Genomic DNA, 72,089 nt, shown 5'->3' with positions numbered 1-72,089 from the left:
TTTCTTGAGCTGTTTTGCAGAGTTTAAGCCCCCTTGAGTGCTCAACCACCAGATCAAGCAGAACCTAAGGGATGATGATGTTGACCTTTTCTGACCCTCGTGACTTCAGTCAACTAAAGCATGGACTCTGTTGACCTTTGTCTCAATTCTAGGCTGAATTTTCCTCTGCTCAGGACCCTTCATGAAGATGCATGTACCCTTAGCTTAAAACGTTCCTGATTTTGCTGTTTGGGGAGATAGATGCTTCTTTGGGAAAGATCCCTGGTGTTCTCCTTACTTGCTGCAAGTAATAAATCCTCCTTTCTCCAGCTTTTTGAGTAGGTTGTGTCTTTCGGCTCAACAACAACCAGGAGGGGAATCCAGTTTTCACGTAACAATTTCTCTCTCATCTAAAGTTCTTTAATAGGTGGTTCCTGGCAAAGAGTGCAGCTTGCACATGAAGTTCACCCAAGGACGCAGGTTCCTCAGGTGTGGCTGCAGTTCCAAGGTGACTGTTTCACATTTGACCAGCAGGAAATGGAGGAGAAGGGTGAGTATACTCTGTTTCTAAACCCATGAATAACAGTGACACGCATTAATTCTGCTCACATCCCTTAGACAGAACCTAGTTACGTGGTCACGCCTAGCTACAAAGGAAGCTAAAAAAGAGAATCTTGGGCTTCCCTGGTGGTGCAGTGGTTGAGAGTCTGCCTGCCGATGCAGGGGACACGGGTTCGTGCCCCGGTCCGGGAAGATCCCACATGCCGTGGAGCGGCTGGGCCCGTGAGCCATGGCCGCTGAGCCTGTGTGTCCGGAGCCTGTGCTCCGCAATGGGAGAGGCCACAACAGTGAGAGGCCCACGTACCGCAAAAAAAAAAAAAGAGAATCTTAAGCTCAGGAGCCTAATAGAAGTTTCCTACCTGAAACTTTTATTACTACAGATAAAGTGGAAAACAGATATCGAGGGCACAACTAACAACCTCTGCCAAAACCACTTTGGTGACCCAAAAATCTGAGCGTACCAATTTTTCATACATAGAACACATTCACCCCTATGACAGGGAGACAGTCCCTGAGTATTATCTGTTTGCCGCATTCGCTTCAAGTCCAAGATTGCTGGGTGATGTCCAATATCTCTGCGTGACATATGTCCTTTAATTAGGATGGGATGTATGTCTTATGATCCAATGACCTGTAAACTAAAAGAAACGCTTTCTCCACAAACGTCTGCCCCCACCAGTATACAAAGAAAGGATGGGAACCAAATAAGTTCAGTACAAACTGAAGCATTTTGAAAGTGAAAGAACTGGAAATGCATAAAAATCACTGATCTCTAGCAATTTTTAAATCCCACTAGCAGAAATTATAAAAACTCCCTACCCTGAGTAATATTCCATTGTATATGTATACCAAATCTTTATCAGTTCATCTGTCGATGGGTATTTAGGGTGTTTCCATATCTTGGCTGTTGAAAATAATGCTTCCATGAACATTGGGTGCATATATAATTTTGAATTAGTGTTCTTTGGATAAATACCCCAGAAGTGGAATTGCTGGATCATATGGTAGTTCTATTTTTAATTTTTTAAGAAACCCCCATACAGTTTGCCATACTGGCTGCACCAATTTACATTTCCACTAACAGTGCACAGTGTTCCCCTTTCTCCACATCCTCACCAGCACTTATTATTTCTTGCCTTTTTGACAATAGCCATCTGACTGCTGTGAGGTGATATCTCTTTGTGGTTCTGATTTGAATTTCCTTGATGATTAGTGATGCTGAGCATCTTTTCATGTGCCTGTTGGCCATCTGTATGTTTTCTTAGAAAAATATCTCTCCAGGTCTTCTGCCTATTTTTTATTTTTATTTTTATTTTATTTTATTTTATTTTATTTTATTGTTTTGCAGTACGCGGGCCCCTCACTGTTGTGGCCTCTCCCGTTGCGGAGCACAGGCTCCGGACGCGCAGGCTCAGCGGCCATGGCTCACGGGCCCAGCCGCTCCGTGGCATGTGGGATCTTCCCGGACAGGGGCACGAACCCGTGTCCCCTGCATCGGCAGGCGGACTCTCAACCACTGTGCCACCAGGGAAGCCCTTCTGCCTGTTTTTTAAATGGGTTATTTGGGTTTTGTTCTCTCTTTTTTTTTTGATATTGAATTGTATGAGTTATTTATATACTTTGGATATTAACCCCTTATCAGACGTATCAGTTGCAAATGTCTTCTCTTATTCAGTAGGTTGCCTTTTCATTTTGTTGATGGTTTCCTTTGATATACAAAAGATTTTAAGTTTGGTTAGGCTCCATTTGTTTGTTTTTGCTTTTGTTTCCCTTGCTGAGGAGATAGATCCAAAAAATATTGCTAAGAGTATTGCCTACGTTTTCTTCTTGGAATTTTATGGTTTCAGGTCTTAGGTGTCTTTAATCCATTTTGAGTTTATAAAGTAGGTTTGGTTACTCTATCTTTCAACCCCTGATTCTGCTCTCTGGAAGGGATTTCTGTTTTCTGTGATTGTATTTAAAGTGGGTAGTGGGATTATGCCCTCCTTAGGAGGCTAAACATCTTTCACCCTGCTTCTTGTTGGTGCAGATTTGGGAACTGGAGGTTGCTTTAGAGATCAAAAAATCACAGGCTTTTGTGAGCCAGCCTGTAAGTTCTTTTTAGCAGTTAATTTCCCTTAGTAGGTTTCTTGTGTTTCCAGGTCAAAGCCTATCATCTAGGCATAGGGGGGTGATTGAAACCTCTGGTCTTTAATTTCCTGCCCTTGGTGCTCTATCCACACCTGTCACTCACCCCTAAATTGAAGCTGTCTGGAAGAAAAGCCTTGAGTAGGAAGGTAGCAACCAGAATCTTCTTGCCAGTGATAAATTTCACCATGAGCAAGTTCCAGTTATCTGTCTGGGATGTCTTTTTTTTAAAAAATATTTTATTTATTTATTTTTGGCTGGGTTGGGTCTTTGTTGCTGCGCACAGACTTTCTCTAGTTGCGGTGAGTGAGGGCTGCTCTTCGTTGAAGAGATGCGCGGGCTTCTCATCGCGGTGGCTTCTCTTGCTGTGGAGCACGGGCTCTAGGCGCACAGGCTTCAATAGTTCCAGCATGTGGGCTCAGTACTTGTGGCTCGCAGGCTCTAATGCGCAGGCTCAGTAGTTGTGGCTCACGGGCTTAGTTGCTCTGCAGCATGTGGGATCTTCCCGGACCAGGTCTCGAACCCATGTCCCCTGCATTGGCAGGCGGATTCTTAACCACTGCACCACCAGGGAGGTCCTGTCTGGGAAGTCTTAATGGGGATCCTTGAGAAAGGCTGGGCTACAGCTTTTTTTTTTTTTTTTCCTGTGCCACCTCTCTAGAACCAGAACCACCTCTTAGAGCTAGCATGCATTCATGACTCTCTTACAACTTTGGTAAGAGGCAAGAAGCAACTGACTCACACTGATTATAAGTTTTTCCAATTATTTCCACTTGGACTGTAGGCTCTGTTAGCATATAGTTTGTGTGCAAGCTGTTACAAGTTAGTTCTATCAAAGCTTTTTTCAGTATAAAACAAGTATCCCTAGGGCATTCCTTGGCCCGGGTTCAGTCCCTGAAAGATCCTGCAAGCTGCGTGGCATTGCCAAAAACAAGAGCAAAGCCACAAGTATCCCTAAATTTTCACTCTGCAGTATCTGTCCCTTTGTCACCAATTCCCCAGTCTTCACACAGCATTCACCCTGTTTGTGTGTCTGTGTCAAAATTTCCTGCTTTTAGAAGGGCACCTGTCAGATTAGGGGTCTACATACACTCGTGTAACTTTATCTGGTTTAACTGATTACATCTGCAATAACCTTATTTCCAAGTAAGGTCACATTCTGAGGTTCTCAGGAGTTAGAATTTCAACCTATCAGTTTATGAGGGGGCACAATTCAACTCATTATAGAGTGACATTCCTAGATGTAAGGGATAGAAAGTTGCTAATAGCAAACTCCCAAACTCAGGAAGGAAGTGAAAACCAGTTAGATGCAGTTGAAAATAGAGTGGCTGAGATGGAGAATGGAGTCATCTGATAAGGATAATAATGTCTATCACCTTATTATAAGGATTAAAGAAGATAATACATGTAAAACATTTAATACAAAACCCAGAATGTATAAAAAGTACATATTTTCCTTTCAATAAACAGTAGTTGCCACTATAAAAATAGCACTATCTCTAACAATATTCTTACATTTATTCATTAATTCAGTTATAATTTATGAACTCCCATCTGTACTAGCCCCTGTGTTAAGAGCAGAAACGTAAAGTAGATTAAAATTAAATATTTGTTTACTGAATGAATGAGTGAGATTACAGTCAATGGAACAGAAAGGCATGTAGACAATTATGGGCCAGTGAATTGAGTGCAAAAAGGCATACAGAGTCCTATGGGGAGAATTGGAGGGCCAGGGATGGCTTCAGCAAGAGATGATAGTCGAATATTTACCTGTGCCTGCACACCATTGGAGTAGTAAAAAGTAGGCACCACAACACTGATCATTTTTACATCATTGACTCAATTACTTCATAGAAATTGACAGTGAGTGTGCATCTCTCCCCAAACTATGGTAGCATGTTTTTATATTGGGAGTTCCATAATGCTGAGGGATTAAGTTTCCAATTGTGGAAGGTTTGAGTCTGAATATAGCTCAAAAGAATTTAAAGAATTCTTTGATAGAGGGCTTCCCTGGTGGCGCAGTGGTTGAGAGTCCGCCTGCCGATGCAGGGGACATGGGTTCGTGCCCCTGTCCGGGAAGATCCCACATGCAGCGGAGCGGCTGGGCCCGTGAACCATGGCTGCTGAGCCTGCGCGTCCGGAGCCTGTGCTCCGCAGCGGGAGAGGCCACAACAATGAGAGGCCCGCGTACCGCAAAAAAAAAAAAAAAAAAAAAGAATTCTTTGATAGAACCCATGCATAATTATAAACAATATCTGATGAGAATCCTTATGAAACATATCAATTTTAAAAGCTTAACATCTTTGATTACAAAGAAATAGGACAGGGCTTCCCTGGTGGCGCAGTGTTGAGAGTCCACTTGCCGATGCAGGGGACACGGATTCGTGCCCCTGTCTGGGAAGATCCCACATGCCGCGGAGCGGCTGGGCCCGTGAGCCATGGCCGCTGAGCCTGCGCATCTGAAGCCTGTGCTCCGCAAGGGGAGAAGCCACAACAGTGAGAGGCCCGTGTACCGCAAAAAAAAAAAAAAGAAAGAAAAAAAAGAAATAAGACAGATCATGTTCACAGAAGTTCAGAAATAGGGCTTCCCTGGTGGCACAGTGGTTAAGAATCCACCTACCAATGCAGGGGACACGGGTTCGAGCCCTGGTCGGGGAAGATCCCACATGTCGCAGAGCAACTAATCCTGTGTGCCACAACTACTGAGCATGCACTCTAGAGCCTGTAAGTCACAACTACTGAAGCCCAAGTGCCACAACTACTGAAGCCCACATGCCTAGAGCCCGTGCTCCACAACAAGAGAAGCCACCACAATGAGAAGCCCTCGCACTGCAATGAAGAGTAGCCCCCACTCGCCGCAACTAGAGAAATGCCGCGCGCAGCAACGAAGACCCAGAGCAGCCAAAAATTAAAAATTAATTAATTAAATAAAATAAATTAGTTAAAAAAAAAGTTCAGAAATAGTGAATAACACATAAAACCAACTCTTGAAACAAAGACAGTACTTTACTTCTCACTCTCCTTTTCTTTACCTCTTAAAGTTACATTGTATGTTTTGTATCTCTTACTTTGGCTGATGAAATTTGAGTAGATATATTACATGTCATTTCCACACAGAAACTCTGAAAGTCAGAGTGTGATAAACTGCACTGGCTTTTCCTATCTTAGTGATCAGAAAATATTGCCTAGACAGTGGTGTCCCATCAGCCTGTTTCTGAGTGCCAGTGATTACCAAAGACATGTACCAACTTACATCGCACAGGTGAGTGAGAAATATACCTTGTTTTGTACTAAACCACTGAGATTGAGGGTTGTTTGTTAATGCAGCATAACCTAGTACATTCTGCTGATGTAGTAATTGAACTTTAAACAGCATTTAATGCATCAGTATCTTTGAGGGCACAATTAGAAGCTGTTTTCTTTCCCTCTTACCATGAAATCTTGTTCAGTTCATAGATGGACTTTCCTCACTATAGAAAGGACTTCTTAATACCTTATAAAGGATTTCAGAGGGTTTGTCATCTCCTTAAACTACACAAAATATTTTGAGGGTTTTGGCCATGCAAGTTTCTTTTTCTTTTTTTTTTTTTTTGTAGAGAACTGTTCATAGTTTTTATCTAGTTCCCCAAGAAGCCCATAACCCATATAAGATTAAGAACAACCACTATAGAAGCCTGTATTTGTAGATTCCTTCATCAGTGAACATTTGCACAACAACTTAACATTAACCAGTAAACAGTAGCTATAGTCAGGATGTGAGTTGGAGAGAACACTGTTTTGGAAAGTTTAATGAACAGTAACTATATACAGACTTCTAAATTAAATAATACTCTGGTTTCTTGACTTTAAATTTGTCAAGTTTTTTCATCATTAATAGCTCTTCAATGTATCATAACATTTTTTAAGGGGCCATTGGACAAAGAATTGTTTTATCAACGGATTCTGTCTACCAATTTCTGATCTGGGTCTATGGAAAATACGCATGAACACATACACACATAAACACATAACACATACACATGCACATACATACACATACACTTGGTAGAAATTCAATCAAAAGGGTAAGCTGAAAGATCTTCAGATATCACTACAGGGTTCATGGTATATTCTATGGAACCTGAGGTGCATCACGGGCAAGACAGAGGTGGGTCTGAAACCACTGAGACTTGAACCCACGAGCCGGGACTTGAACCAACCAAACCCCAGATTGGGACTTGTACCTATGGTCTTTTAAGTGAGATCACATACCTGATCTCAGGACTTAGTGAAGCTCATGTTCTTGACGTCTCGTCACAGAAAGAATTCAGTGAGAGACAAAGTGATAGGTAAGAAGTGGATTTATTTAGAGAGAAACACACTCCACAGAGTGTGGGCCATCTCAGAAGGTGAGAAAGGCACCAGGGTAAGGGTATGGGGTTGTTGGTTTTTACAGGGGTGGGTAATTTCATAGGCTAATGAGTGGGAGGAGTATTCCAGCTATTTTGGGGAAGGGTGGGAATTTCCAGGAATTGGGCCACTGCCCACTGTTTGTCCTTGGAACTGTCATGGTGTCTGTGGGTGTGTCATTTAGCTTGCTGATGTGTTACAATGAGTGTATACTGAGGCTTAAAGCCTAGTGGAAGTTGACTCGTCCACCATCTTGGACCTATTTTGTTCTAATCAGTTTATGTCGTGTCCTTGGGCTATGTCATTCTTCTAAAGGTTGTGCCTTGTGCCCTTCCTTCCTGCTTCAGGTCAGGGGGTTCTTTGTCCCCAATCCTATTCCTCCCAATCCTATTACTCAACTAGAGTAACTCCTTTTATGTGTTTTACATGGTGTCTCTCTTTCTATCTTCCCCTCCTTCTCTCTCTCTCACTCTCTTTCTCCAGAACTCCTGCTTTTAAAATTTTCAAAAACCACTAGTATAAATTATACATGAGAAATAGTGAGCTGTCTCCAAGAACTTGGAAATGAAGTTGATTTCTGAGAGTTAATCTATGAAATCTAAATTAAGGAATGAAGTAAGAAATAGGCAGAATTATTTGGAAGAGGATGGTTCTCAGGTCTGAATAATATATGACTCAACAAAATCAATAAGATTTATGTTTCTAAAGAAATAACGTGCCCCTCAAAAAAGACTGAAGAAAGGATAGGGTGATTAGTAATAGACCATGGAAAAATAAAAGGCAGAAACTTCTCCATCTCCAGCTCTGAACAGGAAGACTTAAACAAATGCATCCATCAGATTACTTTTTTGGGGCCCCAAATTCTCTCCTCCTCTCCTGACATTTCTGCCTCAACCTAAAGAGAAGGAAGTTTTCTTCCCAAGGAAGAAGGAGTTGATAATCATACTGGTTAAAGCCATCTTTCATTGCCTCCCAAATTTAGCAAACTGACCTGGGAATGCACCTTTGAGACAGAGATCACTGGCTCCGTGAACACAGGAGACAATGGGGATTAAGCTCTGACAGATTAATTTGACTTGCTAGTGAGCCCTGGATCACAAAGCTATTAAATTGAACCATATGAACTGTTGATATTAAAGCCAAATCTGACCTCTGTATCCTGACACTGAATTAATTCTTGGAGACAGAGTTTTGGGTGAAGTAGAAAAAAACAGCTTTATTGCTTTGCCAGGCAGTGGGGACCATGGCGGGCTAATGCCCTCAAAACTGTGTGTCCCAACTTGGAGGGGGTAGTGAGAAGTTTTATAAGAATGGTTCAAAGAGGGCATGATCAGCTCATGGACATTCTTCTGATTGGTTGGTGGTAAGTGGGAGTCAGCATCATCAACCTTCTGTTTCCAACGGTCTGGGCTCTAAGTGCTTGGGAGCATCCTACCGTTAACTTCCCCCACCTGGTGGGGGTCTCAGTATCTGTAAAATGGCTCAAAGATACCGTTATGTATATCTATTTTGGGGGAACCAGGACCCTACCCCAAGGCTGCACTGTTGTTTCTTTTGATTGTTCCTCCCTTGTCTCTGCATCCCCTCCCTTCCCTAATTAGCAAATGTTCGAACCTGCTCATTGGAACTCAGGAAAGGTCATGGAGGCTGAATGAAGCCTATTTCTCGTAATCAAGAAATGAGGGACACAGAAAGGCTTTTGTGCCCAGGAGCCCCGCAGGGTCCTGCTCAGTACCAATATTCAACCATTTTTAGCCTACAAAAATGAAGGTTGTATATGGTTCTACATAATTCTATTTATATGAACTGAGGTTTGATTTCAGATTGGTCTAGTTCCAAAGCTTGACTCTTTTCACTCTGAAGCACTGCCTTTTCTGCAAAATGTCTGAAATTTATTTATTGGCCATTTTCGAGAGGTGTGTGTATGGGAGGGGGGAGCATGATGATTGGAAGTGGTGAAGTGGTGATTATAAAGACTGATCTGGAAACAATGTGTAGGATGGATTGGAGAAGAGGCTTATGTAGAGAGACCAGGTACGAAAGGGACCAGTAGACCAGGAAGAAGCATGAAATCAAAATGGATAGAAACTATGGGAAGAGTTCAAAAGAAAAAGAAAAATCAGGAAACTTAACTTCTCCACCCTTGCCAGCAGGGCACTAAAGAGATCACTCCTTGCTTTTTGGGACAATCCAACCCTGCCCGAGTCTTTTTAAAGTACAATCAGTAGACAGACCTGATATCCCATCTGATGACTCACCCCTTATGCAGTGGCAATGAGAGTGATTCACTTCTCTTCTGTCTACACTTTCTCTCTGGGTTGTCTTTTCCAGTCCCATAGCCTAGACTACCAACTTATTGTCAATGACTTGCAAATCTTTATCTCTTGGCAAAAGCTTTCTCTTGCCACAGACTCCTTTACATAATTGACAGTGGAATAACTTCTCATCATTGTCCCAGAAGCATCTCAAACTCAGTATATACAAAGTTGAACTCATAGATTTCCCCACTAATTTGGTCTTCCCTGTATTTCTATAATTCATTAATTAATATCATACTGGGGATACATCTTATATTGATTCCTTCTCCTCCATCCTCAACATCTAATCTGTTTTTCTATCCTTTTATCTCCTAGACATTTCCTTCGCTCTATTCCCATTGTCAAAGTTCAGTTGCACATTATTTTTTATAATGGCCTCTTTTTTTGTGGGGGGCGGGTTGGGGGGAGGCACGGCTCTCCACGTGGCTTGCATGATCTTAGTTCCCCAACCAGGGACTAGGGATCAAAACCATGTCCCCTGCAGTGGAAGCATGGAGTCCTAACCACTGGACCACCAGGGAATTCTTTATAACAGCCTCCATATTAGTCTTCTTTCTCTATTTAAAAAATACACTCTTCAAGTAAACTGCCAGTAATTCCCCCTTCAGAAACCATGAGAGAATTAGTTTCAAACTCTTTACTATGGCTTATTTTTACCACCTGTTTACTGCTTAATTTTCTAGCTTCATCTCCCATCATTCTCTCCCTTGCATTTTTTTTCATTTCTCTTATGATTCCTAGGCCAAAAGGATTGTCAACTCCCCCTACATACCATACCTTGTCATACTTTCATGCATGTGTACAGATTTTCCCTGCACCTAGAATGCCCTTTCCTCCACCTCTGCCACACCTCATACTCTGCCTTGTCCACCCGGTTGTCTTAGTCACACTTAAAAACAGCTTTGCATCTTCTCTTTGAATCCTTCCCACACCTCCTTCCCCTTCCCCCAGGCAGAGTGAGTTGTTCCCTCTTTTCTACTCCCATAATACCTTCTTTCTACATTTACATTGCACTAATTACCTTCTTACATAACAATTCTCTGCCCCATAGACTGTATTCTTGAGGATCATATCTTGAATGGATGAATGAATGAGGGAGTCTAAGCCAATTTTAGTTCCCTTTTATGATATAAAAGTAGTTTGAACTATTGAAATGTAACTGATGTTTCCAGAAGTCTGTGAAACACCAACTATTATGATTCAACCCTAACAAGGACCAACTCAAAAATGGACAGAAAGCTTCTCTTCTTATTTTCTTTTCTTATTCTCTGTAATTAAACAAGGAAAATCTTGGGTTATGCCTTGTAGTCTATAGGACTTCTGGAAATATATCTAATGTTCGAAATAAAAAGATTAGAATAAAATCGCCAATTATAGATACAGTTAAGAGTTGCCTATGTGCTACTGAGGTGGTTGTTTGGCCGGAAGATTTTAAGAGACCAAGTGCCTTGGAGGATATTTTTCCACTTGGTTGTTTATTATCTTCATAGTCGTTTAGCTGCTGTCAGGTATCATATGTTGATTTCACCAAAATATTCAACTTCTGTTCTTTCTTTTGAATTTCATGCTGTCATGGAGGAAGTCTTTCATCTTTGTGTATATAGAAATATTAATTGATGATTAATTACTGTATTTCACTGATTAGTTGAGAGCTAAACCAATAAACAAGATCTTTAAAAATCTATTCATTTCTATTATCCAGAGCTGTTTGTCCAGGGAAAGATCATAGTTTCCGAAATGTTAGGCCCTTTCTAGCTAGTTCCTAGAAACATAATTTTCTAGAGTACTTAAAAGTCAAGAATTCAAAATTTCATTATTATTTTTCACACATTTTTGAGCAATTATCACTTCTTGATATGTTGTAGTCCGACATTTAATTTCTTTTTATTTATAGGCTCAAAGTGTTATCGAACCACTATTTGGGAAACAGAGTTGAGAAGGAGCTCTTATTCCTTCTTCCAAAGAAATACTAACCTTCCCAAGGAATATTAATCCGATTGGATCCAAGTCTCAGACATGTTGGACCACATCTACCTGTGGATGGGGTTATGGTGTATTGAAAGGTCCTGCACCTAATTGTGAATCTCTCTTCTTCCTTTTGCTCCTTGAAGCAAGAGCCACAGAAACTTTCAAAGAATCTTCTCCAAAGGTAATCCTAGCCATCCTACTCTCCTTCTTTGCCCTTCTTAGCAACCACAAAACATTCTCATCTCTTTAATCTTTTGTACTAAGTGATCAACCTGAATCCATACCCTGAGGTATGGATTTATACTTCAACTGGTGAGAAAGGCACTTAAAGTAATCCTTTTCCCCAGGTCACATTTTCTAATCTGGCTAACCAGATATCTCTGCATTGGAATTTAAGTACAGGACCACTTAATAATAAATGGTAACTTTTTTGCCATTTCCCTTGGATCCTTGTGCATATTTCTTCTTTGTGGAAATCATGGGATAAGGGAAGAGTGGGCAAAGACTAGACTGAAGAATTTTGGGGTTTGTTGGCAATAATACCATTTAAGGATTCTCCAAACTCTCATGATCTCTCATAACAAGGTTTTGGGGACTTTGTTTTTTTTGTTTTTTTTGCGGTACTCGGGCCTCTCACTGTTGTGGCCTCTCCCGTTGCGGAGCACAGGCTCCGGACGCGCAGCCTCAGCGGCCATGGCTCACAGGCCCAGCCGCTCCGCGGCATGTGGGATCTTCCCAGACCGGGGCACGAACCCGTGTCCCCTGCATTGGCAGGCGGACTCTCAACCACTGTGCCACCAGGGAAGCCCAGGCATCTGCTTTTATTTGGAGACTCAGTATTCTTTTATTTAGATTTATGGCCTAATTAAAATTACGTTGTTGAATTTCAACTTTGCCTCTAGCACTTCTATGGGTTTTCTTTTAATACACATCATTGAATAACTGAACTCCAAGCTTTTATTAATGAGTACAAACCTCATGCTCTTTGCAACTTTGAACTTAACAGAAATCTGGTAGAAAAACATATATGATAGAATGACTATCTACATAGTCATTCACTTTTGATGTTAATCAGTGTCATGATTTGCCATTAAAAAAGATTTTGTTTACATGTTTGTTTGGCTTTCACTGTTTCTAGGCACAGTCTCATCCTATGTGGCAGGTTATAGCATCATCCAGTTCTCCAAAGGAATTTCTTAGAGTAAGAGGTGTAAGGTTCCCTCCCTGCCTTCTAGTAGAAGACACATAATTTCCCTTGGGGAGCCTTAAGACCAGCCAGTTCTTCAGCCAGGGCAATGATGTATGAGTGGCTTCAAGCCTATGAATGGCTTGAAGGGCAGGGCACTGCAACTTGATGCCTGCAGGAAAAGGGAGACAAATTTTCATGTAAGTGTAGACTTTTGCATAATATACCTGCTTCCAAGTTATGCAAGCTGTAACAAGCAGTGTTTTGGAAACAAACACACAGGTATAATCAGCTACTAAGATACATAAGCAGAATATGTGGAAAATGTTTTTCTCCTACACGGCCTTGTGAGTGGCATGGAAAGGAGCTTTTAAAAATGAGGGAGACACCAAATCCTGTTGCCGTGCAAGGCTGTAAAAAAGTGAACAGTATACACAATCCTGGGGCTCTTGTTTAAAGGATCTGGATTGGAATGAGAACAGCAGATATCACATCAAACTGTTGCCATGAAAATCAAAGGAGTTAACCCAGGACCAGAAGATTCATGTCAACAGGTTGAAAGTTATGGGAACACCATTATAAGTGTTCATATTTATTAGGTAGATGATATTTCCTTCTAGACAGTTTTCTTAATATTTTGGTTTGAAGTAATGTGAAAAAATAACTTTTTTGCTGAATTAGAAAACTATCTTTATCCATGTGGAATATCTAGTGCTCTTATGAATCATCCTAACTGACTGTACAAATCACTGCATTTATGAAGAATAGGTTTTCAGGGTGTTATGGCCTGAATTGTATCCCAATAAATGTATATGTTGAAATTCTAACCCCCAGTACCTCAGAATGTGATTGTATTTAGAGCTAAAGCCTTTAAAGAGGTGATTAAAGTAAAATGAGGTCATTAGGGTGGACCCTAATCTAGTATGCCTGAAGTCCTTATAAGAAGAGGAGATTAGAACACAGATGTACAGAGGAAAGATCAGGTGAGGACACTGGCTGAAGGCGGCCATCTTCAAACCAAGGAAAGAGGCCTCAGGAGAAACCAAACCTTCCGACACCTTGATCTTAGAATTCTAGCCTCCAGAATTGTGAGATAATAAATTTCTGGTATTTAAGTCACCCAGTGTGTGGTATTATGTTATGGCAACCCTAGCAAACTAATGCAGAGTATGTGAAATTTAAAATGACCTCATATTTTCTTATATTTTAAAAGAATAATTCCCAATATTATTTTTTTATTCCCTGTACAGAATAAAATATATGACTTTCTTCCGAAGTTGGCTGAAGTTGCAGATCTCCTCAATTTAGATAAGAGTCTCCCTGGCTGGCCTGTAAATTCCTTCAGAAAAGAAGCTGAACCCTGTTCTTGTTTTTTGTGCATTCTCTGGGTAATAGCATCTATTAGGCACTCACTCTTTTTTTTTTGGCCACACAGTGCAGGATCTTATTTCCCCAACCAGAGATCGAACCAGTGCCTCCTGCAATGGAAGCACAGTCTTTTTTTTTTTTTTTTTTAAATATCTTTATTGGAGTAAAACTGCTTTACAATGGTGTGTAGTTTCTGCTTTATAACAGAGTGAATCAGCTATACATATACATATATCCCCATATCTCTTCCCTCTTGCATCTCCCTCCCTCCCATCCTCCCTATCCCACCCCTCTAGGTGGTCACAAAGCACCGAGCCATGTGGCTGCTTCCCACTAGCTATCGATTTTACATTTGGTAGAGTATATATGTCCATGCCACTCTCTCACTTTGTTCCAGCTTACCCTTCCCCCTCCCCATGTCCTCAAGTCCATTCTCTAGTAGGTCTGCGTCTTTATTCCCATCCTGCCCCTAGGTTCTTCATGACCTTTTTTTTTTTAGATTCCATATATATGTGTTAGCATACAGTATTTGTTTTTCTCTTTCTGACTTACTTCACTCTATATGACAGACTCTAGGTCCATCCACCTTACTGCAAATAACTCAATTTCATTTCTTTTTATGGCTGAGTAATATTCCATTGTATATATGTCACACATCTTCTTTATCCATTCATCTGTCGATGGACACTTCGTTTACTTCCATGTCCTGGCTATTGTAAATAGAGCTGCAATGAACATTGTGGTACATGATTCTTTTTGAATTATGGTTTCCTCAGTGTATATGCCCAGTAGTGGGATTGCTGGGTCATACGGTAGCTCTATTTTTAGTTTTGTAAGGAACCTTCATACTGCTCTCCATAGTGGCTGTATCAATTTACATTCCCACCAACAGGGAAAGAGGGCTCCCTTTTCCCCACTCCCTCTCCAGCATTTAGTGTTGTAGATTTTTTGAGGACGACCATTCTGACTGGTGTGAGATATCTCACTGTAGTTTTGATTTGCATTTCTCTAATGATTAATGATGTTGAGCATTCTTTCATGTATTTGTTGGCAATCTGTATATCTTTGGAGAAATGTCTATTTATGTTTTCTGTCCCTTTTTGGATTGGGTTGTTTGTTTTTTTGATATTGAGCTGCATGAGCTGCTTGTAAATTTTGGAGATTAATCCTTTGTCAACTGCTTCATTTGCAAATATTTTCTTCCATTCTGAGGGTTGTCTTTTGGTCTTGTTTATGGTTTCCTTTGCTGTGCAAAAGCTTTTAAGTTTCATTAGGTCCCATTTGTTTATTTTTGTTTTTATTTCCATTTCTTTAGGAGGTGGGTCAAAAAGGATCTTGCTGTGATTTATGTCATAGTGTGTTCTGCCTATGTTTTTCTCTAAGAGTTTGATAGTTTCTGGCCTTACATTTAGGTCTTTAATCCATTTTTAGTTTATTTTTGTGTATGGTGTTGGGAGTGTTCTAGTTTCATTGTTTTACATGTAGCTGTCCAGTTTTCCCAGCACCATTTATTGAAGAAGCTGTCTTTTCTCCATTGTATATTCTTGCCTCCTTTATCAAAGGTAAGGTGACCATATGTGCATGGGTTTATCTCTGGGCTTTCTATCCTGTTCCATTGATCTATATTTCTGTTTTTGTGGCAGTACCATACTGTCTTGATTACTGTAGCTCTGTAGTGTAGTCTGAAGTCAGGGAGCCTGATTCTTCCAGCTCCGTTTTTCTTTCTCAAGACTGCTTTGGCTATTAGTGGTCTTTTGTGTTTCCATACAAATTGTGAAATTTTTTGTTCTATTTCTGTGAAAAATGCCAGTGGTAATTTGATAGGGATTGCATTGAATCTGTAGATTGTTTTGGGTAGTATAGTCATTTTCACAATGTTGATTCTTCCAACCCAAGAACATGGTCTATTGCTCCATCTATTTGTATCATCTTTAATTTCTTTCATCAGTGTCTTTTAGTTCTCTGCATACAGGTCTTTTGTCTCCTTAGGTAGGTTTATTCCTAGGTATTTTATTCTTTTTGTTGCAATGGTAAATGGGAGTGTTTCCTTAATTTCACTTTCAGATTTTTCATCATTAGTGTATAGGAATGCAAGGTGTTTCTTTGCATTAATTTTGTATCCTGCTACTTTACCAAATTCATTGATTAGCTCTAGTAGTTTTCTGGTAGCATCTTTAGGATTCTCTATGTATAGTATCATGTCATCTGCAAACAGTGACCGTTTTACTTCTTCTTTTCCAATTTGGATTCCTTTTATTTCTTTTTCTTCTCTGATTGCTGTGGCTAAAACTTCCAAAACAATGTTGAATAATAGTGGTGAGAGTGGACAACCTTGTGTTGTTCCTGATCTTAGTGGAAATGCTTTCAGTTTTTCACCATTGAGGACTATGTTGGCTGTGGGTTTGTCATATATGGCCTTTATTATGTTGAGGTAAGTTCCCTCTATGCCTACTTTGTTGGGGGGGGGTGGTTATCATAAATGGGTGTTGAATTTTGTTGAAAGCTTTTTCTGCATCTATTGAGATGATCATATGTTTTTTCTTCTTCAATTTGTTAATATGGTTAATCACATTGATTGATTTGCATATATTGAAGAATCCTTGCATTCCTGGGATAAACCCCACTTGATCATGGTGTATGATCCTTTTAATGTGCTGTTGGGTTCTGTTTGCTAGTGTTCTGTTGAGAATTTTTGCATCTATATTCATCAGTGATATTGGCCTGTATTTTTCTTTCTTTGTGACATCTTTGTCTGGTTTTGGTATCAGGGTGATGGTGGCCTCGTAAAATGAGTTTAGGAGTGTTCCTCCCTCTGCTATATTTTGGAAGAGTTTGAGAAGGATAGGTGTTAGCTCTTCTCTAAATGTTTGAGAGAATTCACCTGTGAAGCCATCTGGCCCTGGGCTTTTGTTTGTTGGACGATTTTTAATCACAGTTTAAATTTCAGTGTTTGTGATTGGTCTGTTTATATTTTCTATTTATTCCTGGTTCAGTCTCGGAAGGTTGTACTTTTCTAAGAATTTGTCCATTTCTTCCCGGTTGTCCATTTTATTGACCTATAGTTATGGAAGCACAGAGTCTTAACCAGTGGACCACCAGCGAAGTCCTGGTACTCACCTTTTTTTTTTTTGGCTAGACCACGCGGCATGTAGGATCTTAGTTCCCTGACAAGGGATTGAATGCCCACCCCGCTGGACTGCCAGGGAAGTCCTGTCACTCTTTAACTTAATTCTTTGATTTTTCAAATAGGAGAAGTGAATTCTGCAAACTATAAATAAACCAAGAATATTGCCCTCAATTTGATTCAGGAATCCAGAAAGAATTTTTTAAAAGGGTTTTTTGGGGGTTTTGGGGCACTTATTAATGAATTATTGATTGCAAAATTTAGCATGGGACCAATAGCTACAACTAGTGTTAGCCTAATCAAATCACTCAGTAATTCATTGGATATTGGACATTGGACACTTTTTTCCAGCTCTTGGAAACTCTCTCTGCTTTTGACTTCTAAGACATTGTTTTGATCTCTCTTGCCTCCTTGACAAGAGCTTCACTGTCTCCTTTCCTGACTTTTCTTCCTCCAGTCTCCTCTTCAAAGCTGTTGAAGTAACTGTTACATTGAACAAGCCTGCTTCTTGCCATGATCAAGACATAACATTTATTTTTATTATTTTTTTAACATCTTTATTGGAATATAATTGCTTCACAATGGTGTGCTAGCTTCTGCTTCATAACAAAGTGAATCAGCCACACATATTCATATATCTCCATATCTCTTCCCTCTTGTGTCTCCCTCCCTCCCACCCTCCCTATCCCATCCCCTAGGTGGTCACAAAGCACCGAGCTGATCTCCCTGTGCTATGCAGCTGCTTCCCACTAGCTATCTATTTTACATTTGGTAGTATATATATGTCCATGCCACTCTCTCACTTTGTCCCAGCTTACCCTTCCCCCTCTCCGTGTCCTCAAGTCCATTCTCTAGTAGGTCTGCGTCTTTATTCCCATCCTGCCCCTAGGTTCTTCATGACCATTTTTTTTTATAGATTCCTTATATGTGTGTTAGCATACGGTATTTGTTTTTCTCTTTCTGACTTACTTCACTCTGTATGACAGACTCTAGGTGCATCCACCTCACTACAAATAACTCAATTTCATTTCTTTCTATGGCCAAGTAATATTCCATTGTATATATGGACCACAACTTCTTTATCCATTCTTCTGTCAATGGACACTGAGATTGCTTTCATGTCCTGGCTATTGTAAATAGAGCTGCAATGAACATTGTGGTACATGACTCTTTTTGAATTATGGTTTTCTCAGTGTATATGCCCAGTAGTGGGATTGCTGGGTCATATGGTAGTTCTATTTTTAGCTTTTTAAGGAACCTCCATACTGTTCTCCATAGTGGCTGTACCAATTCACATTCCTACCAGCAGTGCAAGAGGTTTCCCTTTTCTCCACAATCTCTCCAGCACCTCACACCAGTCAGAATGGCCACCAACAAAAAATCTGCAAACATTTATTATTTAAAAGAACCTTTAAAATTTATTTATAGGGCAAACTTCCCCTACCTCTAGATGAAAATTGATGGAGATCCTATTCCTTTGCTGTTACGTCTCAGAACTTCAGGGACTTAGAAGCTGGGCAGTGATACTGCTGGAAATCACCTATTCCTGCTTGATTCGTTCTGCCATTCTTTGGCAGAGTGCTGCCTGCACAGCACCAGAAGTTGAGGAGAAAAAGAGGTTCCTATTGATCTGGATTTCTAAGCCGAATCTCGCTTAGGTCATATTCCAGGTTTTTACCAACTCTACACTTTTATATTCTTTCTTGTGATGCTGGGTCTGGGACTACATCTCTCCGACTTCTTTGTCAGCTGGTTTCTTATGAGGGTCTATCCATGGGAGGCATGAGAGGAAAATTAGAGGGCAAGAGGTGGGAAAAAGGAATTTCTTCCCCTTTTTCTGTTCCTATCTCATCACTTCAGCAGCAGGGGAAAGTGACGCAAGATTCCAGCTCCTTTCTGAACACCCAGCACCCCCTTTTGTTGTGTTCCTTAGAGGAACCAGCAACTACCAGGACATATCCCCTTTCAGTTGGAGTAACAGTTCTGATGCACGTCACCTACTAGGCTGTAGCTTCCAGGCCATTCGGTGATCTGCCCACACAAATATCCTCTGCAAAAGTCCACACCCCAGTGGTGGAGCATCTTCCCCTAAAACTTGGAGCAACAGATCTACAGGACTCCTCCCATGAATTCCTACATCCTTACCCCTCATCCCTTTTTTGCTTCTGCAGATCTTGCAGTTATTAACCTCCTGTTTGCTCTTTCAACCTTCTCATACTTAAGAAAAGAGTTTCCTGGATTAATTCCTCTCTCTTTGAAATACCCAGTGTAGTTTCTGTTTACTTTCTTGGTCCCTGAGATACACAGGTCACAGGGCCAATCACTAATTGCTGAGTCCAGAGAATGACCACAGTTGGTCAATTCTGGAACATAAGCCCACTTCTGCAGCTGAGAGCTGGGTCTTTTACTAGGAAAGGGATACGTAAGGAAGATGACACTAGTGAACAGCTATGAGACAAAAACTATAGTCATCATAGTAAAAAACAATTCTTTCCCCCCTCCATGGGAAAGGAGGAAGGAGGATGGTAACTGGTAAGGAGGAAGTGAGATTAAGGGAGGAAGTTGGTTCTGAAATGGACATGCATGTTTAAGTGCTGATAGGAAGGACTAATATATGGGAAGAGGTAAAGAGACCAGAGAAAGAAAAGACAATGGTTGGTGTTGGGCTAACAAGGAGATGGGAATCCAGGTTGAGGCTAGGCCTTGAATAGGAGGAAGGGCACATTTGCTGAAATAGGAGTGAAGGAGTGTATAGTAGACCCAGGTGCAGGGACGTTTTCTAGGTATGATAGGATGAACTTGTTGGAGTTCACCTATGCTGGCCTCTGTTTTCTCTATTAAGGTGGAAGTAGGTCATCTTCAGGGAGAAAGGGGAAGAATGGGTCCAGGGCAGACGTTTGAAGAGAGAGAAGGTGTGAAAAAGCCTTCTTGGAAAGGAAGGAGAGGGTTGGTCAGGAAACTCAATGGAATCCCTAGGAATACTGAAGTCACATTTTAATTTAGTAATCATGAATTTGTAAGGATGCCAGCTGTGTCTCCTGTGAGTATGGAACAAGTGTCGAGAAAGCATGAGGAAAGTATGGAGTAAGTGTGGAGAAAATGTGGAGAAAGTGAATATTTAGTTGCTTCCAGGGATTTTACCATAAAAAAAGGAATGAAAAGAGGGACAAGAAAGCTTAATGTTTTGGCAAGAGAATTATTGAGGTGATGGACCATTTATTCCAGAAAAGCAGAGAACAAAAGACAAAAGGGAGCTGAAGAAGAGATACAGTAGAGTTGCTAAAGCACTGGAGAGCCCAAGGGGATCCAGGAGTGGTCCCATGGGAAGGGGGAGCAGATTAATCAAGCAAGTAATCTGGAAGAATAGAAGGATATGGTCACAGAGCAAGATGCTTGACTTAATAGCCTGATGACTTTATCTAGGTGATGATTATGGAAATGGACCACTAAGGAAGAGTGGAGGAAAATTTATTGAAGAAGAGATGTCAAGGAACCATGATATATTTGTTTGTAATTGCTACAATAACTCCATGCTTTATAATTTCAACGTTTGTTTTCTCCACTGAGTTAAATTGGGAGCGCATTGAGAGCAGAGACTGCATATAAAATATATTTTTGTTCACCTAGAGCCTCACAAAACCTCTTTCCTGTGGAATATTTTGGTAGATACAGCACTATTTTAATGAAATAATAAAAATAGCAATTCAAAGAATTTTCTTTTTGACCGGTTTCATTGCCTTCAGGAAGATAAGATGCAATTATCCTGTTTTGCAGGTAGAGCAACAGAAGTTCTGAATAGGGTAAATTATCACCCCATATGAGCTAAGACTAACTTCAAATGAACAGAAACTTAGTTGACTTAAAAGAAGACACATTCTTCTGAATTTGTTGTAGCACAGAACATGGCTTTTTGCGTGGGTTTTCTTTCCATATACGGTTTTGTAAAATTGATAATGAAATGGCTATCACCAGACATAAGAGCAGGCTCAAAGGGGCATGGTAGTAAGTGGCAGTGACAGTCCAGCCACTGGGAACTTGAGGGAAATGGGAAGTGTAAATGACTTCCATGTTGTCATATTTCCTGTTTCAAAACCACAGGAAAGGTGATGCTCCACTCCTTTGCACACCATTTTCCCCATCACCCCTCCTCCTTACTCCTGTATAACATTTCAACTGGGCCAGACGTCTTTGCATCATGCCCACCATCTCTGGTCCCCTCCCCCTGTGGTCTCCTTAGACTTGACACAGTTTAGGATTAAGCTATCAACTGCTTAATGCTTAGATACTTTTAAAAGTTACCCATGTAAAGTCATATTTATTCAGATAGACATCGCATGTGATGCTCATTACAAATAATAGCAGCTTTCATGACCCACCTGCTCCTACCTCTGAGTGCATTCCTCTTGTTCAGAAATTCTTAATCAGTGAATTCATCATCACTCCTGAGGCAGATTTAAGTTGTTTATAAAAGTGAAAGACCCAAGGTTTGCAAATGTTTACTTCTTTAAAAATAAATTTGAGAGGAAACAACTGAAATGTCTTTCAGTGGGTGAGTGGTTAAGGAAACATTGGTACAGTGGAATCTATAGCAATGGAATAGTGTTCAGTAATAAAAAGGAAGGAACTATTTTTTTTTAATTTATTTATTTTATTTATTTATTTTTGGCTGTGTTGGGTCTTTGCTGCTGCGCACGGCTGTGTTGGGTCTTTGCTGCAACTTTCTCTAGTTGCAGTGAGCGGGGGCTACTTTTCGTTGCACTGCACGGGCTTCTCATTGCGGTGGCTTCTCATTGTGGAGCATGGGCTCTAGGCGCGTGGGCTTCAGTAGCTGAGGCACGCGGGCTCTAGAGCACAGGCTAAGTAGTTGTGGTGCACGGGCTTAGTTGCTCCGCAGCATGTGGGATCTTCCTGGACCAGGAATCGAACTTGTGTCCCCTGAATTGGCAGGCAGATTCTCAACCACTGTGCCACCGGGGAAGCCCCCAAGGAAGGAACTATTAACACATGACACATGCAACAACTTGGATGGATCTCAAGGGACTCATGCTTAGTGAAAAAAGCCAGTCTCAAAGGTTACATAGTACATGGTTTCATTGACATAGAATTCTCAAAATGACAAAACTATGAAGGTGGAGAATAGATGAGTGGACTGGGACAGGAGTGGGAAGGTATGACTATAAAAGAAGAGCATGCGAAGTTACTGTATGCTGGTGGAACATTTCTGTATCTCTTTTTTCCACCATACATGGTTACAATTTTTTTTCTTGTGATGAGAACTTTTAAGCTCTACTCTCTTAGCAACTTTTAATATACAATATAGTATTATTAACTATAGTCACCATGCTGCACATTATATCCTCAGGACATAGTTATTTTATAACTGGAAGTTTGTACCTTTTGACCACCTTAACCCATTTTACACACCCTCCACCCCCTGCCTCTGGAATCCATCAGTCTGTTCTTTTTATGTATGAGGTCAGTGGTTTTTATTAGATTTTACATATAAGTGAGCTCATATATGGTATTTGTCTTTCTCTAACTTATTTCATTTTGTATAATGCTTTCAAGGTCCATCCACATTGTTGCAAGTGACAGGATTTCCTTTTATTGTGACTGAATAACAAATATATATGTATATATATATTTTTTTCTTTATCCATTCAGTAGTCTTGGCTACTGTAAATAATGTTTCAAAAAAATGTGCAGATATCTTTTTGAGTTACTGTTTTAATTTTTTTCAGATAAATACCCAGAAGTGGAATTTCTGGATCATATAGTAGTTCTATTTTTAGTTTTTTGTTTTCCATAGTGGCTATGGAAGTTTATACATTGTTGGTGGGAAATTTACATTCCCACCAACAATGTATAAGCTTTTACTTTTCTCTACATCCTTGCCAACACTTGTTATTTCTTGTCTTCTTGATAATAGCCATTCTAACTGGTGTGGGATGATATCTCATTGTGATTTTGATTTGCATTTCCCTGATGATTAGTGATGCTGAGAACCTTTTCATGCACCCGTACGTACACTGGCCATCTGTACGTCTTCCTTGAGAAAATCTCTATTCAGATCCTTTGTCAGTTTTTAATCAGATTGTGTTTATTTTTGAATTTTATTTTATTTATTTTTTATACAGCAGGTTCTTATTAGTTACCTATTTTATACATATTAGTGTATACATGTCAATCCCAATCTCCCAATTCATACCACCACCACCACCACCACCACCACCCCACTTCCCCCCCTTGGTGTCCATACGTTTGTTCTCTAAATCTGTCTATATTTCTGCCCTGCAAACCAGTTCATCTGTACCCTTTTTCTAGGTTCCACATATATGCATTAACATACAATGTTTGTTTTTCTCTTTGTGACTTACTTCACTCTGTATGACAGTCTCTAGATCCATCCATGTCATATTCCATTGCATATATGTACCACATCTTCTTTATCCATTCGTTTGCCTACAAACATTTAGATTGCTTTTACAATTTATATTCCCACCAACAGTGCAAGAGGGTTCCCTTTTCTCCACACCATCTCCAGCATTTGTTGTTTGTAGATTTTCTGTTGATGCCTATTCTAACCGGTGTGAGGTGATACCTCATTATATTTTGATTTGCATTACTCTAATAATTAGTGATGGTGAGCAGTTTTTCATGTGCTTCTTGGCCATCTGTGTCTTCTTTGGAGAAAAGTCTATTTAGGTCTTCGGCCCACTTTTGGATTGGGTTGTTTGTTTTTTTAATATTGAGCTGCATAAGCTGTTTATATATTTTGGAGATTAATCCTTTGTCCGTTGATTTGTTTGCAAATATTTTTTCCCACTCTGAGGGTTGTCTTTTCATCTTGTTTGTAGTTTCCTTTGCTGTGCAAAAGCTTTTAAGTTTCATTAGGTACCATTTGCTTATTTTTGTTTTTATTTCCATTACTCTAGGAGGTGGATCAAGAAAGATCTTGCTGTGATTTATGTCAAAGAGTGTTCTTCCTATGTTTTCCTCTAAGAGTTTTATAGTGTCCGGTCTTACATTTAGGTCTCTAATCCATTTTGAGTTTATTTTTGTATATGGTGTTAGGGAGCATTCTAATTTCATTCTTTTACGTGTAGCTGTCCAGTTTTCCCAGCACCACTTATTTAAGAGACTGTCTTTTCTCCATTGTATATCCTTGCCTCCTTTGTCGTAGATTAGTTGACCTGGGTGCATGGGTTTATCTCTGGGCTTTCTATCCTGTTCCATTGATCTATATTACTGTTTTTGTGCCAGTACCATATTGTCTTGATTACTGTAGCTTTGTCTGAAGTCAGGGAGTCTGAGTCCTCCAGCTCCGTTTTTTTCCCTCAAGACTGCTTTGGCTATTTGGGGTCTTTTGTGTCTCCATACAAATTTTAAGATTTTTTGTTTTAGTTCTGTAAAAAAAATGCCATTAGTAATTTGATAGGGATTGCATTGAATCTGTAGATTGCTTTGGGTAGTAGAGTCATCTTCACAATATTGATTCTTCAAATCCAAGAACATGGTATATCTCTCTATCTGTTTGTGTCATCTTTAATTTCTTTCATCAGTGTCTTATAGTTTTCTGAGTACAGGTCTTTTACCTCCTTAGGTAGGTTTATTCCTAGGTATTTTATTCTTTTGGTTGCAATGGTGAATGGGAGTGTTTCCTTAATTTCTGTTTCTGATCTTTTGTTGTTAGTGTATAGGAATGCAAGAGATTTCTGTGCATTAATTTTGTATCCTGCAACTTTACCAAATTCATTGATTAGCTCTAGTAGTTTTCTGGTGGCATCTTTAGGATTCTCTATGTATAGTATCATGTCATCTGCAAACAGTGACAGTTTTACTTCTTCTTTTCCAATTTGTATTCCTTTTATTTCTTTTTCTTCTCTGATTGCCATGGCTAGGACTTCCAAAACTATGTTGAATAATAGTGGTGAGAGTGGACATCCTTGTCTTGTTCCTGATCTTAGAGGAAATACTTTCAGTTTTTCACCATGGAGAATGATGTTTGCTGTGGGTTTGTCATATGTGGCCTTTATTATGTTGATGTAGGTTCCCTTCTATGCCCACTTTCTGGAGAGTTGTTATCATAAATGAGTGATGAAATTTGTCAAAAGCTTTTTCTGCATCTACTGAGAGGATCATGTGGTTTTTCTTCTTCAATTTGTTAATATGGTGTATCACATTGATTGATTTAATCAGATTGTTCTTATACTATCAAGTTGTATGAGTAGTTCTGTATGTAGATTTTGATGATGGTTACATGAATTTATATATGGTATTAAAATTACATAGAAGTATATACACACAGACAAGCAAATGGGTGTATGTAAAAATTAGTGAAAACTGAATAAGGTGTATAGTCTAATTAGCAGTTGTATTAGTCAGGATTCTCTAAAGAAACCTAACCAAAATTACAATTTGATATAAGGTATTTGTTCATGCAATTATAAAGGCTGAGAAGTCCCATGAGATGCCATCTGGAAGCTGAAGACCCAGGAAAGCCAGTGGTGTAGTTTAAAGACCTGAGAAATAGGCTTTTACTCTGTGTGAGATAGAAAATCTTTGATGGTTACTTTTTACTGACCCCCTAAAATTTCACACCTGTTACCTGGAAGACCAGTGCCAAGTGTTTTCTGGTATCATTTCCTTTCATTCCATTATTTACCACATTTAACAAATTAAGAGACTAAGGCTTAGGGAGGTTACAAAAATTACCCAAGGTCATATAATCAGTAAATTGCAAATTTCTGCTGCAAATCTAGTTCTGCTAACCTCAAAGCTCACTCTCTGAACTACTCTGCTCCCCTTCTGGAACATAATCTGATTTAGGAAGTGGAAGGAAATAAGGCTGTAGAGGTAGGCAGTCCTCAGATTGTCAAAGATTTTGTATGACATATATAGTAGATGTTTCTGTATTGTATCTGTCTGGTTTCCCCTCCCCTTCCTGCTCAGGCTACCCATTATTGTATTTGCTCCCAGGGCTGGGATGGGCACTTGATCTGTACCTGGCCTGTCAGAGTGACTCATTCATTCCTTCAGCTGCAGTGATTGAGCCAAGGATGAACATGTGATCCCAGCCAGGCCAACCAGAGGCTTTCATTTGGGAATTCTTACTGAAATTAGAGAAGAGAATTTCTCTCTGAGTCTTGGTGATGTAAGTATGTAATGAGGAAATACCATCAATCATCTTTCCTTCCACATGGGGAAATGAGTCCACAATGGGAAAAAAATAATTTGGGCATAGCACTCTTCATTGTCAGTCCACTCAGGAATGCTTTGCACTGTAACCCAGAGCAGGGGTGGAAAGAGGGAATAAATGTTCTTTTTGCAGATTTACATCAGGAGTGTTACTATTAGCTCCCTCAACATAAAGTCAAATATTTGTAAGTGGGCAGAATCTCTCTATCAGCAATAAGTTTCCTAAAGAAAATCAGTCTTGTTGATGCTAGGCTGGACCTCCATCTGGACTAAAGACCTCCATCCACTGTTCTTTCCCTCTTCCTGAACTCGCCCCATAAAATCAGCAAACGTTAAGATCCTTCTCTTTACAAAGTCATCAGAAACTGGAGAGAAGAGATGCCTGAGGCTGTAATTTGTAAGAATTGAAATAGTAGACTGATCCCCAACGTGTAGACAGTGCTTGTCACACCTCTGTTCAAAGCTCCGAGAGAATTTTCACTACACTTAGGATAAATCCAGTCATCACCATGGCCTGCAAGTCCCTAGATGACCGAGCACATGGCTTCTTTTCTGGCCTTGTCTTCTACTGGTTTCCTTCTTGCTCGTCTGCTCCAGCCACCTGGGCTCCATGCTGTTCCTCAAATACTCCAAGCACTCCTACTTCACAAGGCTTGCAGGCTCTTTTCCCTCTTTCTGAAACACCTTTCTCTTGATACCCACATGGCTCATTTAATTCTTTCAAGTCTCTTTTCAGATGTCAACAAATCACTGAAGCTTTTATTGCCCTCCCTAAATAAAGCAACCTACCTGATCTTATGTGCTGTTTTCTTTATAGTACTTCTCACTACCTATTTATTTGTTAATTGTCTGTCTCTCTCCACTGTAATGTAAGCTCCGAGAAGGAAGAACTCTATTGCTTTGGCCATAGCAGATTCCCTGTACCATCTGCTGAGTGCTCAAAAACTATTCTTTGGGGAATTCCCTAGTGGTTCAGTGGTTAGGGCTCCACGCTTCCACTGCAGGGGGCACGGGTTCAGTCACTGGTCGGGGAGCTAAGATCCTGCATGATGCAAGGCCAAAAAGTAAAATTTAAAAAAACCCAAAAAATAGCTGTTCTTTGAACGAATGAATGTAGTTGTGACCTTCAATGTGGCATTGTGTTAATAATTGATTTGTAATTATTGCTGAATTCTTCAAAGTTCCTTGAGTTTATTAAATTTTATGTTAACATCACTAAACATTTTCCTTTCCTAAAATTGTTCATGCACGCACACACACAAGTGTAAGAACTGCTGAGTTGGTAGAGAGGTAAATGTAGTTAAGATCACTTTGGTGATTAAGTGAAGGAAAGAATTAAGGGAGGTAAAACTGTAAACAGACTATTGTAATTCAGGCTTTGAATGATGAAAGATTGAATTAGGCAAGTGGAAATGGATAAAGGTGCATATTTTTAAAATTTATGTAGTAATATCAGCAGAACTTGGGAAATGTCTGTCAGGAGTGAGTTAAAGGAAGAGTCAAGGATGACTCCATATTTCTGGGTTGGGGTGAATGGTTGACGATAATGCTACCAACTGAGAGAGAATACAAGAGGGGGTGGTGTGGAGGCAGGGATAATCACAAAGGTAGTTTTGGCAAGACTGACTTGAGGTAAAGAAGACATGCAAGGAAATATGGCCAGCAGACATATGAGGCTGAAGGTCAAAGGCATGGTCTGCTGATTTAGATTTTAGTGTCATGTCCAACAGTTCCAACCTGTCAACATGCCCCAAAATGAAATCATCACCATTCCTTCAAAATTGCCTCTGTTCATCCTTCTACGTTACCTCTAGGGTGATATATTCAGGTTTCACCATCTGATGAATGGAAAGATATGCGAAGTAACATTTTTAAATTAAGTATAAGTTTTACTGAAATTATAAATGTACAAAGTTTGAATATCAAATAAGAAGTCTTATAGTGAGAAAAGCTGTCTTCCTTTCTGAACCATTACTATTCCACAGAAACAACCCCTTTAAAAAGCTCTTGGATTTTTCTTTTAGGATTAATCTTCTTATTTCTAGATATTATCCTTATACTATTTCTTGGTTTATCAGTTTTATATATTTTCTATTAATCTCCTATAATGCAAATGAGTTTTTTACTTTCTTACTCTCTGTTCACCTCCTCTTCCATCATCCTAATGTAACTTTATCACAAGTTTTGGTCATATCCACAGTGCTTACATTATTGGGACTGTACAGAAAGCCTCCAAACCAAGCAGTGTACTGAAATCTTGATTACCTTTCCTTATTTGGCCCAAATTTAGCTTTTCTTTCCTTCAAATTTACTTAGCTTTTTCATTTGCTTAGGTTTTCCTTTTTTTTCTTAACATCTATGCTTCATTTTTGCAAATATTCCATCATGTCTGTTAAATTGTTATCAATATTATTTTCCGGGCTTCCCTGGTGGCTCAGTGGTTGAGAATCTGCCTGCTAATGCAGGGGACACAGGTTCGAGCCCTGGTCTGGGAAGATCCCACATGCTGCAGAGCAACTAGGCCCGTGAGCCACAACTACTGAGCCTGTGCGTCTGGAGCCTGTGCTCGGCAACTAGAGAGGCCGCGATAGTGAGAGGCCTGCGCACCGCGATGAAGAGTGGCCCCCGTTCGCTGCAACTAGAGAAAGCCCTCGCATAGAAATGAAGACCCAACACAGTCATAAATAAATAAATAAATAAAAATTTTTAAAAAATAGTCTCTAAAAAAAAAATAAATAAATATTATTTTCCAAAATCTTAAACATGTCAGATAATCTCTCAATTCCATATTTTTTCTAGATACCCAGACTTCAACCCCTTTGTCCTCTTATTTCAATTTAACCAGTTGCTTCTAGGCCTGCTGAGTGTCTCATCCTGGTTCTTCAAGCTTATCCATCCATGTAGAACTGAATTTTAATCATTTTGTTATATTGGATACCTTGTTTAACAAGACCCATTATTTTCCCCTTTCTTGTTTTACATTCTTATTTTACTGTAGCATCTTCTAATAGCTTCCTGTGAACAAATACTCAAGAGGTCCATTTTTTTTTCATGTTCGTTCTTTTTTTAGTCCTTGAGTGGCTGAAAAAAGTCTTATTTTAGCTTCACATTTGATTGCATACGTGGTTACCTATAGAATTTCATCTTGAAAATAATCTTCCCTCAGAATTTAAAGGTATGTTTCCACTGGTTCCTGGTGTCTAGTGCTGCTCCTGAGAAGTCCAATGCTACCTAACTTTCTTTCTTTTAACTGTAACTTACTTTTCACCCTTTATCTGACTTGATTTTAGTGTCATGTTTTTGGAAAAACACACTAAATGTTCCGAAATTTCATAACATTATGGTTCAGGTCTGTTTTCATTTTCTAGGCCTGTACTCACTAACCTCTTTCCACTATAGCACCTTTTATTATAATTTAAACAAAATTCCCCTATACATTTGTTGTTTTATCTTTCTAAACCTCCTGTGTATTAGAAGTTGGCCCTCCTGTATTTCTCTAATCCTTTTATCTTTTCTCTCCCATTTCCCTCACATATCTTTTATTCTACTTTCCAGAAGATTGTCTTGAGTTCTCTTTTTTAATGTGAACTCCTCATGTACTGAAGACCTAATTGTGAAGCACAAAACTATACAATTAGTAGAATAATATGTAGGCCTTAGAGTGAAGAAGTTTTCAACAAGGTTTAAAATCACAAATAACAAGGAATTCATAGTTTTGACTTCATAAAACAAAATTTCTGTTCAAGTTAAGATAATATTGTGATGTTCTTATATACCAAAATATTAGGAATAGTTGTCTCTGGATGGTGAGAATGTATCCTAGGGAAGAAAGAAAACTCCAAAGAAGATAGATTGACTGAAATAAAATAGAGGAATAAGGAATTAGGTCCGCAAGAGGTATGAGTTAAGGTGGGAGATAACAGTTGGTACAGAAGTGAATGGAAATAAGTTAAATGTTATGAGCTAGTACAGTGCTAAATGGTGATAAAGCTTGCCTTGGAAATGGGTGGATGGTGGCTGAAATGGAGTAGTGCTGAAAATTATGGGCCATTGAATAGATTAGCTACACAATCCCTGTAATCTTTTAAAAGGTGGGCAGAGTTGTGGGGAAGTGCAAGAGTCTGAGCCATTATCAAAACCCTCAATGTCTGATTAAGGATTGTCCAAGGATATTACAGACTAGGGAACTGGTAGACCACACCTCTAGAATTTGCTACTTTATTCAAAGAAATATTCCATCATACTCTAACCTGAATCTAAAACTGGTTATTCATAAATGGCAACTCTTAGGATCAACCTAGGAGGAGTCATATTTTTAACAAAGGATCATTATGTTGTGCTTAATCCAGCTATATCTCTCTTCTGTTTAGCTTCATCTGTGTAGTAGACATTTTATATAGTGTTAAAATCTCCACTTTCTTACTAAACTGACTGGTCTTTAATATTTCAACCTCTTAATTTGTGTGCATACCTAATTGTATCAGTGAATTCAGGGTAAAGGAAGATGAAAAGGTGGGGAGAGACTCTGACATATGACAAACAACCTTTTAAGTCTAAGAAATGTTACACGTCCCCTACTGATGTACAGAGTCTTTCCATTGGTTATATACCAACTGATTGTCTTGTCTACCTTAGGTCTGCCTAACTCACTTCCTGGTTTGCTAAAGGTTACTCGGATGCCAAGAAAACACTGGCAAGATTAGTCAGGTTCATTTGGAGGAAGTTACTTAACTCTTGGAAGTTCCCTGGTGGTCCAGTGATTAGGAATCAGCACTTTCAGTGCCGTGGCCTGGGTCCCTGGTTGGGGGGCTAAGATCCTGCAAGCTGTGCAGCGCGGCCAACCCCCCCCCAAAAAACGAAAATAAACCCCTCATTTTACTTATGTTCCTGTATAAACATTTCCACTCATACCCTTTACCTAAACCATCCATACCCGCCTCCCTCAGCCCACACCCCCCGAAAAACCCCACCAAAGTAAAAATGAAACAGATTTGTTTTCTAGTTCTCCATGGGAGGTGCAATGTTTGTGATTATTGTCCATAATTGGTATAGACTTTAGAACTGTTTTTTTCCTCTTATGACATGCAGTAAAAGTAATCCTGCTAGTATACACCTCCCTTCATTCAATCCTGAAGTCTGTTTCTTCTTCCGTCCCCATAGTCCTTTAATATTCACTCAGTATTAACTAGGATTCTCCCTGATGGGGTCTGGGAACACGTACAGTTTAAGTAGTAGCAGTTGCTTTAAACTAAGGAAACATCCTGGGGAGACCATCTGATACATGAATTCTTTCAATTCCACTGACTTCTAGTCCCCATCACGAAAATGCAGACTGGTTTTTATATGTAATACACACACACACACACACGTACACATATTTTTTAAAAAAAATTTTTTTTAGCTTCTGTAACTTACAAATTTAATAGTCTGCTGGTATTCCTTCCATATTGTAACTGTATTTTTCTGTGATAAAATGTGAGCTTGAGTTGCTTAATAGTTCACAGATTCAGGAACATTTACTGATATTAACCTGGTGCTATGAGAATATAATCCCCCAGTGGAACAGAGTTCTGTTTTATTATAAAACTGTGTCAATGGTGCTGCAGGCACATTTTTTTAAATTTAAATTTGTAATTGAATTGAGGAGCACAGTCATCAAGAATTTTAACAATTAAATAGCTCTGAATCATAGATAGGGTGCAGGCACATTTTTGTTTGTTGGGTCACCTCTTTCTAAACTACAAACAGAGCACACCCTTTTGGTTAACATATTCTCTTCAGTAACTTAGAAGCATCAACTAGGTCACAAGTTTCTTTCACATTTTGCCATATTTTATGAGATTTCTAGGCCCTTGTCTTCTTCCTGAAATAATTTCTGCAGGTAGTGAATATCAAACAATAAGTATGAATTTCATAACAGTATTTTATAGATTATTAGATGTACATCTTATATTTGCATTTAATATACCAGAAATTAGTATTTTATGGTTGATAGCATCTTAAAATTAACTGGCATTGTAGGAGATGTAGATAAATCTACTAGTTCTGTCTCTCTGGAGAACCCTGACTAATACAAGGGTACAAATTTGACTCACAAAACCCTGGATTACTTTATTGTTGTTATGTTACTTGCTGCTTTATAAGCGTAAAGCATTGGTAAATTTTGGCATGCATCCTAGGCATATTTATTTCTTAAAGATTTGTATGTTACAGAAAGTCCATATCTCATTACAATTCAGAATCCCATTCTGGTTTGACTCCTTGTGAAACCATGCACCTCAGGTTAGGACTTGAACCCATGTGCCAGGACTCAAACCCGGCCAAAACCCACAGTCTTCCAACTGAGATCACACACCTGGTTTCAGGACTTAATGAAGCTCAGGTTCTTGATATCTCATCACAGAAAGAATTCAGTGAGAGACAAAGTGATAGGTAAGAAGTGAATTTATTTAGAGAGAAACACACTCCCCAGACGGAGTATGGGCCATCTTAGGAGGTGAGAAAGGCACCAGGGTATGGGGTTGTTGGTTTTTACAGGGGTGGGTAATTTCATAGGCTAAAGAGTGGGAGGAGTATTCAAGCTATTTTGGGAAGGGGTGGGGATTTCTAGGAATTGGGTCATTGCCCAGTTTTTGATCCTTATGGTTCGCCTTGGAACTGTCATGGTGTCTGTGTCATTTAGCTTGCTGATGTGTTTTAGTGAGTGTGTACTGAGGCTCAAGGTTTAGTGGAAGTCGACTTGTCTGCCATCTTGGACCCATTTGGTTCTAATCAGTTTATGTCATGTCCTTGGGCTATGTCATTCTTTCAAAGGTTGTGCCCTGCCCCCTTCCCTCCTGTTTCACTTTCCCATTTAATTGAGAAAGACATCAACCTGCTCCTAATCTAGAAATATTTATTCTTGGAGATCTGTCTATTTAGCTGCGCTGTACAACTTTAGTTCTGGATCAAATTGCTTTAAAAGAAATATATATATATTTTTTTTTTCTTTCTTTTTTTTTTGCGGTACGCGGGCCTCTCACTGTTGTGGCCTCTCCCGTTGCAGAGCACAGGCTCCAGATGCGCAGGCTCAGCGGCCATGGCTCACGGGCCCAGCCGCTCCGCGGCACGTGGGATCCTCCCGGACCCGGGCACGAACCCGTGTCCCCTGCATCGGCTGGCGGACTCTCAACCACTGCGCCACCAGGGAAGCCCACAGAAATATATCTTAATATTATGTGGATGATTTTCACTCAGAACTTTTCTAGGCAACAGTCATCTTTGGACAATCTCTTTGTCTTTTGTCAATTATTTTACAGGCCATCACAAATTAGGTTGTTCAAAACCACTTAATAGTAAATCAACTATACTTCAATAAAAATAAATAAATAATTTTAAATTAAAAAAAAAAAAACCCCATCCCAAAACACTTAATAAAAAACACCCTGAAAAAATCCTGTCAAAGAGTAGAGTTAGCTCAATTTTTTAAAAAATTTTCTTTTGTCTTTCTTTTCTTGGTTTCTTCTTTAGGCTTGCATTATTTGGTTTTCATTTGTTAATTATTTTGGAAAAAATTGCATTATTCCTAATACAGTCAATATCAAATTATCTTTGGGAATATGTTGAGTTTAAATCAATGACTATAAAAATTCCATATAAGGTATGTGTAGATCTATATTACACAGTTATATTAAAACTTCTATATTAGGAGAAAACAAAGTCAAACAACTTTTTTAACAAAAATTAAATTATATGAATATTTATGAATAAAACTGTTAACACTTGATTTCTCCAACAAACTTAAAATTGCCTAAAGCTATGTGTCCTTTTTTCACTTTTTCTTTAATCATTTTTATGCATGGTTATAACTCTTAAGTCAGGAACATTTGACATGACTTTTATATTTATTCTTATGAATATGATTTTATAATTAGTGATTTTATAATTTTGTGTGTGAAATTGTATTCTTTTTCTCATTTTCATTGAGAAAATAGACATTATAAAATTAACAATATCTCACCCAAATAGGTAACAACAAACAAAATATTTTATTTTGGTGAATGTCTAAAGCATATGGATATCCTGTAGACTTACTGATTTATTGAGGAAGTTGGACAGTTTTTGTCTTTGGATTGGAAATTTTTAATAAAATTTCTATACCTAAAATTTAAAAAACAATAAAGAGAAATGAGAACATATTAATTGTTGAAACCATTTTATAACACAAAGTTGTTGGCATGGTTCAAGACTGTTTTTAAAAAAAAATTTTTGTTTTTAGATGTATTATCTCATAATACAAAAAATAGTCATCCATAGTTGTTTCTTATAATGGTCCCCAAATTGGACTAATTAGAGATTTATAACATTATGGAAATAGAAACAATACCAGAACCTTAGTGATTATCCAGTTGTGTTAGTCTGCTTGGGCTGTCATAACAAAATTTCAGACTAGGTAGTTTAAACAACATAAATTTATTTCTTACAGTTCTGAAGGTCGAGAAATCCAACATCAAGGTGCTGGCAAATTCGGTTTCTGATGAAAGTTCTCTTCTTGGCTTATAGAAGTCTCCCTTTCACTTAGTAATATGCTATTAAGTTTCCTCTATGTATTTTCATGGCTTGACAGCTCATTTCTTTTTAGTGCTGAATAATATTCCATTGTCTGGATGTACCATGTAGTGTCTCTTCTTACAAGGACAGTAATGTAATCAGATCAGGGCCCTGATTTTTTTATTTTAAAGTATAGTTGATTTACAGTGTTGTGTTAATTTCTACTGTACAGCAAAGTGATTCAGTTATACATATATACATTCTTTTTTTAAAATAGTCTTTTTTTTTTTTTGGCTGGGTTGGGTCTTCATTGCTGCACACAGGCTTTCTCTAGTTACAGCAAGTGGGGGCTACTCTCTACTCTTCGGTGTGGTGTGCGGGCTTCTCATTGCGGTGGCTTCTCTTGTTGCGGAGCACTGGCTCTAGGTGTGCAGGCTTCAGTAGCTGTGGTGTGTGGTCTCAGTAGTTGTGGTGCGTGGGCTTACTAGTTGTGGTGCACAGGCTTACTTGCTCCACGGCATGCGGGATCTTCCCAGACCAGGGCTTGAAACCATGTCCCCTGCATTGGAAGGTGGATTCTTAACCACTGCACCACCAGGGAAGTCCCTTTTCTTTTAATATTCTTTTCCATTAAGATTTATCACAGGGTATTGTATATAGTTCCCTGTGTTATACAGTAGGACCTTATTGTTATCCAGGGCCCTGACTTTATAATCTCATTTAACCTTAAATACTTCCTGAGACGTAAATACGACCACACTTGGGGTTAGAACTTCAATATATGAATTTTGGAGGGACACAAACATTTAACCCAGAACACTAACACCCTCATTTTATAAAGTGAAAACAGATCAGAGAGAATGATAGAAATTCAAAATGAAAAGAGACCTAAAGATTGTTAAGATTAACCCTTCCTCTGATGTTTTCTATCAAAACATTTTAAATAACTTGATAAAGTAAATTCTTGGTAAAACTGGATCTCTTAGTTACTTGATTCTCAGTTGAAAGTTCTTTTTGTAAAAATTTATTTATTTTATTTATTTATTTTTGGCCGCGTTGGGTCTTCATTGCTGCACATGGGCTTTCTCTAGTTGCGGTTAATGGGGGCTAATCTTCGTTGCGGTGTGTGGGCTTCTCATTGCAGTAGCTTCTCTTGTTGCAGAGCACAGACTCTAGGCACACTGGCTTCAGTAGTTGTGGCACGTGGGCTCAGTAGTTATGGCTTGTGGGCTCTAGAGTGCAGGCTCAGTAGTTGTGGCTCACGGGCTTAGTTGCTCCGCAGCATGTGCGATCTTCCCCGACCAGTGCTCGTACTCATGTCCCCTGCGTTGACAGGCGGATGCTCAACCACTACGCCACCAGGGAAGCTCGAAAGTTGTTTCTATGACATTTCTGCCCTCTTTTCTTGCATAATTCTCTTGAGTCTTTTCCAAGTTGTTACTAATTCCCTTTTACTGAAGGAGGATCCACTGCCCTAGGTTTTTAACTTGGATCATGTTCAAGGGCTTGAGAACTATCTGACGTTTTATGATAATTTTTGTGTTATTCTTTGTTTTAGGTGTTTAGCTTTTATCAGATCCTCAAAATAATCTATGATAACAAAAGTGTCCATCCACTAAACAGTAATTTTCTGTATCCTATCAGAGCGACTTAGTCTTCTCACTCGTAAGTCTCTTTCGACACTAGATGAGGCATATCCACTCAATCAAAAACCCAGTAAGGAGTATTTTGGATGCTCCTAGTACTGAGCTTCATGCTAAGAATGAAACAATGAATATCACAATTCTGTGATAAAGACTTAGTGAAAGAGAAAATGATAAGGAGGAGTTGTAGAGAAGTAAATTTATTGAACATACAAGTTTCTCTGACTCCAAAACCTATTATTGTTTCATTTTACCATGCCATGATTATCCCCAATTTGATTTGCTCCCTCCTTCTGGATCTTATTAAAGCTGTAGGATATCGGGCATGAAGTATCCGACCAGTTTTTTTTTTCTCATTGTGAGCTAACATTGTGTTGGGTAAAGGAAGAAGTTTAGTGATGTCCCAATTATTTTGCAAGTTGAGGCTTTCATTTTCAATTTTAATTCCAAGAAGAAAATTACACATTCTTCTTTAAAATCTCCCTCCAATCCAATATACACACAGTATAGACTAGAGTGGATCCCAGCAAAGATAGAGCAGAGCGTGAGCACATAGGTAAGAAAGATAATGAATCAACTCTATAGCTAGTATTTGCACAGAAAATTCAGAGAAAGGGAAAATCTCTGAAAAAATGCAGTGATGACTTTATGGATTTAAAGACTGTATTTAAAGCAAAGGCATAAGACAAGACCTAAGAGAAATAAGTAATAAGGGCCTTGAAGCAAAAAGCACACACCTGCCAGTCTATGTGGGATGCCAGAAGCAGGTCTGAAAAGGACCATAACATTAACATGCAGTAGAAAGAGAGCTCAAAATGCACTATACGGTTTGTTGTATTTATCTATGTTGAGTGATTTACGTATACTTCCCATTGCAGGAGGTGGGTCCCATCACTCCCAATCTATTCTTCTTTTATTCACGTTAGCTACTATATTTGTCTCCTACTGCTGCTGTAACAGATTACCTAAACTTAGTGGTTTTAGCAATACAAATTTATTATCTTATAGCTCTGTAGTTCACAAGTCCTAAGTGGGCCACGTTGGGCTAAAATGGAGGTGTGCATTCTTTCTGGAAACTCTAGGGGAGAGCAAGTTTTCTGGCCTTTTCCACCTCTTAGAGGCTGCCCACATTCCTGCATGCCTGGCCACTTCCATCTCCAAAGCTACTAATAGATGGTCTGGTCTTTCTCACATTGCATCACTCTGACACTGACCCTTCTGCCATCCTCTTTCACATTTAAGAACTCATGATTACATTGGGTAATCCAGGATAAACTCTTTATTTAAAGGTCAGATGATTAGCAATCTTAATTCCCTCTGCAACCTTTATTCTACTTTGTTATATAATATATGACAAATGCCAGGGATTAGGACCTGGACAACTTTGGGTAGGAGGACATGATTCTGTCTAATACAGCTAGGAAGTTAAAAAAAAAAAAAGCCCTAATTAATGTTTTGTGTCACAGCATGACAGGTAGACCTTTCCTGAGCTGTAAAGTTTCTTATCCTCTGTCTCTTATACCCGTTAAACCAACTGAGAAACAAAGAACTATATTAAGTTACCACAGGATGCGTTAATATTAAGTTAATTCAGTAGTCATATATGAGAAGAGGAATTATGTAGCCCTCTCTATTTTTTTTTTTATTTTTTTTGTGGTACGCGGACCTCTCACCGTTGTGGCCTCTACCATTGCGGAGCACAGGCTCTGGACGCGCAGGCTCAGCGGCCATGGCTCACGGGCCCAGCCGCTCTGCGGCATGTGGGATCTTCCCGGACCGGGGCACGAACCCGTGTCCCCTGCGTCGGCAGGCAGACTCTCAACCACTGCACCACCAGGGAAGCCCTCTAAAACTTCTTATAGTATAACTGAATCAAATGAAACTCAGAGAGATTCCTAGTTCTTGATGTCACAGAAAACCAATGTTAGAACATCTAGTTACCTCCACCGTCTCTGATTTATTTTCTCAATGCAATATTATGATCAACACATTTATTATATGATTGGAGAAATGAAAAACTTGAAAAGTCATTTGCCTTGAGTTATAGTTTGAAATAGAAAAATAAAAATTGTTGGGAATTCCCTGGCCATCCAGTGGTTAGGACTCTGCACTTTCACTGCCAAGGGCGAGGTTCAATCCCTGGTCAGGGAATTAAGATCCTGCAAGTCGCCCAGCACAGCCAAAAAAAAAAAGAAAAATTGCTTTCTTAAATTGTACGTCAATCCTGAGCTAGGAATATAGTAGTCATTACTGTTCCCATTTTACCTTTGAAAGATGAGGCATATGGGGCTCTTATTAAACACACTGCTAGAAGGGGCAGAAGCCAGATTTGCCCAACTCCAAAGCCCATGCCATGGCTGCAAGCATCTAGCCAGTCCACTACCAGGCAACTATCATCAGGAATGTGAAAAGTCCTGTTCTTGACTTGTAGGATCTAAATTAAGAAATTTAGCTTAGAAATTCACAGTTGGGACTTCCCTGGGGGTCCAGTGGCTAAGACTCCACACTCCCAATGCAGGGAGCCTGCACTCTAGATCCCTGGTCAGGGAACTAGATCCCACATGCTGCAACTAAGAAGTTCACATGCCACAACTAAAGATCCCACATACCTCAATGAAGATCCTGTGTGCCGCAACTAAAACCCAACACAGCCAAATAAATAAATATTAAAAAAAAAGAAATTCACAATTGTTTTATAATTCCCAAGGACATAACATCATTTCAAGTGATGCTGTAGATTTCTAAATGATGTTATGTTCTAAGGACATAACATCATTTCAAGTAATGCTGTAAAGTAGAAGTCATACTCTAAATGAGCCTATTTATGTGAATTCACTTTATTAAGAATATTTATAATATATGTCATCTTTTAAATGAATAAAGAGAATTAATATGAGAAAAGGGAGAGCTGCAGCAATCTATTTGGTGTTAAACTCTCCAAAGTTGGAGCTTTAATACAATTATATTGTTTCTAACATTCAAAGGCTTTCATTCTCTCTCTCTCTCTTTGAAGGAGGCATCTTCCAACTGAAACAGCATTTCAGATAACTCAATATTTAAAACATTTCTCAACAGCAATGTCAAGTCTAAATAAAATATACTATGATAACGTTATAGAAAACATATATTTTAAATAGTAGATTTCAGGGCATGGGTGAAAGGAACATTCTTTTCCTTTGCATCATTTCCAACTATTTTTTGTTTGAGGATAAGATTTTTTACCCATTGGCCATTCTTCATTGCTTCTTTCAGATTACGATGTACATGTTTTCCATTCCTTCAAGAGCATGTAAAATATACTCCACCCTGTGTTTTGTGAATGTTGCCGTCTTGAACAGATATTGAATAATAGCCAGGGAAAGTCACACCGTGATGTTTCCACATCACCTATTAGGAACAATCAGGAACATGAAAGGGCAAGTGGATGCTATCTGGACAGAGTCCACTTGAATGAAGACACAGAAGACCCACCCAAATCTCAAGCTTCTTCCATTTGGTTTCAATGATGAGTCATTTAGGAAGGAAATTGTTTGGGAAGTAAACTGAAGATAACTTCCTGTGTTCTTTATTTTATCAAATAATCTATTTTCTGAAGTTCTTTCATGGGTTCATCTCACAGGTAATTTGGCTGTTTATTTTTCTGAGCAACTTTACATAGAATGCTGAAATACATTCTACTTAATTTAAGGCATTTAAATTAATTATTATAGTGAGAGTACTGTTATCTGATCACTTTTGAATGCCGATTGCATTTAGTGAGGGTCCTTGGAAGTAATGCCTTTTGTCTGGTTTAAAAAACAGAATAATTTTCCAAACTGTTTACTATTCATCTTAAACTACTTCCTTCTACTTCAAACCCAGACTGTGGCTAAGCTCTGCAAAAGCTTGAGTCCTTAATAATACATTGGAATCGGAGGTCAAGTTGGGGGATAATTGTGATTTTTAAATTTTTTTTTAAATATCAACTTTGGAAAAAAAGCAGCACTGAATTTCCTAAGTCTGTGATATTAAGTTGTTAAAATATAATTATTAAATAAGTTACAACATGTGCCAAAGCTATCTGTATCTGTATCTATGGGATGAAGGAAAGTTAGGAAACATCAGGGGATCCAGTTTGAAAATGATAAGTAGCAGTTTCTTGATTACTAAAGTGATCATTCAAAAATGTGAAATATGTAATTGCCACATATCACTTAGATTTTAATTTGGGGATGTGTATTTATTTACTTTTCTATTTTCTCTATCTTTCTAATTACGAGGCTATCAGCAAGTACCCTAATTAAAAATAAATTGCCTTTTGGGAATTCCCTGGAGGTCCAGTGGTTAGGACTCCTGCACTCACTGCTGAGGGCCTGGGTTCGATTCCTGGTTGGTGAACTAAAATCCCACAAGATGTGTGGTGAAGCCAAAAAAAAAAGTTAAAAAAAAGTTTTAAAAAAATTGCCTTTCATTGAGGTCCTGAGATGCTTTCTAGTAAATAAAGTACATTAGCTTTAGCACATGAACTTTATAACAATTATTTTCATTTTGCACTGATTTGCTTTGATTTTTCATTATTCTTCATCACTGTGATTATTAAATAAGTTATTTTCACATAGTGATATGTATTTAAATGTATATACAGTAATTAGTTATGATATGCCAGGAACATTGCCATTTATGAGGAATAAGATGGCGCATTCCTAAGCTTTACTTCAGCTCTAACGTGGTAAACTCTCTATCCAAACAGAGTTCTCTTTCACATAGAAAAATAGTCTCCATAAGCTGGAAATCAACAAATCCAATCACAATCACACAATCACAGTGTGCTGTACATCCAAGAACATGAAGATTAATCCACATGAGGGACTTCCCTGGTGGCTGAGTGGTTAAGAAGCCACCTGCCAATGCAGGGGACACGGGTTCAAGCCCTGCTCCAGAAAGATCCCACATGCGGAGCAACTAAACCCGTGCACCACAACTACTGAGCCTGCGCTCTAGAGCCCGTGAGCAACAACTACTGAGCTCACATGCTGCAACTACTGAAGCCCGCGAGCCTAGAGCCCGTGCTCCGCAACTAGAGAAGCCACTGCAACAAGAAGTCCGTGCATCACAATGAATAGTAGCCCCCGCTTGCCACAACTAGAGAAAGCCCTCGCACAGAAACGAAGACCCAACACAGCAAAAATAAATAAATAAACTCCTACCCCCAACGTCTAATAAAAAAAAAAGAGAGAGAAAGATATCAGTATTCTCCTGATAAGAAGAAAACTGAAAGATGTGATAGTAACTGCATTCAAATATATGAGATTTGCATTTCATCAGCATTCCTTGGTAGCTATTTATTCATATCTCTAAAGGCAAAATAAAAGGAAGTGGTTTGAGCACTGGCAAGTCTCTTGTTAGACAAAGTTTTAAAGTGATGTATCCAGTGACTAAAGGATGTAATTGTTTTATTTGGTTATCTTTAGTAAAGTAATAAGGTTATATATTGTAATACCCCTCAAGAAGTTAAAAATGCAAGATAAAAATTTGATGTTTTTCAGCCGGGGAAATATTTGTGAAACCCTCAAAATATTCATAAAGGATTGGTTTTGTTCATTCTGCAACATTGTGATTGAAAGAGCTTTGGAGTTAGACAGATTTGGTCCTTGGGTAAGTAACTCAATAGTTCTAAGCCTCAGGACTTCCTGGTGGCCCAGTGGTTAACACTCTAAGCTTCCAGTGCAGGGGGCGTGGACTGGATCCCTGGTTGGGGAAGTTCTGCATGCCACTAGGTGTGGTGAAAAAATAAATAAATAAAAGTTCTAAGCCTCAGTTTCCATATTAATAAAATAATTATATTTTCTCCATAGGACTATGATACAAACTAAATTAAATACAATTTACAGAAAAATGATTACTATAATAGATAGCAAATATGAGTGGAAAATAAATGTAGAACAAGAAAGCATTGGTGGGATCTATCATTTAGTCCCAGTGTATTTTTATGTTTTCACTTTTTATTGGGGTATAATTTACATACAGTAAAATGTACACAGTTATGTGTACAATTATAATAAATTTTTAAAGTAGAATATGTCCATGTCACTTATACCATTATCAAGATATAAAATGATTCCACTGCTGCAGAGAGCTGGCTTATTTATGTACTTTTCCAGGTAATCCTTGCCACTCCCTCTTCCCCCAGCCTTGATTCTTGATTACTTTCCTTATAGATTAGTTTTATCTTTCTTGAGAATTTTATATTACTGGAATCGCACAGTATGTACTCTTTTGTGACTTTTTTTTCTCCTTATGTAATTGAGATTCACCCACGTTGTTGAATTTATCAGTAGTTCATTACTTTATATTGTTGAGAAGTATTCCATTGTATGGAGGTACACCCATTTATTTATCCATGCTCTTATTGACGGAATTTGAGTTGTTTGCATTTTTAAAATGAATTTCAGTTTATTATGAATAAATCAGCCATGGATGGATCATAGGGTATGTTTATGTTTAACGTTATATAAAACTGCCAGATTGGTTTCCAAAGTGGCTATATACTTTTATACTCCCATTAGTAATTTATGAGAGTTTCATTTATCCCAGAACAAGCCTTCCTCATGCTACCCCTTTATAGCTATAGCTACCCATCCCACCATCCCTAATGTGGTAACCACTAATCAATTCTCCATCCCTATACTTTTGTTAGTTCGAAAATGTTACATAGGGACTTCCCTGGTGGCGCAGTGGTTAAGAATCTGCCTGCCAATGCAGGGGACACGGGCTTGAGCCCTGGTCCACAAGGATCCCACATGCCGCAGAGCAACTAAGCCCGTGGGCCACAACTACTGAGCCTGCGCTCTAGAGCCTGTGAGCCACAACTACTGAGCCCGCGCGCCTAAAGCCCGTGCTCCACAACAAGAGAAGCCACCGCAATGAGAAGCCCGCGCACCACAACAAAGAGTAGCCCCCACTCGCTGCAACTAGAGAAAGCCTGCAGCAACGAAGACCCAAAGCACCCAAAAATAAATAAATAAATTTATTAAAAAAACCAAACAACCCTCTGAATAGTAACACTCTGTGAAAGGGAAGAAAGATGAGAGTATGAAACCATGAAGCCAAGAAAAAAAATCTTTCAGTAAAGAAGCTAGATATTTGTGTTGAATGCTACTGAGAAGTCAAATATTCTGTTTATGGATGAAGTTAAGTTGTGCCAGGTAAGTACAGTGGAGAGTAGACCAAGAAATGAGGGAGTCCAAACATGGGCAATGGAATCTGAGTCAGATGCAAAAGGAAGGAAATGAGGAGATAAGAGGTGAAAGATAGTGATGAGGTTTGGTGAATCAATAGGCTGAGTGAAACTGAAGTTAGATGTTAGAGTGTAAGTACTAAAATAAGTGAGCTGGAAGTGTTGGGAATAAAGGAAGATGATTGAAATGAAAATTTTGGAAATGGTGCAGTAATTAATGATGAGATCAAGGTCTGTATGACCATAGGAACTATGGAAGAAGGCAACACTGGAGTTGAGGACAAGAGAGCCCAAGCAGGATGTTAAGTACGCAGTCCATGTGGATATTGAAATTACCAAGATGTCAAGAGTAGGGAATGACAGAAGCCAATGAGCCAGGTTTCAATTATTTACCCAACTGAACATAATCTTTCCCTCTTTGAACTTCCTGTTAAATTTTGTACCTCCTGGGCTTCCCTGGTGGCGCAGTGGTTGAGAGTCCGCCTGCGGATGCAGGAGTCACAGGAGTCACAGGTTCGTGCCCTGGTCCGGGAAGATCCGACATGCCGCGGAACGGCTGGGCCCGTGAGCCATGGCCGCTGAGCCTGCGCGTCCGGAGCCTGTGCTCCGCAACGGGAGAGGCCACAACAGTGAGAGGCCCGCATACCGCAAAAAAAAAAATTTTGTACCTCCTTAGTAACTTTCTCTTATTCTTTGCCTTTGTATACTTGTTGTTTTTTCTTTTTTTCCTCTTCTAAGACTGGGCAATGAAAACAAATCTGTGGCTATCCCCTATAGCACAGAGCACACATTTTCTAATACAGTGTTGCCGTGAATGAGAGATTATAGTGACCTGAAGAAGCCTCTGTATGACTGAGGGCAGAACCATTTCATTAAGGGCCAGTCCAGTTTGGAAGAGATAGGAGAGTAATAATGCCTTACAGAAATCATCTCATGACAAAGATATACAGCAACAGTCAAAATTTATTTTAGAAGAGATTTTCAGTTCAGTTCTTAAATAGTACAAAAATAAACAGACATTTGTTTCAACACTTACAGTTTACATAAATTAATTTAATCATACATTTGTCTGAGGCACCAAAACATTCAACACATATTCCAAATGCCCAGATTCAGTCATTCAGATATTAACAAATCAGTTTTTTTAAATCAAGTTAACAGTTTTTTATACAAGCCCTTCTACTATTGACTCTTTCTTAACAATAACATAAAACCTTAAAAGTTCCCCTGAGTTATTTCTCTTTAATGAAATTTTATTTTCTCCCTCTGCCTGAGGCATACTTTTTCAATTATTTACATAAATACTGATGTTGTCTGTAGTCAGTGCTTGATTTAAAAATATTAAAACCCACAGTTCTTTGCACGGAATGTCCCCCCAGAAAGTTATGGGTCAATGAATTAATGAAACGTCCACAGGTCCCTCAAAAATGTACAAAATATCAGTCTTATAGCACATCCAGGCTAATGAGACACAACATTCTCTGTGGGCTGCTGTATAGGTAAACCTTAAAGACAAATTCCAACTTTACATCTCAGTATACCAAAGTTGGATTCCTAAATAAATGTATCCACAAATCTTAAGCCAATTATTTATCTTGTATTAATAATTCAGAGGTAATCCCAAAAGAAACATTGATTCTGATATAATGCAGAAAAAAAAATCAATGCAGCCTTAAACCCAGTTTATAATAACCATCCTAAGAAGACATAAATAATAGTCTTCAATAAATTAAATTAATATACAGTACCAGAAAATGTCAGCTGACAATGAGATGTGGAAAAGAAGCATTGTCTTCCTGGGAACTATTCAGCAATTAAGTTTTGTTTTTAAGTGAGAACCCCCTACAGTTCTAAGCTATTAGCCTCTATAAGGCTAGTTTGGTTTTAAATTATTCACAAAGTTCTCTGCCTTTCACTTAAAATGAGTGTATACCTTCTTGTAAAGGCCTTCTGTAGTAGTCCTGAGCTGAGCTTTTCCTGAAAACCTGCATAAGTTCAGGTAAGAAAGTATAGAGTCCAAAGAAAGACAAACTCAGACCTTAAAACCAGGAAAACAAAATAGAAGTAAACTGATCAGAAAATGGCTAAAAGATCATAAAATGATCATTGAGTAGGTAGCTGCTTCTCACACATCATGGAAGACCCCTTGGAAATATCGATAGTGTCGAAAGAAATGTGCAGCATTTTGTCATCTTGTAACAGCATTTAAATGTTCAAACATCTTAGCTTTTGTTCTTATTATAAGTTGAAATTCAAGTAAAAAGATGTCACACTCATTTCTCATTGGATTGTACAAAAGGATGAAAACTGTTTTCCCCCTTTAACTTGAAGACATCTTTAAAATCAACATGAAAATCTTCACAAGTATGACCCCTTTCTCCTTAACAGAGATGTTAAGTAACACAAGGAGTTTAACATAAATATTAAATAATTAAGTTAAAAGAAATAGTTCATATAAATAAATAAATACGATCAATCAGCTTCTACAGTTCAGTTGAACGTTCTTTTAGTAGTACTGTGGGGTTGATATCATCTAGTCCAGAGTGGGAAGAGCTTGCATTAATGGTGACTGTTTTGGTGAGCTGTGGGTCTTGAACACTGAATGAGGTAAAAGGACAGCCTTTCACGTTATTGCAGATGAGAGACTGAATTGAGGCAGTCTTGATGATTTTAAAACCTACTTCTCCACCAAAAGTGCTAGGCTTCCAGTACTCAGGAGAACATATAGGATTACCCATAAGTCCTTTCAAGGAGAATGGTGCTCCAACTTCTACCATGGTCTCCCCAAAGATGGCGTCTGGTCGAGGCTTTTCTACCAGCAGAGCAGGATACAGCTCCATGGCGTCAATGTCACCATAGAGCGCTTCTAACTCCGCAGCCATTTCCTTCTCTCCTGTGAAGGTGACAAGGACAGAGATACAACCAATGTAAAACTTTTACAAAATAAAAAAAGTCTCACCCTTTGCTCAATTTCCTTTTAACTTCTGCTGTTTTCATTTGCCCCTTGACTCTTTGAAGAAGTTTAGAAACTGTTTCTCACCTGTAAGTTCTTCAAATGATTTATAAGGCTTCAGCAGAAAGCGTTTGCGGTACTCATTAAAAGACTGGTATTTCATCTCTCTGCTGTGGTCAATTGAAGCCTTTGATACTTTCTCTACTGCAACTGGAAGATTCCTACCACCAGCAACCTGTTGAAAATGAATTACATTGTAGAACACAATTGAGTTTTAGGCATATTTAAGATTTTTTTTTTTTTCTTTTTTTGGCCGTGCTGCACAGCTTGTAGGATTTTAGTTCCCTGACCAGAGATTGAACCTGGGCCCTCGGCAGTGAGAGTGCGAAGTCCTAACCACTGGACCACCAAGGAATTCCCAGATTTCTATTTTAAATGCATCCCTTGGGTAACAAGTACATAAGACTGATGCCCCAGCTCCCATCTGAGACCTAAACTGTAAGTTTGGAATATTTATAGAATATTTCTATGATCTAGATGATAATGGTAACATTATATTATAATCGAGATTATATGTTAGGCTTCTTATTTCAAGGAAAGAATATTACTAGCAAATAATTACTCTTTTAGTAAGTTTAAGAAAAATCATTTCTGCAGCAGAAATTCTAGTTACTGACAAGTCCTTTGTTTTGTTTTGTTTTTCAATAATAATGCTTACCCTGCCAGCAATTTGCCTGGTGAATGATTCAACAAACTGAGTGAGGCCGTGTTCCAGTAAGAGGGAGTTGTTATAGACAAATTGCTGATACTTGTAGTCCTGGCCATCAATCTGAAAGGTGTCAGGCAGAAGGGGATGCCAGTGGTAGAGTGTGTTAAACTCAGCAGCAATACGGTTTTGGTACTGGAATTGTTGGTTAAAAAGCAGCTCTGGGTCAAACTTCAGTTTGAAGTGATAGCCACTCAGGTGCTGTACATAGTCTTCAATCACAATCTTAATAGTTTCTCCTATTGGCACAAAAGAAAAATTTAGAACATGAATTTCTTCTCACCAACGTTCAAGAAACCAAAATGCCATTGTTAATTTGCCATTCCTTCACTTTTATATTTTCTTTTTTACCATCAAAAGCTCAGGAATTGAATGACTATGGAGCAGGTGATGTTACACGTACTACATTCCCCCAGAATTACTGAAAACCTAGCCAAGTTAGTTTTCTCTGGGGAAGAGGGTTTTATTTAAATGATTTGCCCTTCTTGCTTACCTATCAGTATCAGCCTACTCGTCTGGAACAACTGCTCATCGTCCCATTCTGGATGCTCATGTTTAAGAACATCACACACTCTGTTGTGTTCCCGCAGCCAGATTGTGGCATACATCATCAGACCAGGCACCAGACCAAAGACTTCCTGCCCCACAGCAAACCGCAGGTGTTCAGGAACATGAGGGGGGTAGATCATCTCGACCTGAGTATCTTTGACTGTGGGAGGATACATTTCACCACCAATTATCTAAAAAAAAAAACAGTAACAAAAGAGGTAAGAAACAAATTTTAATCATTAGAGACTTTGAACATAGGTGGGTAGTGAGTCATAACTAATTCTTCATATTTAAATGGAACAAACCTGATATTTCATTTTTCCATCCTTGAAAAGGCGCAGTTTATGCTGTCTCTCCAAAGATTCACCATAAACATGATTTAAGTCCACCTAGAAGATTATGGAAAATTTTTAATTTGTTGCTGTTGTTTATTCTTATGTAAAGTGTCTATGATGTATTTATCACTAAATAACTTGATGATTTAGTTTGCGTTAATTAAAATTTTTCAATAACACATTTTTCACAGCCACAAAATAATAAATTAACTTGTTTATCCACTGAAGCTACTAAAACCTACAAACCTAAATGTCTCCTAAATATGTCACCTATTAGTGTCTCATATGGAGCTTATATCATAAGTTTCACTATAACTATATGGTATTTCTTTTAAAAAGCAGCAGAAATGTTTGATATAAAATTCTTATCAATAACTTGAAGCTATGTCACTGAAATCCAAGAGATAATAATGCTGCAAAAATCTCACCTTATAATATTTAAGGCAGCATAATCAGGGTACAAATGTTTTTGAAGACAACCTTTTGCAGTGCCAATATTTTAAACTAAAAATATAAGAGCCAAACTACAAATAATAATCTGTATATATGTATGTAAGTATGTGTGTCTGTGTGTTTGTTTTTGTATTTTTACCAAACCAGTGAATTAAAATGGAAACTCCATTTAAGGTTTTTATAGATAGAACTATGATTTGCTACTAATTTTGATTTAACTCTGTCTTACCCCATGGCTCTGTCCCGTGGTGAAAGCTGGTCCTCGCTTATGATCTGTCTTGAAAAATTGATGGGTGAAGTGCTGGGCAAAGAACGCAAACATCATATTTGTGCCCTGGGGATCAGGGATGAACTTTCTTCTTAGAAGTACTTTTTCCACAACTTCTTTTGAATCAGGAAGCTCTTTCCTCCCTGAAAAATGAGAAAGCCTAAGATAAGAATCCATCTATATATTCAAGGAAGCAGAGAGTGACTGTCAATTAACCAGGGTCTTTTTCACTTATAGGAGAAGTACAACTTTGAACAGGATCATAATATAAATGGAAGTTCTAAAATACAGGGGAACAACTTCTTATTGAATATTTTAATCTATTTTGTTTAATATTAATTCAGTTTTAATGATAGAATTTGAAAACATCATGACATTATACCAAAATGCCCATTCACTTTCATGGAGTAGTTTACATGGACTCACACTTTCAAAAAATCTCCAGAGATATCCATAAGGAAAAAATGGCTTTATTAACAAATAAATCATAGTTTATGGTCAAATTTTCTAGGTAGCAATCCAATCCCAGTTACAGTTAATACATCTCTAACTGCTTCCTCTCACTCACCTTTGACACCCATGGGTGTTGGGCAGTCATCAGGCACAGGAGGAAGAACTCTGGTGTAATAGGACAGGTTAGAAAAGGCTTCCCAGCTTTTATAGCCGTAGTGCACATTATAAGTTGGCGGGCTGTCAATCAGATGTGATCTCGCTGAAATTTGAGGGGAAAAAAACACGTTGTTTGCTCCCATATGCAAGGCAAATCAATGTTCATTTTTATTGTAAAATATGCAAAGTGGAACTAGAGTGAATTTAATTCCAACAAAGATACTCTATTTTAAAACAGTTATACTTTAAAGCCAACGGCCACTGGTACTCAAAAAAGAGGAAAGAATGATTCATTAACATGCATCTTTGATAACGTATATATACTTTACAGAAGACAGTATGGTCCAGCCATCTTGATTTTTCAAAAGCCATCCACTTACTGCTGAAGAGGCCTATGAGGAATGTCTGGGCTTGACACTCACTTTAGAAATAAAGGTATTTTCTTGCTGACCCCAATCCAAATTATCCATTTATTTTAATGGGTGCAATTCTGTGGCCCATGGGCATTCAATAAACAACTAGACCACACTTCCTTCACAAACTGTCAAGAACAGTGAAGGTTAGAAGAGGTATGCAGGTATGCAGGATTTTAAGTAGAATTCTGACTGTGAGACAGAACTTTATAAACTTGAAGGGATTCAGATGTCAATATTTTTGGCCATTAAGACAGAAGGTAAACTAAAATGGTATATTTAAATGTTTTGGATTAAGTTTAAAAATCTAAAGTTTTATAAAGTACATTTTTCTTTGAGGCCGCTGAAAGCCCTAGAAAGTGATTTGTACTTACATATCAACACATATCTCATAATCATATTCTGCAGGAAGGGAATGTTATTGACAATGTTCCAGACTCCCTTGAAGTGCGTAAGTATGTAGTGCACTGTGTTTGGAGTGGGTTTCAGGAATAATTTTATTCTTGTCAGAAATTCAGCTGCAATGAGAAAAAAAGAAATTAATGGGACCTCATTATAAGACACAATTCTGTAAAATGATAACTATATATCCCCATTCCAAATGAGGGCACCCAAAAACAAACTTACGTGTGGTACAGTTTTCACCATAGAATCCTGTTCGGGTACAGTCACATTTATACTGGTCAAATCCTACGCTCATACATACACCTCGATTCTGGCATGGACTGGAACAGCAAGGATTTGCTACAATAAAGTAAAGACAATGAGATTAATATATATGTCATATATATGACATAATATATATAAAATAGATAACTAATAAGAACCTGCTGTATTGCACAGGGAACTCCACTTCACTGTACAGTAAAAATTAACACAACATTGTAAAACAACTATACCCGAATTTAAAAAAAAAGAAAGTAAAGACAGTGAATAAATCATTCTTCAGTGTCTTAATCTTGACTTAAACATTTAATTGTTTTACTTACTATGATTCAACTTTATGATAAAAAAAGTTCAAGAAATATACAGGTAGTCATGGGAAAACAATTTTTTTTTGGCTTGCCTCACAGAATGGTTATAATGTAGAAATACCAACTTCCTATTCTAAATAAAGGTAACAGAATATTCCACCAGACATATTGGTGGAATGTTGCTAAGCTTTTCTTTGTAACTTTTTAGATGTTCAAATTAGCCTTTTTAAAAGGCTCAAAGAAGTAGGACTTCCAAAATTAAAGTGAATTGATCTAGTACATTAATCAAAATTTAAGGGTTTTTTTTTTTTTTGTTTTCTTTTTGTTTTTGTCAGAACTCAAAGCTGTTGAAAGATCTGGACGAAGAACATTCCAAGTTGAGAGGAAAACTAGTGAAAAGGCCCTGAGGCATGTTTGAGAGAGTGTGGCAGAAGCAAAGCTAGGAGGAGAGGTGGAAGGTGAGTTCAGAAAAGGCAAAGGCAGATCATGTGGGTCTTATGGGAATTTGGGTTTTATTCCATGTGTCAAGGGAAATCATTGAATGGCTTACAGTATTAAAGTGGCATGACTTAATTTACATTAAACAAAAACAAAACAGGGAATTCCCAGGCCATCCAATGGTTAAGACCGCTCTCACTGCTGAGGGCCTGGGTTCCATCCCTGGTCAAGAAACTAAGATCCCGCAAGCTGCGCAGTGCGGCCAAAACAAAAAAGTAGAGAAAATTTCAAAGTAAAAACAGCTTCATTTTTAAACATTTTGCTTACCTGAAAAAACAATCTGGACTTCCCTGGGGCAGGAAAGCACTAACTAGGGTATTTAACACAATTATTTCCATTCAGTAACAATAGGTACTATTAAAAACAAAACATCTCGCATATATTGATCAGGTTCTGTCTTATGACAACCTGCAAATTAGTATCACTATTCCTATTTAGCAGATGAGAAAAGTGAGACTCGGACGGGTTAAATAAGTGACCCATAATGATCAGAGCTGATGGCAAAGCTGAGCTGTCCGTCCAGTTTATTTGGACTCGAGTGGTCCAGCCTCTTTACAAAGCCATACAGCCTCTGTCTTCCGAGGGTATTCAGAATACCTAGAGTTCCCTGGAGAGGTCAGAGCGGAAACTCGACCCGGGTGTACGGAGCCGCGGAGTCCCAGGTGCCGGGCGCCCAGGTACTCACTCACCTGCACCACAGAGCGCCAGGGCGGCGCAGAGCAGCAGCGCGCGGGCAAGCATCTCGGCTGCGGGAGGGGCGCGGGACCGGCAGAGGCGTTGCGTTGTGTGAGTCCCGCCTGTCCAGTTGGAGGAAGGCGCGGTGCGGAGTTCCTGAGCGTCCTCTGACGGTCGCTGCGAGTCGTTTGACAACTGGAAGCTAACGGAGAGGACCTTCCTTTTATGCGTGAAAACAGCCCACGTGACGGCATGACTGTTTCTTTCCGCCTTTCCTTCTCCCCCTCCAAAACTTTTCCTCCCTCTCTCCACTTAAATAATTGCGTAAGACCCGCCCGGGTCGGGGTAGGATTTTTTTTACCCACGGAAACTGGAAAATCGGAAACCTGGGAGGTTGCGCTCGGCTTCCCCAAGGTGGGTGCAAAGCGGATCGCCCCCTCCCCACTTCGATCTTCCCGAGCCCCTCCCTGGGTTTCTCCGCCCTCGGCGCCGGGCTTCGCGCCAGATTCCTTTCCTTCTTTCGGGTCTTTGACCCAGGCTTCCAAGACCCGGTGCCGAGGCAGATCTTCTTGCGGGGGAAGGGCGGCCCCCTGGTCTTCCTTTCCCGGAATCAGAGGAGCCTGGAGGTTCCGGAGCGCAGGGAATCCCCTTGCGCGCCCCCGCTCCCTGGTCTGGTCCCTAGGCTTTGGGGGGCCGAAGAAGACACAGTCTGGACAGACTGGGGAGAGTGGGTCCAAGAAAGGCTGACATGTTTTACTCATGTCGTGTATTTCAGACGTGTCATGGTTTCAGTGACCACTCAGCCTCGTGTAGGTTCAGCACACACATACATACATTTAAATTTTGTTTAGATTTTTACTTGACCTAATGAAATGTGATAGTTACAGTCAGCGTACATATCTGTAGCTTCTCTTTATAGCTGAGTTGTTTTTAACATAAATGCTGTTCTCCACGCCACCACCCCGACGTTGCTTCTTGGAGAGGGGAAATAAAGGTAAATTCCTCTCCTCAATACCGATCCTGAGTTCTTATCTTGTAAATCGTCAATCTGGGATCGAAGGGTCACCGCTATAAACTTTCCTCTCCAATGAACCAGGGAAGCGGAGGTGACCAGGATCTGCAGGGATGCTAAACGTCCAAAACTTCTGCTTTAATGCTTTTCTTTCTCTGCCGCTTGGTTTCCAGTGTTTGGGTCGCCAGCCCTTCACAGGAGATACAAATAGAAGGAAGTAGATTTTTAAAGTTTGCTTTTTTGTCTTTTCTGCCTACTTTTCCAGGATAATGAGTTGTGACAAAGGATTAAAATACATTACGTTTACTTTTCAATTGTCTGGGCTTATTAGGGCCAATTTTCTATCATTTTGGAAGGTAATTTGATGAAGAATTTGGATGGAATGGATGTAAAAGAAGGGTGATTTTGACAATTTTGAATTTCATCATCCTTTGCTTTTGTTTAACATCTATCTTTTGGTAGTGGTTGGGAGGGTGTGTGAGGGTAAAATGCTAAGAAAAGAAAAAAAAAGTAGCAGCGTTGTAGAGCCTTTAAAAAAAGACACTGGATTTTTAAAAAAAGTATTTTGCTTAATGTACACGTTATCTGATTCTACATGAGACACAAATGACTAAAATTCCACCTCACGCAGGAAGCTTTTCTCCTCTAGACATAGTTAATCATTCCATTTGTGACACTCTCATTTATTGTACTGAGTCTTACATGAAATTTCAACTAAGAGCATAGATTTAAAAAAATAATTTCTTTTAATAATTCCAACTTTCTGTTTCATTTTAAGTGAGTAGGATGTATCTACTCAAATTTTAAGTTGATATTTAAGACTACTAATTCGAGCTTGGTTAGATGCGAAGGAAGAATTCATACTCTGAATTCTTTTTTTGTTTGTTTGTTTTTTTGTGGTACGCGGGCCTCTCACCGTTGTGGCATCTCCCGTTGCGGCCTCTCCCGTTGCGGAGCACAGGCTCCGGATGCGCAGGCTCAGCGGCCATGGCTCACGGGCCCAGCTGCTCCGCGGCATGTGGGATCTTCCCCGACCGGGGCACGTACCCGTGTCCCCTGCATCGGCAGGCGGACTCTCAACCACTGCGCCACCAGGAAAGCCCTGAATTCTTAAGTATACTAAAATTTTATATTGTAATCCTGAATTCATTTTGAAGTCATCATCATTGTCCTGATCAGAGCTTAATTGTATACCTACTATGTATATAAGTGTGTTCTGTTTGCAGAGAGGCTGAATTCAAAGGTGAGAACAAAACAGTGTAGAGAATAATCACATTTAGACTACTTGGAACTTAAAGAAATTGAACTCCATTCCATAGTGGAAATTCAATTAAAAAACGTCTATTTGGTTAAAGTACTTGGTTTAATCTGTAACTTCTATAGCACAATAGAGAGAGTTACATGTACCTATGCAGTCAGAAAATAGTTCAAGGAGAAAATGACATTTTAAGGATGGGTGCAGTTTAGAAAGGAAGTCCAATTATGGGCTTCAGGAAAAACAATAGTGATTTATTAATTTTGACAAGTCTGAGACAATAAAATAAAATGGAAAGTATATTTGGGGATGCTGGTCATGGGGGAATATTAAATGTCCCAAACCAAATCAAAGTGGCTAAACCTGTCTTATGTAGAAAAGTACTATGATTATTATGCTGTATGTCACACCATAAAAAATAAGGTTATGATTATGTAAAAATTTTAACTCTCATTTGGGTATATATTTAGTGTTTCTGTGTACATTTTAGACAAATATATGTATCTGTTATATAAAATTTCTTTTATAAGTCTCTGAAATTTGTTGGGAAATTCTCTGTATAAAGCGAAAATAAGAAAGCATATTAAAAATCTTCCAGAGCATTCTGTTGAGTTTTACTGCCCCCTTCTGCTGCTTCATTTTTTATCAACTTCTTTTTCTCTCTGATTGCTGTGAAGATCACTAAGTAGATTTTGTGAGTGATGTTATAATGTTCTTAAAAGTCCACATATGCAGTGTTCATTTGAAATTTAACTTTCATGAATATTCTAAAAAGGAATGAAATATGTGTTAATTGAAGTGATAAGCCATTCATATGAGCTAAAAGAAAATGAATGATAAAGGCTATTAATACCCAAGATTCTAAATGGGCTAACATTTTCAAGGGAGATATATCTTACTGCTTTGAGCAGGATTCTACCATTCAGACGTGGAAGGTTGCTCATATCCACTGTCTTAGTCATGGAGCTTCTTTCTATTTCCCTCCCTTCTCCTTTGGCTGATTTAGTGATTCACTCAGAGGGAGTGGCGATTGCCCCTTGTCTTTTTTTTTTTTTTTAATTTATTTTTGGCTGTGTTGGGTCTTCATTGCTGCGCGTGGGCTTTTCTTTAGTTGCAGCGAATGGGAGCTTCTCTTCGTTGTGGTATGTGGGCTTCTCATTGCAGTGGCTTCTCTTGTTGTGGAGCACGGGCTCTAGGTGCACAGGCTTCAGTAGCTGTGGCACGCAGGATTAGTAGTTTTGGCTCGCAGACTCAGTAGTTGTGGTGCACGGGCTTAGTTGCTATGCAGCATGTGGGATCTTCCCGGACCAGGGCTCAAAACCATGTCCCCTGCATTGGCAGGCAGGTTCTTAACCACTGCGCCACCAGGGAAGTCCCACTTGTCTTTTTTATTCATGACAGGCTGGCTAGAAAAAGAGCTTTGCTATCTTGCATCTTGCCTTAAGAGACATTTTAGCAAGGTTATGCCACAGAGTATGTCTGTTTCCTGAAGGGCAGAAAAAATACCCATAAAAGACCCTTACTTTAGTCTTTTAGTAAATCCTTGCTATATACCCATTCCTGGCTACACTTTCAAAGCTAAAAACAAGAGCATGTGGACAAAGAATGTCACCTATCATTTCAGTAAACAAAGGATGTAAAACCCTCAGCCACTGACCCACTCCCCTCCCCCATGGTGCAGGACAGTGCACCCCGAGGGGAATTCAGGATGGAGATAAACAGGCTTCCACTGCACTGACTGTGTACCCTGAGGGGATTCAGGGTGCAGAAAAATAAGATAGTGGCCCTATCAAAGGAATAATTTCAATAAACCAGACTCTTGCATCTTCCCATGTGTGGAAAGCACTAAATTCATTAACTTGAGATGTCTGGTTTTCTTCAGTTAGCAGGAATCTTTTGACGTTCCACTACCTGGGTTTTGGGGTTTTTTTGTTTTGGTTTGGGTTTTTTTTGTTTATTTGTTTGTCTTTTGCAAAAACTCCTGTTTATCCTGGCTCCTCTCTTACCTTTGTGTCCTGGGCTTAAGTCCACCGAATAATACATAATTCTCAACTTTTAGGTTGTGCTTTTGATTTTTCAGTTGACAAGGATAAACATTTTTTTAATTAAAAATAATCCTTGTTAAAATAAACCAATGAAGAAATACCAAATAATATCTACTTCTGAGTTTTATAAAAAAAAAATTATCTTCTTTTTCTCTACTCAGTTCCCTGATAGATTTTTCTTTTAATTCACTTTTCATGGTTGTATATCATAACTACTAAGGTGAGCCAAGGTAGTTGGAACATGGTCTTTGTGTCGGAGCTAGGAATCCCAAAAGGGGATAAGGAAGTGCAAGAGAGTGTGAGCAGGGTGTGCTAGGGCCAGCGTGATGAGAGCACACTCACCAATTAAATATCAGGTTTAGCATGTCCAGTTTCTGACCCAGCTTGTAAGGAGCTTGGAAGTTGCCTCTCTATCCTAACAAATAAAAATCTGAACAAACTGAAAACTCCATGTTCTTCTTAGATCCCTCAAAGAAGTGAGGTGACAGGATAAAACTCTGCCCTCAAAATTGGAGAGACTGGCCATACAGAGAAGCACAATTTACCAGAACAGAAACCCACAGGCAGAAACCTCCATAGATACCAGTGCCTATGTAGGAAATGCCGAAGTGTAATTGAGGAATTGCTGGATGCTCAACTTGCATAAATCTGAGAGTTAAAAATTCCAGGGGGTCCATTCATTTTTGTGAGTTTTACTTCCTGAAACTCTACCAGGTTCCCACAGTCAATATCAGGAAAAAAATAAATCCCCTTGGGGGATGAGGGGGGGGAAGTAACCATTTTGAAACATGCCAGAGCATTATGTTCTTTTTAATTAGGCCTGCACTCAAAAGAAACTATTTTACCAGAGCCTAAACTATGGGAATTTTATCAGAGCCTAAAAGACCTAGGGGAAAGGATATACTCAACTCCATCACCCTCTAGCCATGTCCCACTTAGCACTTGTGACATTCACAGCTCAGAGGCACAGACTCACTAAAAGACTGAGAACTGATCACAGGACTCTAGAAGACTTCCCCTCCCCCACACCTCCCTACCACATTACTGAAGGCCCATTTACCAGAGTTCTTTTCACCCAGTACACCTTGCCCAAAATGACAAGTCATGCTGAAAGGCAAAAGAACAGTTTGAAAAGACAGAGCAAGCATCTGAACCAGACTCAGGGATATGGCAGAGATATTGGAAATAATCAGATCATGAGTGCCAATAGAAGAGTAGTTAATATGCAAGAACAGATGGGTAATATAAGCAGAGAGATGGAAATTCTAAGAAAAAATAAAGAAGAAATGCTAGAGATCAATAACATTATAACAGGAATGAAGAACGCCTTTGATGAGCTTCTAAGTCGACTGGACATGTTTGAGGAAAGAATCTCTGAGCTTGAGGATATGTCAGTAGAAACTTCCAAAACTGAAAAGGAAAAGTATACAAAGAGAAAAAATACTGTAAAAAACATAAAAAATAGTCAAGAACTGTTGAAGAACTGCAAAAGGTCTCACATAGGTATAATGGGAATAGAGTAGGAGAAGAAAGAGAAACAGAAACAGTACTGACTGAGAATTTCCCTAAGTTAATGTCAGTCACCAAACCACATATCCAGGAAGCTCAGAGAACATCAAGTAGGAATGTGCCAATGAAACCATATCTAGGCATATCATAGGAAAACTGCAGAAAATAAAATATAAAGGAAAAAATCTTGAAAGAAGTTAGAGAAAAAAAAATACCTTACTATATATAGAGGAGCAAGGATAAGAATTACATCCTACTTCTCCTCAGAAACCATGCAAGCAGGAAGAGAATGAAATAAAATATTTAAAGTTTTGAAACCAAAAAAAAAAAATTAAAATCATCAACCTAGGAAATTATCCTTCAAAAGTGAAGGAACAAATTTTCTCAGACAAATGAAATTTGAGGGAATTTATGGCCACTAGATCTGCCTTGCAAGAAGTTCTTCAGTGAGAAGGAAAATGACATAAGTCAGAATCTCAGATCTACAGAAGAACAAAGAGCATTAGCAAAGAATAAGTGAAGGTGAAATAAAAACTTTTATTCTTATTATTTTTAATTAATCTAACAGGTTACAGTTTGTTCAAAATAATAATGGCAAAGGTGTATTTGAGGCTGATAGTTTATGTGTAGGAGGTAAATTACAGCAATGATACAAAGGATGAGAGGGAGGAATTAGGAATATTTTGTCATGAAGCACTTTCACTATCCATGAAGTGGTATAATGTTATTTGAAAATGGAGTTGGATTAGTTGTAAATGTATATGGCAACCACTATAAAAATTGTGTTATGTATAATTGATATGTTAAGGAGGAAGAGAAAATAGAATCATATAAAATCCTCAATGAAAACCACAATTAGCAGAAAAAAAAGAATGGAAGACAAAAATAGGAACAGAGTACAAGGGCAACAAGTAGAAAACAATAAAAAATATGGTAGATATTAATCCAGCTATATCAGTAATCACTTTAAACTACAATGGTACAAATATACCAATTAAAAGACAGAGATTATCAGAGTGGATTAAAAAAGAAGACCCACCTATATGGTTTCTACAAGAAACCCACCTTAACTATAAAGACATATATAAAGTAAAAGGATGGAGAAAGATATACCATGCTAACTCTAATTAAAAGAAAGCAGTAGTAGCTATATTAATTTCAGATGGAACAGACTTCAGAGCAAGGAAACTTACCATGGACAAAGAGGTACATTACATAATGTAAAGGGGTCAATTCTCTGAGAAGACATAACAATCCTTAATGTGTATGTGCCTAACAACACAGCATCAAAATACATGAGGCAAAAACTGATAGAAATAGAACTGTAAGGAGAGATAGATGAAGCCACTATAATAGTTGGAGACTTCAACACTTCTCTATCAAAAATGGACAGATCTAGCAAGCAGAAAATCAGTAAGAACATAGCTGAACTCAACAGCACCATCAGTCAACTGGATATAATTGACATCTGTAGACTACTTTATCCAACAACAACAGAATACACATTCTTCTCAAGGTTACATGGAAAATACACAAAAATAGACCACCTTGTGTGCCATAAAAAAAAAAAAACCACCTTAACAAATTTAGAACAATAAAAATCATACAATGTATCAGCCCACAGTGGAATTAAACTAGAAATCAATAACCAGAAAGATAACTGGAAAATCCCAAAATATTTGGAGATTACCCAACACACTTCTAAATAACACATGGGTCAAATTAGAAATAACAAGGGACATTTAAATTTTTTGAACCAAGTGAAAATAAAAACACAACTTAAAATTTGTGGAGGGCTTCCCTGGTGGCGCAGTGGTTGAGAGTCCGCCTGACGATGCAGGGGGCGCAGGTTCGTGCCCCGGCCCGGGAAGATCCCACATGCCACGGAGCAGCTGAGCCCGTGAGCCATGGCCGCTGAGCCTGAGCGTCCGGAGCCTGTGCTCTGCAATGGGAGAGGCCACAACAGTGAGAGGCCCGTGTACCAAAAAAAAAAAAAAAAAAAAAAAAAAAATTTGTGGGATTCAGCCAAAGCAGTGCTTGAAGATAAGTTTATAGCATTAAATGCATATATTAGAAAAGAAGAAAGATCTAAAATCAGTAATCTAATTTTCCACCTGAGGAAACAAAACCAAAAAGAGAAAGAAAAAAATAGAGAAAATTAAATCCAAAGCAAGCAGAAGAAATGAAATAACAAGTATTAAAGCAGAAATCAGTGAAATCAAAAATAAGAAATCAGTAGAGAAAGTCAATGAGCCAAAAGCTGCTTGTTTCAAAAGATCAATAAAATCAAAATTTCCAGCTAGGCTAAGAAAAAAAGAGAGAGAGAGAGAAGACACAAATTACTAATATTAAAAATGAGAAAGGGCACATTACTATAGATCCCATGGAAATTAAAAGGCTAATTAAAGGCTAAATAATAACTGACCACAAATTTGATAACCTAGATGAAATGGACAAATTCTTGAAAGACACATTCACCAAAACTCAAGGAAGAAGAGTTAGAAAATATGAATAGACCTATATTTACTAAAGAATTTGAATTAATAATTAATAACTTTCTAAAACAGAAAGCACCGGGCCCAGATGGATTCATTACCAATTTCCACCAAACATTTAAAGAAGAAATTATACTAATTCTCTACAGTCTCTTCCACAAAACAGAAGAAGAGGGAATACTTCCTAACTCAATCTATGAAGTCAGCATTACCCTAATACAAAAACCAGCTTTGTGTCCACCTAGAGGGAGGAGATATGGGGATATATGTATATGTATAGCTGATTCACTTGGTTATAAAGCAGAAACTAACACACCATTGTAAAGCAGTTATACTCCAATAAAGATGTTAAAAAAAAGAACAAAACCACACAAAGACATTACAAGAAAAGGAAACTACAAACCAATATCTCTCATAAATATAGGTGCAAAAATTTGCAACAAATTATTAGCAAAGTCCAACAATGTATAAAAATTATACACCGTAATGAAGTGGAATTTATTCCAACTATGCAAGCTAGGATCTACAAAATATGTACAAAATCTATATAAAGAAAACTACAAAACTCCGATGGGGAAAAAAAAATCAAAGAACTAAATAATTGGAGAAATATTCATGTTCATCGATAGAAAGACATTATTGTCAAGGTGTCAATTCTTCCCAACTTGATAGATTCAATGCAATCTCAATCAAAATCCCAGCAAGTTATCTTGTGGATATAGACAAGTTGATTCTAAAGATTATGAAATGGAAAAGACCCAGGCTATTTAGCTAAATATTGAAGGAGAAGAGCAAGATTTTAAGGCTGATGCTACTGACTTCAAGACAGTATATAACTACAATCACTAAGACAGTGCAGTATGGCAAAAGAACAAATAGCTCAATAAGACAGAATAGAGAGCCCAGAATAGAACCCATAAATAGAACCAACTGATCTTTGAGAAAGGAACAAAAGTAATATAGAGAAATATAGAAAAAATAGAGAAATGCAGTCTTTTCAACAAATGATACTGGCCATGAACAAGTGAACATCCACGTGCAAGAAAAAAAAATCTAGACACAGACCTAATTTTCTTCACAAAAACTGACTCAAAATAGAGCTAAATGTAAAATGCAAAACTATAAAAGATATAAGAGAAGATATAGGAGATAATCTACATGACCTGTGTTATGGCAATGACTTTTTAGATTCAACACCATTTCATGATCCATGAAATCAGAAATAACTGATAATATAGACTTCACTAAAATTAAAAACTTCTGCTCTGTGAAAGACACTGTCAAGAGAATGAGAAGAGGACTTCCCTGGTGGTACAGTGGTTAAGAATCCGCCTGCCAATGCAGGGGACACGGGTTTGAGCCCTGGTCCAGGAAGATCCCACATGCCATGGAGCAACTACGCCTGTGCACCGCAACTACTGAGCCTGTGCTCTATAGCCTGCAAGCCACAACTACTGAAGCCCATGCCCACATGCCACAACTACTGAAGCCCATGTGCCTAGAGCCTACGCTCCACAAGAGAAGCCACTGCAATGAGAAGCCCACGTACTGCAAAGAAGAGTAGCCCCCTCTCGCTGCAACTAGAGAAAGCCCACGTGCAGCAAAGAAGACCCAACGCAGCCAAAATTAAATAAATAAATTTATATTAAAAAAAAAAAGAGAACAAGAAGAATAACCTCTTTAGATGATAATGATGTGTCAGTTTATGTTCATCACCTGTAACAAATGTACCATTCTGGTAAGGGATGCTGACAGTGGGGTAGGTTGTGCATGTGTGGGGACAGGGGGTATATGAATACTTTGTGCTTAATTTTGCTGAGACCTTAAACTGCTCTAAGAAATAAAGTTTATCAATTAAGAAAAAAACAAAACTTCAGCCCATAAATAAGGGCTTTTGATTTTAGCTGTTTCTTTTTCACTTGTTCATGTATTAATTCTGCTCTCCTGACACGTTTCACTATATTTTTAGTGGTGTATGAAAACAACCTCCACCATATGAGCCACAAGACTGTTTTGCTAAAGGCAATGCATATTTTTTTGACGACTATTCATAATCATTGGTAAAAATCTTCAAGGCTGAATGCTGCAGGCTGAAAAATGACAGATGGTCATTTCTCACTAAAATATCACTCTCCCCTAGGGACAATAATTCCCTTGTGAACATCTGAAGAATTTATTCCTTCCCTCATTCCTCTCATATCCAGAGATTGTATTCATGTAAGACCTCTTTCTCCCTTTTTTGAAATGTTGCTGTACCCAAGTTCTTGTGCCCAATGCACAGTGAGGCCAAATAAATGGAAACATTGGAGTTTGGAGTAGAGAGAGGTTTATTGCAAGGACCAAGCAAGGAACACAGGCAGTTCATGCTCAAAAACTCTGAACTCTCCAATGGTTTGGGGGAAGCGTTTTTAAAGGCAAAATTTGGGGTGTGGGCTGAAGGGCATGTGAATTTCTTCTGACTGGTTGGTGGTGAGGCAACAGTGTGGTGTCCCAGGAATTTTGTGCTCAGCCTGAAGTTGCCATCCTCCACTGAGGTGGGGGGCCTTCGTTCCTGAAGAAGTTCTCAAAGATATGCATATCCTTTGCAGAGGAACCAAGACCCTGCTTTACCAGTGCACTATTGTTTCTTGCCTACTCCTCCTTTGTTTCTGCATTTTCTCCCTTCCCTATTAGCAACTGTTTGAATCTGCCCCTTGGAATTCAGGGAAGGTCATGGAGGCTGTAGTCTATTTCCTGCAAGAAACGGAGACACTGAAAGGCTTCTGTGCCCAGGAGCCCCACAGGGTCCTGCTTGGATTCAAAATCAGCTTTAATAATTAGATGACCTTCATTTCATCTTGTAGTCCTTTCCTAAAATTTGAATTTCCAAATCAAAGGTATCTATATTTTTAAAGCTTTTATTTATTTATTTAGCTGCTTTGGGTCTTTGTTGCTGTGCGTGGGCTTTCTCTGGTTGCGGCGAGAGCGGGGGCTACTCTTTGTTGCGGTGTGCGGGGTTTTCATTGCCGTGGCTTCTCTTGTTGTGCAGCACCGACTCTAGGTGTGCGGGCTTCAGTGGTTGAGATGCGTGGGCTCAGTAGTTGTGGCTCACGGGCTTAGTTGCTTTGAGGCATGTGGGATCTTCCCGGACCAGGGATCGAACACGTGTCCCTTGCATTGGCAGGCAGATTCTTAACCACTGCGCCACCAGGGAAGTCCGTTAAAGCTTTTTTTTAAATGCAATGGTTATGGCTGACACTGCTGGAGTCCTCTGCCACCAGGAACTGCTGTGGCCATTTTTACAGGTCAACAGATCAATGATACAAGAAAGGAATGTTAAAAAGAACCTGGGTCCTTGATGGTGTTATTGAGATGGAGTCCTGATTGATTTCCCCCCGAGTTTCCCTTATCTATGGATTTCTTGTTAATGTGTTCCAACAGCTACACATAAGCAGCTGGATTCAACATCTGCCAATTTTTATATTCCTACTTTTTAAACATGTATACTCTTAAAAAGGATGTCAGACATCATGTTTCATCTATCAAGTTTAACAGCTTCTTGTTGCTTTTGAAATAAAATCTAAACTCTTTACGATGGCCTCTAAGGTGCTGCTTACCTCCCCAACTTTCTTATACAACTCTCTTCCTCACTGTGATCCAGTCATACAGGGCTTTGAGTGTCTTAATCACATCTAACTTTTTGCTGCCCAAAGGCCTTTGCACTTGATGTTATTTTTACTCGGAGTGGTTTTCCTCTATATGGCTGGATTTTTCTTATTCTCAGTGATCAGCTCCAATATTGCTTCCCCCAGTTACTCTCTCCATTATATATTCTTGCTTTTTTATTTCATTGTACTTTTTACAATCTAATTTTAAAAATTTATTTACTTACTTGCTTATTATCTCCTTCCTTCTCTCAAATGTGCTCATCATAAGACAATCCTTGTCTCTTCAGTTCACTGCTGTATCTCTAACACCTAGTACAGTACCTAGTACATGTACCTAATTCACGGTCTGTGCTCAGAATATTTCTTGAACAATAAGAATATGTGATGCTGAAGAGGTTATATAAAAATGCGGACTATATAAGAAATGTGGACTAGATAAAATCATTTAAAATATTTATTTATTTTTTAAAATGCCCACATAATCAAAATGAAAAAGAAAAATTACACTAAGGAAATTCTTCTGGCAAATAATTATAACATTTACTAAACAAAAAACGCTTTATTGAATTTTAAAAATCAAATATACCAGTAGGTAAACAGGCAAAAGCCATGATGAATTAATTCAATATAGAATTGCTTAGTAATCATAAGAAAAAAATAGTTTGCCCTAAGAAGCAAAGAACTGCAAATAAAATCAAAAGATCATTTTGCTCAGAAATTAATAATTTAGTAATAAAATAAATAAATACTATTAATAGTGTTTGTGTATTGAATTATCACTATATGCCAGTAATTGTTAATGTTTTTACATCTTGACATACATAACTGTAATGGAATGAGAATGATTACTGTCAGAAATGTTCAAGGAACAGCAAGAGGGCCAGTATGCCTGGTAGAAAGGCAGTCAAGGAGCTCTTAGAAAATGAAATCTTAGAGATATTGGGATCTGGTAGTTAGTAGGCACTTAAGATATTTTTTTTAAGTGACTATCTCTTAGTGGTGGAACTAAGGTAATCTTTATTTTTTACTTTTTTCTTTTTAAAATTTTTTTTCAGTACACGGGCCTCTCACTGCTGTGGCCTCTCCCGTTGCGAAGCACAGGCTCCAGACACTCAGGCTCAGCGGCCATGGCTCACGGGCCCAGCTGCTCCACGGCATGTGGGATCTTCCCGGACCAGGGCACGAACCCGTGTCCCCTGCATCGGCAGGCGGACTCTCAACCACTGTGCCACCAGGGAAGCCCCTAAGGTAATCTTTATTTTCATCTTTTTGCTAATCTTTATTTCTGTATTTTCTAAATAAATGCTCATTATTTTTATAATAAGGGATAAGTATTTCAATAAAAATAAATATCCTTTTATTATGTATTCCTTATTTACATAGCCTAATTCGATGTGATCTAAACTGATTTATGTCAAGACACCATCAATATTTCCAAAATAGTTTAATGAAAGGAGTGTTTAATTTGAGAGACTGATCTTACAACCTTGGACAGGTCTTATATTTATTTTTTTGTATTAATTAATTATTTTATTTATTTATTTTTTTGGCTGCATTGGGTTTTCATTGTTGTTCGCGGGCTTTCTCTAGTTGCAGTGAGCAGGGGTTACTCTTTGTTGCAGTGTGCAGGCTTCTCATTATTGTGGCTTCTCTTGTTGCGGAGCACAGGCTCTAGGCATGCAGGCTTCAGTAGTTGTGGCACGTGGGCTCAGTAGTTGTGGCTTGCAGGCTCTAGAGCTCAGACTGTAGTTGTGGCACATGGGCTTAGTTGCTCCACAGCATGTGGGATCTTCCTGGGCCAGGGCTCGAACCCATGTCCCTTGCATTGGCAGGCAGATTCTTAACCACTGTGCCACCAGGGAAGCCCAGTCTTATATTTGTTATTCCTCAGTTTCTTCATCTACTCATAAGTTGGTAATGAAGATATGTAAAACATATAAACTCCTTGAACTATCAGAAGACATCTAAATCCGGGACATCTAGGCTTCCTGAAATCCGTTACTTCAAACGCAATTTGGTCATTGTTCTACTCTGCCATGAGATGTCACATGCCTTTGCATTTCCACTCTTCCATTTTCATCTTTCTAATTTTATACTTTGAACTATTCTCAGATCAATCCTTGGGCTGCTGGCTGTTGTTAAAAATTTTTATCTGCTGCAGAGATGATCACAGGGCTGATATGACGTTCAACATCAAAAATATGTCTCCCCAGAAATAACTAAATTTCCTTGTCAATTGCATTATTATGAACTTTCATCAAATCTTTAACCATGGTCATTTTTAAGTCTTTTGTCATTTACAGACAGTTCTGGGTGTACTCTGATGCTTTTGCAAAAATGTTCCTATGAAAGGGTTTCATCTTCAAGGAATTCATGGACAAGACTCTGACAAGTACAGGTTTCTGGTGTCTGACTATACTGCTGAACTAAATGAATAAGCATTTTCAGAACTCTAATGAAAAACTGATGGATTCATAAAAGTGCTAACAAAAGGTCGAGATGAAAAAAATTAATTACATGGGACTGAGTGAACTGATGAGGATGATTATAATTTTTGTGACTTTCTGTTTGAATGAAAAAAAAATCCCACAAGGACTCAGAGGCAAAAAATATACAAATCAATTTTCACTGCAAAGTAAAGGAGCTGTTACAGTGGAGGATTACTGGACTGAATGTCAATATTATGACATAGTATGAGTGTGTTTCGTGTTTGGTAATTGCAATCATTGTTGCTTTTGTTGTGGTCATCCATTAAAAAAAAAAGAATATGTCTCCTTTTTATGGTTTAAGCTGTTTCCATTTCGGTATTATTTGAACAGTTGCAAATACTGTTTATAAATTTACATTCTTCAGTTAACATTTAAGTAAAACCTTACTCTGTAAATCAGCTGTTTTCACTTATAAGTGATGCATGTAATTTATTTTAGAAGCAAATGGAAAAAAATCTATTTAAAGAAGGTGTCCGCCCCCAACTTCCTTACCAAAGTTTTATGTAAAACAGAATTTAGAAAAACAAAACAAAACGTAAAGTGGCTTAATGGGTGCATTAATATTTACTAGGTCATTTGTTGTTTTCAAATTTTAACTTTGAGTAATCCTAATACATTAAGCTAAATCTTTATCTATTTTATAGTCACTGAATGCAATATCTGTTCTTTTTTATTGCTGTATATATTTTCACAAAATACTTACTAGGTGTCTTCTGTGGGTAGGAGATACAAAGTTTATAACAGAGTCAAAATTCAGAGCTTGGTTTTGAAGCAAGCAAATCAATGGCCTGCTTTTATGAGTAAACATACCAATGGGGGTAGTTGTAAATCTCTGGCTCATAGTAAGTACTCAGTAGATATTTGGCAAATGACAGATTGTGCATGGCTCTCATTCTCATTTCAGTCATGAGGAAGACTACACAATTGGTTATCCTCACACAGAAACACACTTGTCCCAAGGGTGGTAAGTATATTGAACCAAGTAGGTGCTCAATACATTTTTATTGAAGAAGGTTGGAAAAACGAAAGGGGAAGAATCTCGACCACTATAGACATCTTCTATTACTGCAGAATTTCGAGAGCATGGCTGCTTCTCTCATAAAAACAGCTAACTTTTACATAGGCTTACAATCTAACTGATTCTATTGTGAGCTTCTTTATATTAACTCATTTAAGTTTCAAAACAACTCGTAGAGATTAGTATTACCATATACCTTTTACAGATGAGGACACTGAGGTGCAGAAAGACCACCTCATTTGTACAAGGAAGGTCAGACATATATTAAGTGGAAGAACTGAGATTTGAACCAGGGCAATCTGACACCAGAATGTGTGCTCTTCACCGCTGTGATCAAATGAAAGGGCAAAAACTTCTTGTTGAGTATAAAGTAAACCTTGAGTCCTGGCAGATTTTTTAGAGAAGGCTTTATATATATTTTTGGTGGGGGGGGAATTTTATTTTATTTATTTATTTTTTATACAGCAGGTTCTTATTAGTTATCTATTTTATACATATTAGTGTATATATGTCAATCCCAATCTCTCAATTCATCACAGCACCACCCCATACATTTTTCAAACATCCTATTTAAACAGAAATATAAATTCTTTTAAGAAAAGATGTTGAGGAACATTTAAATAAGGATTTATTTAATAAAGTCCTACTAGAAAAATTTTCTTAGTTTTCTTCAGGAGGTTTATATTATGCAGGTCCACACTGGAAAAATCACCCTAGTTAGCCCAAGTATAAACTACATGATAAATGATTACTTTGGTTGTAAATACTATCTTTGAAAATAAATTTATACTAGATGATTTATATGTTCTTTTCACCAAGTCACAATATATTTTTAGCTGTCTCACGTGATCTGAAAACTCATGATAGATGAAATCTAACTAAAAGATTGTTTTTACTTAGAGAGAACATCTTGACAGCAGTCAGACACGTGGCATTCCGCAGCTTCTGCTACTAACTAGGGCTGAATCTTCGGTAATGTTTTTCATCTCTGTGGGCCCAAATTTCCTCATATCTAAAAGGCTTCCTAAAGTTTCTTTCAGCTTTAAAAATGTCTGTGATGCTGTCTCAGGACTTCCCTGGTGGCCCAGGGGATAAGAATCCGCCTGCCAATGCAAGGGACACAGGTTCGATCCCTGGTCCCGGAAGATCCCACATGCTGCAGAGCAACTAAGCCTGTGCACCACAACTACTGAGTCCGTGTGCCACACCGACTGAAGCCCGTGTGCCTAGAGCGCGTGCTCTGCAACAAGAGAAGCCACCACAATGAGAAGCCCACTTACTGCAGCTAGAGAAAGCCCGTGTGCAGCAATGAAGACCCATTGCAGCCCAAAATAAATAAATAAATTTATTAAAAATAAATAAATAAATGTAATCTGCTCAAGGAAAACTATTCCTAGGCAGTAGACCATTAAAAGAAAAAAAAGTAAATAATCAAATTAAAAATGAGTACATTTGAAAATTTATGTAAATTAAGAAAAACTCTATTGGTTATATATACTATGAAATACCAAGACATTTATTTATTAATTTGTAAAGGTGAAATTAGAAGAGTGCCGAATTTAAAGAATGCCCCCGAACCAGTGATGATTATTACAAATGTGGACTTTAAGTATGATGTAACTACTCTGATAGTGAGGGGTATCAAAGAAAAGCAGGGAGTGAAACTGAGCTGGGGCCCTGTGGTGCTCCCGGGCACGGAGGCCTTTTTGTCTTTTTGTAGGCAAGACTCCAGCCTCTATGACCTTCCCTGAGATCTGAAGGGCAGGTTCGAACAGTTGCTAATCAAGGGAGGAACAGCCAAGAAACCACGTGAGGTAAGATTAAAGGGACCAAGAAGCTCATCAAGATTAGGAGATCACCTGAGGCCCTGCACACACCCTAACCTTGTCAGCAACCCCGCCCTTGGCATCCTGGGTGGGGACACATAGTTTTTCCAGGCGCTGTGTCCCCGTTTGCCTGGCAAAGTAATAAAGCTACTCAGAAAAACTACTTTGATAGGATTTGAATACTTTTTTTTGGCCGAGACATGCAGCCGGGCCCTCAGCAGTGACAGCATGGAGTCCTAACCACTGGACCGCCAGGGAATTCCCTACTCTGATAAGATTTGGAAGGGAGAAAGTCATAAACCCTTTTAATAGGTGAAGTTAAAAACATGACAGGGACTTCCCTGGTGGCACAGTGGTTGGGAGTCTCCCTGCCAGTGCAGGGGACGCAGGTTCGAGCCCTGGTCCGGGAAGATCCCACATGCCATGGAGCAACTGGGCCTGTAAGCCACAACTACTGAAGCCTGTGCACCTAGAGCCCGTGCTCTGCAACAAGAGAAGCCACTACAATGAGAAGCTCGTGCAAGCCTGTGCACAGCAACAAAGACCCAACACAGCCAAAACTAATAGAATAAATAAGTAAATTTATTTTTTTAAATGACAAATATTTTTGATATTTTGCAGAGCCTTGATTTTTATTATATTCTTACTTGATTTTGATTTTTATGTATGTATATTTTTATCAAACATGAGAACTTTATACCCACTGTTTTCATCACGCTTTTTATCACTACAAAATATGCCTAGGAGATAATTTGTTTTCAGTGCATCCTATAACCTCCTTTTGAACAGCATGGTGTTCAACTGTATCCATCTGTTATTCATTCTTAGTTCCATATTTATATACTTTTTATTGTTTCCGGTCTTTTAATATTTTAAATAATGGTGCAAGTAATATTCTATCATATATTTTATTCATCTATGTGACTATAACTACAGAAAAAATTTCTAGATATGCAATTATAAAGCCAAAGGACTTATACATTTAAAATACTGATAGATGTTGGCCAACTGGTAGAAAGAATTCATTATGTTTTGAGGAAATCAAAATTTGTCTTATTTATTCATTTATTCATTCATTTAATACTATTATCTGGCCATCTGTTGTATCTAAGGAATTGTTTCATATGTGTATCTATGTATGTATGGGGATATAGCAGTGAATAAAATAAATATCTGAGACCATTCGATAGACTGGAATGACAAAAGTTACATAACTGGAAAATAATTGTTCAGCATTTGTTCATCTCTGCCCTGAGACAAGGCGTTTCATAGGCACTCTTGCTCTCTGTGGTAGATGCTATAGTGCACTGCCTGGATACCCCTGCAGGACTGAGGAACTCATTTTCTCAGCTGCTGGGAGGGGTGGTGGTGAGCCCCATTGCTAAGTTTCCTGAAGTTCAGTGACTCCCTTTTGCCCAGTACCACTTCCTTAGAACTGCTCTAAGGATGTTGTTCCCCAGAGCATATTTAGGTGAACTTCCTTTGTGAAAGTCTCCATCTCAGGCAGTTTCCTGAGGACCCTGAGCTAAAACACTGTTTATTTGTACCCAGCAGGGACACTGGAGCTGGAGGGTCAGACAGTTAAGACTGGAGCTTGAGGCTTTTGAATGGGCCTCTGCTCTCCTTGTGCTCTCACTACCTCCTTCTCATGGGCAGTGTGATAGTTCATGTTCCCCCTCGGGAAGATGGCGGGAAGAGAATGACAGAGAATGAGCTTCATTATCTTCCTTTCTACCCCAGCCAGTGGTTAGCCACTTGAGTGGCTCAAGCTTTCTCAGGGTAAGTTCCTGCCAGACTCGCTCTCAATGTGTTTTTATCTGACATGGTTACTGACATTTATACATGCATACATGTACACACACACACATATAAAATGTATATATACCCATATTTATATTTGTGTATACATTGTTGTCATTTTTTAGAAATGCTTTACTTTAATGCATTCATATTTGTCAAATGCTTTTATGGCTTCTACAGTTTGAATATGAAGAAAGGCCTCCCCAGTAAAATTCTCTCATGTTTTTATATGAAATTTTCACTTTTTCATGGTATTTACACTGAATATTTGATATATTTGGAATTTATCATGGTCTAAGGAATTAGATAGGAGTACAGATTGTTTCTTTCTTTTTCAAATAGCTAAACAGTTGCCAAAACAGATAGCCAAATTGTCCATATACTGAATAGTTTGCCATTTTCTACTATTGCAAAATGCTGCCCTGTTATATATAAATCCCTCTATCTCTTTGGGTCTCTTTATGAATGCCTCTATTGTACTGATCTTTTTATTTGCTAATGTAATACTGCTTTAATCACTGTAATTACAGATTTACATATATGATAGGACTAGGCCTTCATCACTTCTTTACCTGTTATCTTTATTTTTCTACATGAATTTTATAGTAGATTTTTCTTGTTCCCTCAGAAAAACATATTTATATTTTTATTGAGATTGCATTGTGTTTATAAAATAACTTAAGGAAAATAAATGCAACTATGACAATGAAACTTCTTTTCTGGAAAAAATGTATATGTTGCTATTTACTCAACTTTATTAAATGTATCTTTGGCTAAAGTTTTCATCACATAATTCTTACACATTTAAGCTTATTCCTAGATATTTTTATTGTTGTTGCTATTGTAAATCAAGACCTTTTCTTTCTTTAATGTATTTTCCTAACGGGTTGTAAG

General features: G+C 38.5%; 1 protein-coding gene across 1 annotated transcript; it reads right to left on the bottom strand.

Annotated features, from left to right (window-relative positions):
* Positions 1 to 46,089: 46,089 nt before the first annotated feature.
* On the bottom strand, positions 46,090 to 52,170 carry PTGS2 (prostaglandin-endoperoxide synthase 2; the record flags this gene model as incomplete). Its single annotated transcript, XM_082834161.1, has 10 exons — positions 52,114 to 52,170; positions 50,580 to 50,696; positions 50,327 to 50,470; positions 49,499 to 49,642; positions 48,892 to 49,073; positions 48,180 to 48,263; positions 47,819 to 48,065; positions 47,278 to 47,564; positions 46,647 to 46,794; positions 46,090 to 46,499 (listed from the first exon to the last, which is right to left on the bottom strand). The coding sequence occupies exons 1-10, from the start codon at positions 52,163 to 52,165 to the stop codon at positions 46,090 to 46,092; spliced, it is 1,815 nt and encodes a 604-aa protein (XP_082690287.1). The 5' UTR covers positions 52,166 to 52,170.
* Between the last annotated feature and the right edge of the window lie 19,919 nt (positions 52,171 to 72,089).

This window comes from Leucopleurus acutus (genome assembly GCF_964270905.1).
Source record: "Leucopleurus acutus genome assembly, chromosome: 2".
Taxonomy (NCBI): domain Eukaryota; kingdom Metazoa; phylum Chordata; class Mammalia; order Artiodactyla; family Delphinidae; genus Leucopleurus; species Leucopleurus acutus.
The sequence above is the reverse complement of the archived record's forward strand: the minus strand, read 5'-3'. Positions and strand labels throughout refer to the sequence as shown.